Source organism: Crocodylus siamensis, chromosome 1 (genome assembly GCF_052110815.1).
Source record: "Crocodylus siamensis isolate JL-2025a chromosome 1, ASM5211081v1, whole genome shotgun sequence".
In the NCBI taxonomy this organism is placed as follows: Eukaryota; Metazoa; Chordata; order Crocodylia; family Crocodylidae; genus Crocodylus; species Crocodylus siamensis.
The window spans coordinates 159,643,260-159,714,549 of NC_143395.1; the positions used below are offsets into that span (position 1 = coordinate 159,643,260).

A 71,290-nucleotide genomic window follows, 5' to 3' on the forward strand; every position below is an offset into this window, starting at 1 on the left:
GCCTAACACTTCTGACAATTAGGCAGATTGTATTCAATACCTAAGTATATTGTTTAAATACCTTATTTTCAAGATAATATAAGGTGGGGGGGATTAGTGTGTACCATTGTTTCTTATTTGCTGGATGAGACAGACATGAAAAGTTACTTGGGTACTTTTTAAATTTAAAACTGACAGATGATTTTGAAAAATAAAGTGCTGGTATTAGTACTTTAGAAAAGATTTCTTTTTTTTCTCATCACAAATCCAAGCGCTGCTTACACTGGAAGCTTTTATAGAGACAGGAGAAATTCTGAAATGAGGGCATCAACTTGAATCAAGAGCCTGAAGACTGTGCAACAGAGAGAAAGATGGTTGGTTTAGTTAATGATCATTTAACTCAAATCACTAATGAAACTCCCTGAACTGTTTTAAGAGCCTCCAATAACTTTTACCTTTACTCCCATGACATCAGCACTAGGGACAAGGATGTTTTAGGGGCACTGCTTCCTCTGACCCTTTGATGAATGCCAGCCATGAGGGCTGAATGGTGTTTGTAGTCTAAACATAATAAGCATGAGAATTTTCCTCTGCTTCCTCCAAGTCCAGACCCTGCTTAAAATAGCACTAAGCAGAGGAGGCCAAGGGGCTTGTTTATTTTTCACTCTTACACAACTCAGAGCAAAGCAGAAATATTTTCTTCAGAATGGATTTTGCCTTGGAGAGATTGTCAATCAGAAGAGCAAGAGACATTGCCTGTCCCCAAGTCACACCCCTGTGTGAATCCACCTCACCTTCAGTTCATGAACACTGCCTGGTATGCAGCTCATTCAAATGATGACAATGCTTTATTGTCTTTCAATATATCCTGAACACTGTGTTCAGACCCAGTGTTGGAGCCTCCAGGGCTATAATAGTGACTGCCATTTTCCTCTGACACCCTCTACTCTGGTTATACTATGATACAGACATCTTCAACCAACAAGTTCTGCTACATGATCACTTTCACCTCTGTCCTCTACAGGAGACAGCAACACCATGCATACGAGCTAGGAACTTGCTTCCTATTTCTCCTGGGTCTGTTTGCCTAGTGCAGTGGTGTCAAAAATGTGGTTCAGAGGCCATATCCGGCTGACAGAGTCTTTCAATGTAGTCTGACAGCTTCCAGTAGGCACCCAAAATTGGGAGCTGTGGCCTCCCACAAAATCTGAGGCCTTCATCCCTGCTGGGCACAGCTATCAGTGGTGAGCTTGCCTGGACAGCACCACTGCTGCTGGACCCCCTTGTTGCTGCCACTGCCACCATGATGGTCACTGCGGTAGCCCTCACACCCCAGATTCCACAAGAAGTCCTGTGGCCTGGATCCAAGCTAAGTCCCCCAAGCAAGTTTGACACCTCACGCCTAGTGCAATGCAATCGGCAGAGAGTAGCACCTCAGGGGAGGAATGCTGTCAACTGCAGAAGACGAGTGGTAACAGTTCAAATCTCATCTAAGATGTTATCTTCATGGCTCTTCAGATAAACAGAAGTCTTTACCACTTGGTAGACCCCACCAGGAGCTAGATCATCCTTTACGTAGAAAGAACCCATATAGGGCACTAGAAACTCCATGAGTTTCCCCTCAGTAGCTGCTACCCTCCCCCCCAGCCAAAACCTTATAAGAGGGGATCCATTGGCAGAAAGGATAATGCCACTGTTCACTTTCCCTTAATGAAGTTCTTATGGTTTCATAATCATACTCAGGTCTTCTGTATAGCATCCTTCATACACATGTCTCAAAATGCATCAAAGATTCACTTTGAAAAAAATTGTTTTGATGAAAATTAATTTAATTTGTAATCAGTTTTTCCACTGGAAAAACCACCCAACCAGCTCTATGTTATTATCTATTTGAAAAGGGAAATCCCTAGAGATTAGTGACAGGCTGGATAGGGAAGAAAAGAAGAGTCAGACAGCAGGTAAACAAACACTAGAATAGCTAAGGAATGCAGTGATGCACAAGAGGAAGCAAAGGGAGATTGGAGGAATGGATTAGGGCTGGGTGGGTTGAAGATGGTAGGATGCTTGGGGGACAGATCAGAACAATGGTTGTGGGTATGAGACAGAAGTCAAGGCTAGAGAAACAGAAACAGACAAGGGAAGAGTTCACAAAGAAGTTGACTGGATGGAGGCCAAAGCCCTGATAGACACCAACAGGGAAAAAGCTTCTTTAAAACAAGCTCCACCTCTGGCTCACAAGCCAAATGCAACCCATTGAACCTTGGAATCAGGCCTGCGGGGCTCCCCAGGGGTCAGGAAATTTGGTGGTGGGGGAGCAATGGCAGTACCATCACCTTTGCCTGCTGCCAAAATCCCAGGCTCTACAGGGCAGATCAGAGTTGGGACACACCTCTGTTCCTGCCCAGCCAAATCAAGGCCAGGTTACACTCCTTTCCCCTGTACAGCTGGATTGGGGCTGGCATGCCCCCCCACTTCACAGCCAGATGCGGCCCCGCAGCACCTGCATCACGCACCAGATTGGATCCACCAGCCGGATCTGGCTGGCGGAGGGATCTTGCATTGCCCATCTGGCTCACTGAAGAAGACTGAGCACCGCTGCTTTAGAACATCAAATTCTATCCCTCCAGCCCTCCTAGGCAAGGGATGCCTTGCTTATTAGTGACGCTTCCATCTGCAAACAATGACACACACAGGACCAGCCTTGGCAGAGAAGTGACTGAGCCAGAGCCAGGCTGCTCTCCAAGTCACTTTTTCACTAGAAGGGCTGTTCTGCGACCAGAGTCAGTCTTTGGACTAGAGAACCCATACATCCTCCAAACAAGGAGAGGGCTGGTAAATGAGAATATAAAGGATTAGCTCCAAGGACTCTTATCACATGAAGTATTGCCCCCCTGCACACATACCCATATGTATCTGGATCCCGAGACCAACCAAACTAACACACTTAACAGGCTGGCTGTTGCAGGGGAGGCATGCACAGTAGCGACTAAGGGAACACGGCATCGAGCAGACCCCAGAGGAGATTTTGTCAGTGTGAATAATAATAAGGTAGTTTTCTTTTTTTCATGTGTTCCCATAGCAACAAATGGAGGCGATTCTAATCTCCAGTATAAAACCCCCACTGAAAATGACATGGTTGGGGGGGGGGGGGGTTTCAAACAAATCCCTGTGCTGAAATTTGCCTCCTGTCAGCAGCAGTCCCATTCAGACATGTGCAGCCAGTGCCCCCATGTGACCAGAAAGGAAAATTTCACCGAACCTGAAAACTCCAGTACTAGGTGCTTCTAGCATCAAATTTTAGAGCATAATACAAGAAAGATGGAAAAGGCCTAGATGATCACTGAATCCACGTCTCTGCACCATGAAGCGTAATCCCATGACAGCTCTCACCAACTGCTATGTGATGAAATTCCTGACAGGTTGGATATTGAAGACCGTTGTCAAATTCGAAGAGGATGCCAGCCCCAGGTATGAAGCTGGCATTTGAATTAAAATACTTGACATGACACGAGTCGAAAAGGCAATTGCCAAGGCCCCCCAGGCCTCTTAGTGTGCAGTGGGACCTATGGCTGACTCATACAAGCCACAATCTTTAACTCCCATGCCATTTCCAGTCAAATCCAGATATAATACCTAGTGGAGTGAAAAACAAAGCTCCTATCAATTTTAGTGGGACCAGGACAATGTGTATTGTTTTTTACCATTTCTCCCATTACATGAAATGGTATGTTTGGTTACTGGGAAAATTGTGAAAAGTGTTCTACTGTCCGAACAGAGTGATGCGCAGGCTCCTCAGCCACTGGAGAAAAGGGGAGTTAAACTGGGACATAAGTGCCTGTTCTCATCCTGGAGCCCAAGGTGGATGTAAGAATTGGGTTGGTGATGATTTGTGTCTTCCTCTGAGACTTTTGTCAGGAAAGGAGTGAGAAGACTACCAGGCTGGTCTACAAATGCTATGACATTTCAGTGCCTCTTGTACCCAGATGCAGGTTTTGCAACTGTTTGATTTTTGTGGGCGGGACGTTACCACCCTTGTGGTTTGCTCAGAGATACCATGGTATGTTACTACCACGCTTTCTCCTTCAGGCCAACAGACCCTGGGCTTCTGCCATTTCCCTGCTTCATTGCATGTTCTATGTTTGTCTGGTGCAGCCACAAAGTCTGAAACGTCACTATTGCATCCCCGGATTCTGCAGGGACAGGGGAGGGGGTGCACATCTTACTCCCCTTCAGTTACCGCAGCCCAAGCATTACTTAATCCGTGGCAGGAAAGGAACATCCCATCTTCCCTGACACTGCAGCACTAAGAGGCTGCCATACAGGCTGCCATACAAAGAGACAGCCCCATGACTTGCTCCCAGGAACTGTGACAATGCAAGCAATGTGCCAAAGGTTTTGAACTGCTTTCACTAAATGAGTGCCAGCCAACAATATTGGTGCTAATACCATAGTCTGGGCACAGTGGGGGCTGATTCTCCTCTCACTGGAGCTCAAAAGTCAGGCAGGACTCTATGGAAATACACCAAGTGAGATATCCCCATAGCAGGGGTGTCCAACCTTTTTGATTGTGGGGCCGGATCACAAACTTTAATCACCCAGTGGGCTGGCAAACCATATTCAAAGACCTCATCGGAAGTGGTATTACATCAGGAAGTGATGTCATGTGACCTTTGACACCAATGAAGTACAGGAAGTGACAATGAAATGGGTCTGGTAATGTGCCTAGGGAAGTTGTGGTTTTCAGAAAGTATGTATGTTTGGTATGGTTTAGGAACAGGACATCATTTTTCTGTGCAGGGGGCTGGACTAGATTAGGGCTGCCCAGCTGACTACCTGCAGGCCACGTGGCACTGTATGGCTGAGGATGGGGGTCTGCATGCTGCTGGAGCAGCCCATGCAGTGAAGGGATCCTAGGGGCCCACCCCCACACGTGCAGCCTGTGCAACACATGCTGGTGTTATCTGGGGCCCACAGCCTCACCAGATCTGAACAGCCCTGGACTACCTTATCCTTGAGATCCTTTACTAACTTGATCATGGTCATTGTGGTTAATTAAATAGAAATTGTAGGCATATACTGCAGAGATGTGGAAAAGATCTCAAGGATCCCCTCACTGCACGGGCTGCTCCAGCAGCATGCAGACCCCCCCATCCTCAACCATACAGGCTACATTAGCAGAACCTGAACCACCAAGATGGTGGCTGGAGGTACAGCGCCTCTGGGCCGGGCTCCTCCTGCCTCCCACCCAGCCCGGCTTCGGCAATCACACACCCCGCAGCCCTGGCCCGGCCCCGAGGCGCCCCCAGCTCTGCGCAGGAACTTATCTCGTGCCTCCATCCACCACGCATGCGGCAGGGCGCAGGCCATGCTGCAACTCCCCCAGCCATGTGCCGGGGGCAAGGGGCAGAGCCAGAGAAGAAGCTGCACACGCTGTCCCCAGCTCATCTAATCAGGCGCAGCTGGGACAGCCCCACACCGTACAGCCCTTGGGGCAGTGGCGGCAGGACCCGGCTCATTGATGAGCCCGGCCCCGCCGGGGTAAGCACCTCCCATCCCCTCACTGCCGGCTGGGGCCCATGGGCCAGCCCTGCCCGCCTCACCTTGCCACGGCAGTGGCAGTGCCACCACGGGCCAGATAAAATAGCTTGGTGGGCCACATGGCAGCCCGTGGGCCATATGTTGGACAAGCCTGCCCTATAGACTGCTCACTTTTTCCATGATATTCCTAAATAGCTACATTTGGACTCAGTCCGTGTGAAGCATTACTGTTACAAAGCTGAAGGACTATTTACACTGAATCTTTCATTCTAAACAAGTCCTCTCCTCTCCCCTTCCCCATGCTGAAAAAAATCACTTTTCAGACAAGTTTCCATAGATTAAACATTTATTTTCTTGTAAACAGAGAAAACTCTCTTCCAGGAAGAAAGAAAAAGGATATGCAACATTTCAGACTATTTTGCTCCCTTGTAACACAGACAAAGGTATATATTTTGCTCTTATAAAATGTTTAAATATTTAAACAATATTACTGAAGTATCCCCTCACACACATATGACATGCAGCAGCCTCGTTAAGTGAGCATTTATTCATAGTTTTCTCCTGCCTCCTCCCATCTTGTTTCCCATTTTCCTTTTCAACCAGAAGAGCTTTCAACTGAAAAAAAATCTCTTTCAATAAAGGCCTCTGCCCATCTTGACAGTAAGGATCAAGTCAAATCACAAGACTGCAGGGGGAAATCAGACCTAGAGCTGCATGTGTGGTGGTGTTTGCAGGGAGGGTGGCATGATGTCAAGCTCAGGTATTCAGACAGGAGGACAGAAGGGAACTTTCTAGTGAATAAAAGATTTGAGACCGCAGTACATTCATATAGGATCTTATCTGATCTGTCCCTCCACCATTTCCAACACAATCTCCCAACACAAATAATTCTTACTGATCCATCTCTCCAAGTCCATAGCAATATTTCTACTGACAGGAAGACAGATTTCCAAAGAAATTAGTGCCACTTGATACAAGCTGTGTCAAAATCCCATGTTCTGACTTGTCAGCACATAACTATTCACAGTGGGAAATAGAAGAATGGAAGATGATGTTGCCAATGAAACTGTGAAATTCTGAATTGGTTCATTCAACAGAACCCCTCATCAGGCATCAGTTAAAAGATAAGATGAGAGCTTTTTCCATGACCAAGTTGTCAGCGCACCAATTCTAGCACACACCACAATCTCACTATAATCTATAATCTTAGGTCCAGGGACTAAGAGATGTGGACTGCATAAATGTCTAGTAAAATCTTGTTTGGCTCCTCAAAAGAGCACATTGTCTGTATGCAACTTACTAAGCTCGATTTGAAATGTCACTATTTTGAGCATGATAAATGTCACTGTAAATCTCAGGAATGTTCTGAGGGAATTACTTGACTGGAATTTAAAGCTTCCATCTGTACAAAAGAAAGCATCACCAAATGTACAAATGTCAAAAGACACTTAGTATAACAGGGTGGGAAAAAAAAAGGTAAAAGACTTTACCTTGCCATCATTTTAAAATGTACAAGCTATCCTGATGCATTTCTAATCTCTCTGCATAAACAACTCTCAAAAAGGGAATCAATATCACATCTCTCTTATGCTATGGTTACATAGTAGAATCAATAGAGGGTGAATTTCCACAGTATTTAAATGTACTTCAAGCACTCAGGCTTGGCCTGCTGCAAAGTGTACATTATGTGGGGAATGGGTGTGGAAGGGAAACAAAATACAAGAGCATAATTAAAAAGTAAGACAGGAGCATCTGTACTTCACCAGCATAAAGAAAGCATTGAAGACTAAAGATTGAGAGCTTCTATTAAAGCCCTGGAGAAAGGAAGATACTCTGCAGCCCCAAGGAGTGGTTAAGCCTTCCTTCTTGAGCCAGTTACAAGACTTGAAAGCCATTCAGTGATCAAGGCACCCACCACTCTCTCAGATGCATGTGCCTGCATTATGTCACAGGGCTCTTCGATGAGATAATTTGGTAAAGTTCCCAAAGTGCATAAACCAAACAGAACAATATTCAGAGTTCAGAGCAAGGTACAGGCTCCCAAAAGGCTGGACCCTGTACCCCGGCCCAATAAGAGTGACCCTTCACGCAATTAGTTTAGCTAAAGAGATCAAAGGGACTGCCATTTCACTCCAGCTTAACAATCCATCTAGTAGAATATTCTGCTTTTGACTCTTGCCCTTACCAAGTGCCACTGTCAAAGCACCTACTCAGGAGATAGAAATTTCCTAACTACAACAGTAAGTAGTTGGTTTATGCCTTAAAGCATGAAACTTTTATTCTAGTGTAATCATCTATGTCCTTGTTCATATAAGGTGTATTTGATTGCTTTTTCTTGTCACTCCAGAATGAAGATCTTCCAGCACTTCACTAGCTGTCTTTGCTCTCATCTCCCCACTCCATTCAGCAACAATCCCACACAGTAGTGATATTTTACACTTACACAATACTTTTCAAAGGATCACAGTGCCTTCTGGGTATTAATCAACCCCCGCACAACCACTGAGAGGTAAATATTATTTTTCCCTACTAGAAAGAAACTTTAAAATTGGAGTTGGCAGGTTTTTAACCTGTCCCTGAAACCAAAGGCCACACTGTCTTAGACATATTCAGAGAAAAAAATTCTGCCTTGTTTCTATGTCTGTATAATGAAATTAAAAACAATGAGAAAAAAAAAGAATGAGAGTCAGGCCTATTATATGGACAAACAAAATACCGTGCCTGGAGCTCATCCTTTCAAAAGATAAACTTGCAATCATAAGGACAAATACAAGGCTCACTGAACCTCCCAGTAGGTTAGAGGTAAACGGCCAGTTTAAACCATTGCTCATGCTAAACTCATGTTCTTTCTGGCTTTTGGGGGGAAAAAAAAAAAAGGAGAGACTCAGTGAATCCAGCTAAAGGCTCAGAGTTGAACATCAGCTGTAGCTTTCACAGAACAAAAATAATTGTCATCAGTCAGCTGCATGACAAAAAGGCACTAAAATAGAAGTTATTTCAAATTAAGGTGTCAAGATAGGAACTTCACACAGGAAAACTCAGCTGGGTTAATATCACCACATACAATTCCAATGGAATGAAGGAACTGCTCCAGAAAGTGCGATCGGTCCTGGCTCCACTCAGATAATCCCCACATCTGCATGCATCTTGACATAACAGTTCTCATTAATAACCAGTGCTCACGTGGCAACCCACCCCACCTCCCAGTGTCTTTTGGTGACACCACCCATTTTGCAGGTTGAGTGGATGGGTCCCATGTGAGTTCTCTAGGGCAGGGATGGAGCACAGAGCCCAAGGGAGAAAGGAATCATGTGTAGACAAGTAATGTGCACTACAGGCTGAACATCACAGGGGGATTTTACACAGCACACCTGCTCATCCCTTTATCTATCCCCATGGGACCAGGCACCCTCTAGGCTCACAGAATGTCCCACTAGCAGGTCTCTAAAGAGAAGCCCCCTTCATCTCCTTCACATTTTCTTCATCTTCTTCTTGCAGCGCTGGTTGAAGACAGGAGAGGATCCCATTAGGCTGTCAGGGGAATGAGACCCATAACTGCTCTCAGAGCCATTGGGACTCTGTGGCATCCCAGCTTCACTCATGCCAGACATGGGCTCCTCAAAGACATCACTGCTCAGGACCCCATGGCCATGAACATTGCCCTCCTCACTTTCCTGTGGCTCCATTTTCACCTGGGCCAAGTTCCACAGAGGGGAAGCATTCACCTCAGCACCTGGAAAGAGAGAGCACCTATTAGTCGCAGGATAAGAACTCCATGAAAATGGATGTATGGATCCAAACAGGATAAATTAGAGAAACCCAAGGGCAAAGTAACCCCTAGAGCTGGGCTATTCCTTCTAGAAAAAGGCTAGCTATGAAATAAAAAATTGAAACATTTTTAAATAATAGTACATACCATGATGGCCTCTCTTGGAAAAGGACCCACTGCCCCCTAAAAGCAATCCTCCAACGAACTTCCCAAGGGGAAGGGCCAATTTAAATGGGCTCCAACGACCTCCAAGACCTCTGCAACAACAGCTACTGCCAGGAGCACAAGGAGGTTTGTCAAGATGGCCTGGCTCTCCATGGAACCAGGACTTTGGGAGCAGTATAGGTACACCACACAGTGATGACTTTACAGCATCAGGACCCCTAAATTGTCAGAAATTGGACTGTGGGCTGTTTTATGAGAGAAATATAGCACATGGGAGAATAACTGAAGAGAAAGGTTAGGTAAATGCACAGTCCTTAAAAGGCACCTTCAGTCTCCCAGCACTGGGATGTCAAATTCGCAAGTGACTGACAGACTTTTCACCTTCTTGCACCAGACACCCATCACTTCCTTCAGCAATGTGGAGTGAAACCTTGTGATCTAACAAGAATCCCCTCACCTGTGCACAGTGCAGGCACCCAAGAGAGAAAGGGCCCATTGTCTGTACCTGTGGGGCTGGCGTGTAGTTTATTTTAAAGAAATTAATCATTTTGGGGTTACAAGCTGGAGAGAACCTGTACTAAAAGGAAGCAAAAGTGTCAGTGAGCCCTGGGTCATGTTTTCAGGGAAAAGTAAGTAGTCCAGGAATTTGGAGGGAATTTTCAGTGTCTGCTTAAAAAAAAAAACAGAAAACAGATCCATTAAAACCATTCAGATGTCCTAAGTGCTGCTCACCCATGGAACCACGTGATCTTATGGCAACCTCCATCCTCTCTTCTACTCCAAACTCCTAACATTTATTAACCCAACTTTTTGCATCTTCTTGTTCTGCACAGCATTTTGCTCAGTTGAGCTGGGTTGGGACTTTTTGGCATTACTTCAATACAAACGAATACAATCATGATTTCTGCCCAAAACTTCAACAAAGAACTCTTCTAGAGAAGTCTGTGAAAGCTGGATGAATGGCCCGAACCTCTGCTTACCCTTTCTCATTTTATGCCTTTTCTTTCAGTTGTACCTTGAATTAGGCAGAAGGGCTACAACACAATTCACAGAGAAGCCCTGGCTTGACCCAAAGCAAAAAGTATCCAATGACATGCACAAAAACTTACCTTATAGAAAATGGTCATGAGATAAGGAACCTTCCACTACTTGGTCAGCAGTTCAAGCCTAGCTCATTATCACTGGATAGTTGTTCAGTGGCTGACCCTAAAGGAATTTACGGGCTCTTAGTTCAGGCCTCAGTGGCTAAGTGTCCACACTGCACTCCACTGCATTCATTAAAAAGCAGTCGGTAATATTATGTCTAGTCATAGACTGGCATGCATCTTGGGTTGTCTTGAGGACCTTCTATGTCAACTTATATCTATGTATTTTTATGCAGCACCAGGCAATTTTGTTCTAATTTATTTTTGCCCCAAGAGGGGTAATTATAGATTTTGTTATTTCTGCATATTATTTAAAAAAATAAAACCAAAAAAAATCCCACTACCATAACTTACTAATTGAGTCCCTTGTTGCAAGTCTCAGCATAACAGCAAAGGATTGAATGGAAACTGAAATCTTTCCTCTTTCTGAAATTTGATCTCTCTAGGTCAGGGTTAAATTCCCATAAAAAATAAAAGACATATTTGGCAAACAAGGCAGCTCTTGTGAGATTTCCAAACATAGTGTGTAGACTCGAGAGACTTGGCTCCTGTTTGAAAAAGCAGCTGAGCTTCTGGGTGATGAGCCAAACCTTTTGTAATCCCATTACTGTGATTACACAAAGAAAAATCTTCCACTAATATCACCATGGCATCTGTACTGCAAGCTTTCTACTTGTGGTGTAGTCAACAGACCCTACCACAGCTGCTGAGCCCAGGACGGGCTTTAGAAAACCCAGTGGGATGAGAGGAGGCTGCACAGCTTAGAAGACAGAAACTAAGAACTACAGGGCCTGGCGGTGTCCAAAAAGCTGCAGTAAAGACTCCCATTAGATTATTTACAAGTGAATATACTCTTGTCAGCTGTGAGAGACACATCATTATCAACATGCTATCCGTCCTGTAGATTTAAGGTTACAATCCCAGTCTAAACAATGGTCAGGGCAGAAAGACATATTTAGGGTTTACTTCTTTCATCAATTACTCCTAAATCACTAATGCCTATTCCCTTTAGTTCTTGACATCTGTCATTGAGAGCATCGCTATTAACCAACAATAAGCCTTGCTTATTGGCAATTTTGTCTTCAAAGCTTTAACTTCAAGCACTCTTCAAATAATCTAATCCTCAAGATATGCCACTGGGTAGAAAAACAGTACCTCAAATTTTGCCTCAGCCTCCCCATCTGCAAAGACAGTAAGTGATTTGCCCTTGCCCTCAATAATGTGCACGGTCAGAATCTTGACTAGAATGGAATTGCTCCTGACACCTTGCTCTGTACTACTGGATGCTGTTTCCCCCACTAACGGCCTCATTCTTATCTTCAGGATGCTCTGAATCCCAGTTCCAGCCTGTTCCTCTTCCCTCCTCTGGTATTCTACACTCAACACTGCCCAGCTTCACAGTGGGACTTCTTACAGCAATGAGGTTTCCAAAGGCCCCTGTAAAGTGAACAGGGATTTGCAGGAAGGAACAGAGCACTTGTATTCTTAATTAGAAAACATCAATCCAATATCAGAGAGGCACAAGGCGTTTAATATACAGCTAGCATGCTAACCTCTTGGTCTCAAGTGGTAGACGCTAATACCAAGCTTTTCAGATGAATCATTCGCATCTCCACATGGGCCAACAGAGGCCTGCTTATTCCCTCCCCCACAAAAATAAAAGCCCTTCACATTTCAGAGGCACCGCAGACAACAATAAAAGCTTCCAACCAAACGTCAGTGGGATTTTCGTTTTCTAAAACCCAGCAGAGTGTGTTATTCTTTACATAACTAATAGACTCAGAGGCCTAGTCTCCCCTCAATACACACGTAACTTGGATTAAGGTTAATTGTAGAACAGACCTCATAGCTTTTAACTGGATTTCTAAGTGAAACATTTATTACTGCAGGGAACAGCAGGAGTTTAGTAGGTTGTAAATAAGACTCACAACACACCTTCTTTTGAGAGGGATGAAGGGGAGTGTTGCCATTTTCCAGGGAATCTGGAGGTGGTAAATGGTGCCAAGTCAGTATGTAGAGAGTGTGAAACTTAGGTGTACGTACAAAACAGATACAACACAGGCCACTGCACTGGGGAGACTGCCCACGTTGCCCACAAATGCCGACCTGGAGGATGACTTCTATGAGCAAGAAGGGTTCAGCCTCCAAGGCCAAATCAATCCTAGTGGTTTTGGGATGTGGACGTTGATCCACTAGAACAAGAGACTCAACAGGCCACATCACATGAGTGAATGAAGAGTCTTCAGAAAGGTAAGGTTCATCAGCAGTGCAGGCCAGGTTCAACTCTACAAGCAAGGTCCATGTCTCATTGTTAATTCCTTCACGAATTTAGCTGCTATCATTATCTGGTTCATGAAACTGTTCCTGTACCAAAGACTGCATCCATAATTTTTCAATTATATAAACCTCTGCCCACAAGCTATCTGATAGGCCTGATTCATATAGTTCAGTGCAGAACCTCAATGAAAACTAACAAACTAGAGGCAGCGCCACTAGTGTGTTGTCAAAGGAAACTAAACAAGCCTGAACTTGTCCAGCAACAGGTGTCCCCATTTTGAGTTACTCTTGGACCAGCTCCAAGCACCTCATGGCAACTGCAGAATTTCTGTGCTGTTTGTTCAGGGAAAAGGAAGTGGAAGTGTACTCCTCTCATAAGGAAAATCAACTGGATTTTCTAACCACTTATTCACTGGGAATTAGAATAAAGAGCAGCAGCTTCTGCTTCACAGAAAAATCTCTTTCACTTCAACCCACATACTAGGATGGTGGAAGAAAGCTACCTTTATCCAAACAAGGTACTACAGTATTTCATGCTAGTAGTAAGCACTTTAGCAGTATTATTGCAGCCACAGTACTCAGTCTGTTATTGGAGAGTATCACACAATGTCATGGCTTGCACAGATGTCATGCCAATGCTTTTTGGTACCCATGTAGAACATTTTCTTTTATAGAACCAGAACAAAGGCTGCTATCATTAAAGTAACATTATGGTATACTGTTGAGGTATTTCACTATTTCTAGAGAATATTCCTATATTATTTTATAGGGCCAATCTTTAGCACTCCACTACCTACTACATTTCCTCCTTGTTTTGCATCCAGTGTTGTTTGTCCAAGATTTTACATGAACCTCACTAATGCTCTTTATTATAATATGGCTCTTTATTGTAACATGGAACTTTACTCTCTCACTGTACCCACCCTTCTCCCCCCACCCCAAATCCCCTCATCAGCTGTGGTTTTGTTAAAGCAACTGAAATGAGGTTATTTGGGAAAGCTAAAGGACTGACGATAGACAGCCTCCTACCTGAAGTCTGCGGGGATGCTTCCACTTCCAGGTTAGCAGAAAAACGCTCGCTCTGAGCGCCAAGAACTCCCACTGGCAAAGACTGGTCACCAGATGCCAGATCTCCCTCTAGCTCCTCACTTATGGGGAAGGTGATATCACTGACTAGCTCCTCCTTAATCTTCACAGGTTTTGTGTCTTCTGCTGCCTTTTCAGGGTTGACAATCTTCTCATACTCTTCCGAGAGCTGCTTGCTAACCTGCCAGGAATTGTTGGAAAGATAAAGAAAGGGCGGTTTTCAGATATAGCAGTGAAGGCAGCCATGATGCAATGTCCCCAGTCTCCAACAGACTATTCATTACTGTTCAGAGGAACAGTATACATCAGTATAGTAAACATCAATGATACGCCATGATAACATTACAGCCTTCCAGAACTCCTCTCCTCTCTTATCAAAGGGTTTTAACAGGTGAATGAGTGAAGCCTCTCAAAGATGTAACCTGACTGCTAAACATCGAGCCCTTTTATTTCACACATGGAGCCCAGAAGTCAAATTCACTCTAGTCAAAGTGCACAGCACCAAATAAGAGTCCAGGTGTGTCCTGCATCCCACTTCTTGGGTTAAAAAAACAAACAAACAAAAAAAAACCCAAACACACACCACTCCTGGGCTGTTTGTCAGCATTTGCAACTACAGTTTACACAACCTAGCTATCTTCCACTCAATAGCAAAAAAGTGCAGTGACGTTTTTTTCTGCAGCATACTGAATGAATATAGGGAGGAAATTCAGCAGCGAAATTTCACGCCCTAGACACTTAGGTCTTTTTCAATCATAGGCAATCAATAAAGCATGTTTCACAGTCTTCACAGTCTCTTGCTCCTAATGCATATGCTTGCCTGTATCACGTAGTTTTATATCATTCAGCAAATCTTGCTCAGGAGAGTCCACTTGCTGGAATAACAGTGGCTGTTACAAGGATGCACAGAGGTGTGCTGAGAGAGCTATTTTTAAACAAAATCTATTTTCTGGTCTAGACATATGCCAGAAAAGCAGAGGAAACTGTAGGTCAGGCATGTAGGACCCTGAGCCCAAACAGAGGAACACCATGGAAGAGGGATGAAGGTTACTGCAATATGAGAATGAGCTGTACTGGCACAGTTAGGCAGGAAACACAGAACTCAGACAGCAGGGGATGTGGTAGGAACAGAAAAAAAATCTATTTTAATTAATATAATCAGGATACCAGACAAGGTGTTTTTTTGCATTCATGCTCATGATTTTCATGCTACACATAAGTGCAGATGGCTCTAATCTACACAAACCGTTTAGGCCACAGGGTCCAGGCAGAGAGACAGAAGGAGTGCTGCTGCAAGATCAGTGAGTGGGCAAATACCATAATAATGAGTAAAGTATAAATCCCTAGAAAGATTAGTTGAGGTAGATTTTGCTTCAGGTCATGTAGATTTTGCTTCAGGTCATGGACTAGCTACTTTACATAGGGTACAAGTCTCTCTCTTCTTGCTAAACGAAGATAGAATTCCCAGGTCCTCCGCACCCCTGGCACCTGCATGAGCCCACAAAAGAGACAATGTGTCTCTGTTGCTGAAACAATATGCTGGTGTTTAAGTATAGAAAATGTGGTTGAAGGAAATCCTATTCCCTGCAGTTATTGCATATACATGAACAGCAACTTCCATTCCAAAGAGCTTTAACAAATCAGAAACTGTTTCTCTCACCAGTGAAATGCAGCCACCTCTAAAGTGGAAAGCAGCAGCTGTTTAATAGCTCATAGCAACGCTACTCTGTGGTGTATTCCCAAAAGACTGTTTCCTGCACAGCTTTAACAAACCACACCAGCCCACAAGCTGCACATTAAAATGAGTTTTATTTGCTTGCTCACTAGTTTATTTAGAATACAGCTAAATATCACAACGCCCTGCAGCAACAGAAATCGTGTTGATTAATCTCCCCTGACTTTTTCCTTCTGCCCAGTGATTTTGCTTTCCTTACACAGGGACTGTTCCACACTGGGTCACACTGAACACAGATTAACTTGAGTTACTTTGATTAATACCAGGTGCTTTACTACTATGCGCATGCACATGTGCGTTCCCCTCCACACCAACATGCACAGGGTAACTGCCACTCGCTTCAGATAAAACACCTCACAAATAAGACAACCCACTGCAGCTATGGGATTGTTTCCATAAGTGGATAAAAGACCAGGTAAATCAGGGACCTGGTATTTGATGGGATTTAACCACAAGTTCTCTAGATGAATGGAGTCTCTCATCTCATCATTTCCTTTTCAAACAACAGATTCTTTCAGTACTGAGTACACACTGTGAGCTGCTGGGGGAAAAAACAGATGATGAAAATGTAAAAGATTCCCAAGGTCTTTCTTCCTTCAGCTCCTGGCTCAAACTGGCCCCACTCTTCTGGACAAAGATGCAGCACACACCATGGCCATCAACATCCCTTCCAAGTTGGCACGGGGGCCGGCAGTTCAAGAGCAAGGGACTTTCTCTCCAAAAAGTTAAGTATGCCCCCACCCTAGGCCTTTACTGTTCCACAAAGAAAACCTGTCATAGGTTCCCTGGCTTCCTGAAGCTAGATGGTCTAGCTGGATCATAACTTCCTGAGCTAGACAGTTCTCCATAGCAATGGGAGCTAACCTTTTGGCACACGTGCCACAAGCAAGCCCTGCACCTTCCCCAAGTAACACTGATCCCTTCAGTAATACCAACTGTCATGAAAACACTGCAAGAGTCACGATTTCTAAGTCAAAATAACTCTGACTCACAGTCTCACGATCAAACCCTCAAATCTCCAGAGCTTCCCAGCTGGTAAGTCTGTGAATGGGAAGGGGCTGGGAGGAAGGGAAAGGACAGGGAGGGCAGGGGGCAGATTGAGGCCCCTCAGTGAGGGAGGAAGTGGGGCAGGAGCAGGGGCTAGGGTGAATGGGGAAGAGGTGCAGGGGTGGGGCATAGCTCCCCACAGCAGTGCACACCCAAGGGAGGCATGGGGGGCATGTTCCTATCATGGGGCAGAGGTGGGCTGCCCGCTGTGTGCTCGGGGCTCTGCGCCCTGCTGCCTTTGCCCCAGCTCAGCCGCACAACACCAGCATGCTTCCTGCTCCCAGGTGGGCAGCAATGGTATTGCGCGGCTGGGCTCCTGGGGCAAAGGCATCAGGGCACAGAGCCCAAAGCGGGAAGCCCACCACTATTCTATGGAGGGATACGTGCCTCCCCCAAGAGTGTGCCCCCCCACACACCTCTAGACAACCCACCTCAGCCTCAGGGCCCAATTCACCCTAGTCCCTGCTCCTGCCACACTCCCTCCCTCAACATGGGAGGCTCAAACTTCCCTCCTACCCCTTCCCCTCCACTTACAAGCTGGGTGCTCTCTGTGTCTGCTCCTCACTCCCAAGCCACAGCCCCTGCCAGCCCTGCTTGCTGCCTCTCACTCCTGACCCACAGTACCCCACCTCCTGCCAGGGTGTGCGCGGACCCTCCCTCCCTGGGCTCCAAACTGCCCCCCCCCCACACATACACACACAGCGCCCCCATACCTTCACAAATAATCCCTTCACACACACTTCAAAAATAGAATCTCATGATTTACACGCCAATCTCTTGATTTTTAAATAGTTCATCTCATTATTTTGGCACGATGTGGTTAGCAATACTGTTCCTCTCCTCTGCCCAAACTGATGCTCTGCTTTTTACACCTTCTGTGGTCCCTGCCCAACCTCCTCTAATTTCTGCTGCCTACCCTGTGCTCCTGTCTGATCTCCTGCTCTGCTTTCTGTCATATCTGCCCTGCTGCTGTGTTGCCTATCCCTTTCTTGATCTGCAGCATGCCACACACAGAGGCTGCCCATGCCACTTGTGCTGCAGATTGGCCATCCCTGCTCTATAAGAACAAGCAACTGCCCTGGAAGCATATTTCTTAAGGCGGTGGATCCTCTATTTCTCTCCTCACCTGCAGCATGTAGCTGTGGTAATCTTTAATACGGTGCTGCCAGAACTTCTGCAGAGAGAGCACACTGCCAATGCCCACTTCATGAAACACCTGTTCCATGACATCCGGGAAAGGGGTGTGGCCAAGCCTCGCCTCGCGATCTACAGCAAAGCGCAACAGCTTGGTAAACTTCAAACAATATTCATGAGCAATGTCTGTCAGGGTCTCCAGGACACTCTCATTGGCGCATTCAAACCCTGTATGTGCAAGGATGGTGGCCATTGACTGGTAGAGAAGTTGCCGGCAGGAGGTCCAACTCAGCTCAGTTACGGGTTCCCCTTTCCCTCTAAGGACAGAGAAGATAAACTTAAGTTAGGTCTTCACACACCTCAGAAAACTGAAGAGGAAGAAACAATTATTATACATACAATCTCTCATTATTAATCAAAGGTGACCTGAAAAAGAGAAGCTATTGATTTGAAGTCCTTCACGGCTTTTCTGTTGTAAACAAAAGAGACCCAAAAGGTTTTTAACAGCTTATTTTTCTTCCCTTAGAAATCAGGAATGCCACATCTTGTCTTCCTTTTTTATGCTGAAAGATTCCTTGGATGATTTAAAAATGTGGCCTGTGGGGCTCTCTCAGGCTTTAATTGAATCCCTTCATACCAAGAGCTTTCTCCCAGAGGTTTGAATTAAAACAGATGCTTGACACATACCAAAAGGAGTTTTAAATAACCTGAATGCAAAGCACTTGTCCTCTCAATGAATCACATTTCACTTCCTTGTTATCACTGATGTCATAGACCTGCCAGCTATGCAGTCCTGCACAGAGGCTTCCAGAACAGACAAGACATGAATCGGTAATGTTAAAAAAAAACAAAAAACAGAACGTATACAAACTTTAAGGCAAAAGCAGCAAAAAGGTGCATGTCCATTTTCCCCTCTTTTGCAGGTCACATTTATCTACTGCCTCTGGTGCAGTAGAAAAGCCAAGAGAAACAGTCCAATTTCCAATATAAGTTGCCAACAAAGAAGCATGGTAGGAGAAATAGTCTGTCTTAAAACAGGGGTTCTCAGCCCAGCCCAGGTGTAGTGAACCTTCTGCCTTTGCTGAGGGGGGAGCAGAAGATTCCTGGTTACACTCTAGATAGATAGGAAGTGATGGGCCTAGCAGTCCCAGGATGAACAGGACTTACTAGCTTTGTCTTACAATATTTAATACATTATTTGTTAATGTGCAAGTCACAGAAGTTTTCACAGAGGCAGCTTAGCCTCTGTGAGAATTTCACAAAGTCTAGGAAATATCTGAGGAGGAATATAAAATAGAGGAAAGTAAGAGCGTCATCTAAGACAATTTAAAATTCAAGCTTAAAATGCAGTTTATGACCCGTCTTCCATTTCCTTCCCATTATACAACCTGATTGCCAATTTCCCCACCTCTAATTCAAATACTCTTATCACCCTGTCTTTCCAAAAATTAGCCCTGTTGCAATTTTACAAATATTTGCTAACCACTTAGGGTCTTAAAGTAAAAAACATGCACTGGTGTCTCTACCACACAACATATCATCACAAACCAGTATCTTTCAGTTTCAGATAAGCAAAATGGGACATGAAGCCCTACCACACTAACCTATAGGATGAACTATATAAAAAACCTCTTCACCACACCAACAAATGACAAGTGCTTCAGAGGAAGAGATGGAGGAAGCACCTATTGTTGCTTTCAGTATCAACATCTTTCTGCGGCCATCTCAAGGACTTTATTGTTCAGAGCAATCAATTCAGCACCTTTCACTAGCGTGAAAACCATTTAAATAGAAAAAAAATAAAGAAAAAATCATAGCACAGTAAAAACCTCAGATCAGGGCATTACCTGGAGGATTAAAAATAGGCATGTGGATCTCAGATCATCAACTCCTCCCAGTAATGAAATCTTTAGGAAACAATTCAATAAAAAAATCAAGATGCAACTTACGTTGTCAACTTTGGAATGGAGACAGCAGGCACTCTGATAAATTAACTGAAAAATCAGCAGTTTCCCTGTAGCCCAAGGGTCATCCATGCTGTTTCATACTCTTTTTTACTGAAGCAGTCAGCCTTCAATGGCTCCCTGAGAGCCTCCCATATCTTCGGTGCTACAGAACTAGCTCTCCACTTTCACCAGCAATTGAAGAAAAACACACTCATAAAAAATGATTCTTTCTTTACAACACATATAGAAGGACACAGGTAGGTGTCCCCTAAAAATATGATCCCTAGAAATCATCACTGGTGTAAGAATTTACTTTACTTACGCTGGACCATTTACCCAAACCACTCGGCGAGCTTAAACTAATAGACTAGGCAAAGAAATCTCTATGCCCACCCAGAACAAGCAGCAACCTCTAGGGTGAAGCACTGCTATTGTATAAAAATAAAGAGCAGCACTCAGAAACACAGCGAAAGATTATCCCTATTCAAAACTTCTAAAAAGAATCTTAATACCCAATAATAACATGCATATCTACCCTGCCTTCCATCTTAATACCCAAACCCAAATGTAGCCAGAACCCCAGGTGAAAAGACCACAATCATTTTGAAATCTTATCAATTATCAAGAAAGAGAAAGGGGGATGCACTTCAACTGTTAGACCTACGTCTATGTTCCCTTTCTAACTTCTGTACTTTCCATTTCTTTTTAAGTTAAAGTTTCTCCTTTGTGAAAGACCCCCACAAACAGGGAAAGATCATCAACAAATGTATCATATGGGGGACAATAGTGACTTTACTAAAAATCAAATGCTGCCAACTACAAATGGACTGAAGAAAAAATTCTGCTCTTCATCTTCTCCGAGTTATCTCAGATGATCTGGTTTCAGACTGAAGAACATAATTAATAAGAAACCTGGTTTTATACTTCAACCAAGATTTGATGTCCCCAAGTCACAGCCCTTGTGAACAGCTTACCGCTATATCAGAGGATATCAAGGACTCGGCGAACAACTGTTCACCAGGGCACACTTGGGGAAAACCAAGAGTAATGGCCACAAACTCCTGTATAACCGTTTCAGGCTTAACACTAAGAAAAACGTCTTCACAGTTAGGGTGTCCACACTGTGGAATAAACTCCCTCCAGAGGTGGCACAATCACCTACCCTGGAAATCTTCAAGGAGACTGGGTGTTCACCTCGCTGGGGTCACCCAGCACTGGACCCAATGATCTTGCGAGGTCCCTTCCAGCCCCTTACAATTTTACAATCTATAAAAAACACTAGCTCTACTGACTGAGAGCACGATACCCATTTCCTTTAGTAGCTATGTCTCCCATCCAGATACAAACCTAATCTGAGCTTGCTTTCCATACATGTCACATGAATGTGGTGAATAAACAAGCCTGCACCCCTAAATTTAGTTGCCAGCGGTGACCAAGTCCTAGATCTGCAATCAGGTTCAGTAGATGTGTGTATAGATCTGGAGGTAAAGAATAAGATTTTCTCTGAGGAAATGGATGTAAGGCACTGTCATGATTGCCACAAATATCCTGGGACACTGGCCTATTTGTCACTAATAACCCTGTTCTTGAATTACCTATCTACATAAAGGCCTATATACATTTCTACTTTTTTGTGGATCGCTGTTACAGAAGGGATAACTATTTACTCAATCCAACAAGTCAGAAACTAAAATGCAAGCTTTTCCCAGGCCCCAAAGGGCCTGTAGTTTACAAAACATTGTATCAGAGCACAGTGACAAACCTGCCAACTCAGCCCAATCAAATGGAGCCTTCAGGGTTACGGAGGTTGCAGGCATCTTGAAATGGCACATTTTCTGTGTCATCAGTTAGCACGACACGATGCCATCCATCAAATGCCCCTACCTGAAACAGTCAGAAGCATGCGTGTATGAGTTCCTTTCTAGCAAAGTCTTTTCATTTAAAGGAAAGGAAACTGTGTGGCCCATTCCCTATTAAATTAGCATGTGAAGGTCAAGGTGTTTGGGCCAAATGAATGTGCGGAGTAACAACAGTGACTCATGTAAAATAGCACATTGAAATGATAGACTTTCCCACAAGTGTGTTGTGAGCTCACAGCAGATCTAGAGAAAAGATATTGCTTTCTCATGAGCACTTCAATTTTATGAAACATTATACTGTCAAGCTGAATTTCTACCAAATGAGGTGCAAAAATTCCATCACTTGACAGGCATTCCCCCTCCTTATGTGATTACATAAAAGGACAAGACTAAAAAAACAAGGTTAAGTTAGTTACAAAGTGTGCTACAGAACACAGCACACAATGATTCAACAGAGAAAAAAATGGGTTTTCCTAGGAAGCTCTTCTCCCTCCCCACAGTCCTTCTCAATTAGCTCCATTGTTTTGGACTTGCCCATGGAAGGTTCTTCAGGTACCTCCAGTAACTCCCACAAGCAGTGTTGACTTAACTCTGGGAAAACTGTCTGGTTCCCTGATGGATAACTGAAAACTGTCCAGAGGTAGATATAAAAACTAGTCCAACTGAGGAAGGTAGCTTCCTTCTAATCTCTACCACCAGAATCCTTCTTGATCATCAGCACATTCCCACAGGGAAGCTTGCCTCTGTACTTTAAAACCAAACCATTCCTAACCATTAGCTGGCATTCCCAACTTGAACCATCTACTCAATGCCACATCCCTACCCTATCCAGAAACAGCAACTGAACTGGAAGTGCAAAGTTCATACCTATAACAGGCTAGGGAGGGAAATGGCATCAATCCAGACAGACCTGCAGCAGCAAACCAGAGAGGGGGAGAAGAGCAGCAGCATTTGGGATGTTTAGGTGGGATGAGGGGAAGGGGAGGGAAATTAAGGGGGTACATTGAGTTTCTTTTAAGCTGATTCCATAGCATGGAAAGAGAAAGCCACAAAAGCCATGTAATGCTTGATATCTCCAGTTCAAAGATCATAAATTTAACATACGTTATCAAAACTTAAATGTTAGGGCTTTATGGCACAGTTTTCATTTCAATAATAAAAACCTCTTAATTTTTGTATAACTACATGTAAGCACCCCTTTCTAGAAGTGTAATAGTGCAAAAAGGGGATTGGATTAGTTCAGTCATCAGTATGGCTTAATACCATCTCTCTGGCACCTAAATTATTTTTACCATTGTCTTTATATCTTTGTGTAGTGAAAAAGACAGGGCTGACAACTCTTCCAATTATGCTCTACCTAGGAATGCAGCTGCTATTCTTAGTCATATGAGCACCTTAACATCACAGGGATTTTCTCTGTTCTGAACTAGAACAGAACGAAGCTCATGCTTTATTGATCTATTCCTCTCCTGGAAAGCTTTAAGTCTGTTTGGTTCATCAGACAAGCAATTCAACCGCTTTTTGTAGCACATTCCGAACTCTACCGCAGCCTATTACAACCCCCACTCTGTAACCCATACAATTTATGCTCTGTTAAGTTTTCATAATCTGATCCTTAAACTCCCCCTGGTGGAGATCATTAAATAATGTCCCCCTGCTCTTCCTATCCACTACAGTCAGTGGGGTGGGGGGTAAAAAGGACTTTGGTCAAGATGTCTGTAGGTCTGAATCCTGTTGAGGCTTGGATGTTAGTACTATAAATAGTATTAATAACTCAATTCCTTTTCAAGATGATACAGATACAGCCCTTTTTCTAAGACAAAGTATAATCTGATCAAAAATATGTCAAAGTTGTATAACAGAAACTTGAATAAACCCAAAAGCTTATGTGCTAAATTAGAAAGAATTTGTTATGTGAATCACATGCTAAGTTAAACAAGTTGCAAATTACTCTCACTTGAAGCTCTCTGTGGTTTTGGAGTCTGAGAAGAGATGCCCTACAAGAATCAACAGGGCAAAGATATTAATGACATCTCGTGCTACACCACACAATTAAGATCTGGATTTCTGACGCAGCTGGGAACTTGAGCTACTCTGACCATCCACTCTGCCCCTGCCTCTAGAATGGAGATAAAATGCCTCTTCCATGAGGGCATCAAGGGACTTAATTAAATTTCTTAAGATCCATAAAGTTCCCCTGAGAGCTTCAGGCATCAGGTACTAATGCTGCCATCTCAACTAATACTACCATCTCAGCTTGGTGCTATAAATGGCTAAAAGGCTGACTGATATGGGAAATCCAGCATTACAGTCCACGTTACAGATAGGAAGCCACAGCACATGGAAGCAAAATGCCCTGCACCTTGCTCACAGAAAAATGGAGTTTAATTTATTTTTTCTACTGTGACAGTCTTCCCCTCTAACAAGCCCTCCAATTGGAGAGCTGCCCACAGGAACCCAGATTCAAAATATACTGGTCTGGCTGAAGCACAGATTGAAACCACAGTAACACCAGGGCAGACAAGGTTCTTTGGGTAAATCCTGTATCTTTTATGAGACCAACTCAAACTGTTGGAAAATTCTTCTTTGCAAGCTTTTTTCCAGCTTCTTTGCAAGGATTTTTCCAAGTATTTGAGTTGGTCTACGAAATATCAAGTTTACCCAAAGACCCACGTCTGCCTACATCCTTAAATCAACAAGGCTACAACCTATACCACAATACCTCCAACACACCTATAGAAGTCACTCTCTGGGTCGCTGTGCCTCAGCTGAAATGGCAGTTTGGGGATTTTGGTATCCAGAGGAAGCAAGTCATCGGGGAGAGGTGGAGAAGCAGGACAGGAGGGCAGAGGTTCACTGTCTTCAGTTTTGATGCCCTCAACTTGCTGCTGGTTCTGGGCCTGGGCCATGGTGATGAGGCTGCGTAGCCGCCGGTTGTGCTGGATGAGCTGGATGGTGTGAATGGTGAGGCTGCAGGGCTCCGACGGGATGTCCAGCATGGTGGTGGGTCTGGGTTTGTTTGCCGAGGGCTGATGCAACGGAGGATCTTGGACTTCCACTGTGCGAAACTCACGCTGAAGCAAATCAAAAGAGCTGCGGTTGGCCTGACTGGCCGAGACGGGGATTTCACCCCAGTAGCGCAGCATCTTCGTACAAATGAGGTATGCAGAGATAGCGACAGAGAGAGGCTACCGAGCAGCGTGCCACATCCCTTGGGTGCAAACCCCAAACCGCAGGGGGCTGGCCGCTGAGAGGGAGCCACTAGAGTGAGGAAGCTCGTGCCACCCTGACACCAAGACCAAAGAAAAAGCCCTTGCTTCAGGCAACGCTCAAGCCACACTGGTCTTCAAAGCGTTCTTACAGCCGGGGACCCAGGCGTCCCTCACTGCCCTACAGAAAGAGAGAGATGCCGGTGGTGAGGTAGGAGGTGCTACCGTTTTTCTCTCCTAAAAAAAAAGGGGGGGGAGAATCTGAGCCAGCAAAGCAGAAACCCAGCCGGCTCCTAGGTGACACAGCTCTGGGTGAGAAAAAGCCAATGGCGGTGGCCAGGATGCAGGTGTGAGCCCTCGTGGGACCCACAGCCTGTTGCACCCAGTGCTGGGGTGGGGGAAGGGAGCCAGTAGAGGGCGGTGGCAGGTCAGGAGTTCCACCCCTCCCCCACCAGCGCCTTCTGAGTGAAAGACAAGTGACGTCACCACCGAACACTCACGCCGCTGGTCAACAGCCCATGCCGCGCTCCCACCCGGAAGCCAGTGACTCCCCTGCCACCCGGAAGTCGGTGATCTCCGCGACCCGGAAGGCTTCCCCCCCGCGCGTCCCTTCGAAGAGGGTCCCCTAGGGCCCGGCGGCGCCTGTGGGAGCTGCTCAGCCCCGCCCCGTTGCCGAGGCCCCTTGTCGGGCCGGGGGCAATGTCAGGACCGGGGCGGCTGCCGGGGCCGGGGCCGGGGCCGTGGCCGGGCCGTTGAGGCGGCTGTGCGGGCGGAACCCGAGCGGCTGGGCCAGTGGCGCGGCGGGGCGTGTTTGCAGACGGACGTAGCGACATGGCGGAGGAGGAGGAGGCCCGGGAGGACTTCAAGACGCCAGGGCCGCCCGCGCTCGCGCCCCCCCAGCCGGGGCCGGCGCCGGGGCCGGGGCTGGCGGCAGAGTACGAGGAGCCGGCGTGGGGTGGGCAGCCGCCGGCGGGCGCAGGCTACGCGTTGGAGGCGGTGCGAGGCGGTGTGGCGCTGGGCGCGGCGCTGCGGCTGGCGGGGCGCAGCTGGTGGGCCGTGGGGCGGCTGCCGGGCTGTGCCCTGGCCCTCGCGCACCCATCCGTGTCGCGGCGCCACGCCGTGCTGCAGTACCGCACCGCCGGGCCCGCCTCCGCGCGCGGCTTCTACGTTTGCGACCTGGGCAGCGCGCACGGCACCTTCCTCAACCGCCGCCGCCTGCCGCCGCGCGCCTACTGTCGCTTGCACGTCGGACACTGCCTGCGCTTCGGCGCCAGCTCCCGCCTCTTTGTGCTGCAGGTGCGTGCCCGGTGGGGGGCAGGGGTGCGGGGGCTTGACGGGCCCTCCCACGGTGCCAGGCCTTAAGTGTGAAACTATCTTATGAGACACTCCAAACGCCCGTGATTTCTGACCAGCTGTTGCAGGTGGAAAACAAACCAGTAAATAAAAAAGCATGCGAGTAAGCATTGTTCTTACTTACTTGATATTGCTCACTTCAGTGTTGCCATCTCATGAGTTTTGGCATTGGTCATAAAGTCTACGCTTCGGGAATGCTAAAGACTCAGCTCTTTCATATCTGTGTTTGTATATATACATATGTTATATGTGTAGACTTATCTTTAGGTATAGCGGAGAGCGAAAGATAGGTGTGTGTGTGTGTGTATATATATCTCTGTCTTTCAGTAGGTCTCTGTGTACACACAGGTACACCTCGCTTAATGTCATCCTGGTTAACGTTGTTTCATTATTACGTTGCTGATCTATTAGAGAACATATTTGTTTAAAGTAGCACAGTGTTCGGTTATAAGGTTGTTTGACTTCTGCCTGCTAGGAGATAACTACTGTGACATAATTGGATTAGTTTACCATCATTTCGCTTGAAGTTGCATTTTTCAAGAACATAACTACAACATTAAACAAGAAGTAGCTCTGTGTGTGTGTGTGTGTGTGTGTAGACATGCTAGGCAATTACCCTTCAAGAATGATTGGCAGGGGGGAAGCAGGCAGGGATGGAGCCCCATGCCTCACCACGGCCGGGCCCACTCCCCACTTCCCTCCTGCTGCTTGGGGTCTAGGCCCACTCCGCATAGCAGGGGGGAGGGGAGGAGCAGGCCCAGGCTCAATGCAGGGGAGGAATGGGCCCATGAATGAGGAGAAAGCCAGGCTGTTGCAGCTGGGGCAGAGTAGTGGGCCTGGGCCAACCCGATGGCAGTGGGGGAACAGGAGGAGTGTGCTCGGGGCCCACACAGGGGAGGGTGGTGTGGGAGAGGAGTGGGCCCGGGCCTTAGACCCAGAGGAGGCTCACTTCTCCCCTCCCTGCACCACTGTCAAATCAGGCCATGTCCGGCTTGTCATCCCCCTCCCCCACAAGCTTAGTCCTCCATCCCCCTCCCCCACATCAGACTTGGGCCCAGTCCTCCCCTCCCTCCATAACCACATTGGGCCTGCTCCTCCCCCCACCCCTGCCACGTGGGCCTGCAGGCAGCGAGGACAGTAGGGGGAAAGGGCAGGCTGCGCTGGTGGCTACGTCCCCCTGCAGCATCCCAACCCCACTCCCCCCACACTGCTATCACTCCCATCACCTTCAAGGAGTGGGAGGGGCGAGGCCAGCTCCACTGGCCTTGCCACTCCCACTCCGTCCCCTGCGTCCCCGCCATCATGGCGGTACTTCATCGCCTCCTGTCCAAATGGTTCTTTGCACTCTCATTGGCTGTTTGTCAGCCAGTCAGAGTGCAAATAAAGTCAGACAGACAGAAGCTTTTATAATATTAGAATTTCTATATATATAGAGAGAGAGATCTGTATCTGTGTGCATGCATGTGAGCATATGTATTTGTACATATGTAAAGGAAACGGCTAGGTTTTTCCCATTCCTGAAGCATAGGCTTTAAGAACAATGCCAAAAACCATGAGTTGGCAACACAGACTTCCTTCAATTTATGCAGGTTCAATTTATGCGCATTCGCTCTTAAGACATAATGAATTTCAGGTACAAAAGGGTCATATGTGAGGTAAATTCACATATTTCACATAAAATCACATGCGATTGGCATAGGCCTGGAGAACACCTCATAAATTGAATTTGTATAAAGCGAACCTACTTTATAATGTAAGAAATATGGATAGAGTCCCCTGCCAGCTTCTCCTGGGGTCGGCTGGGGTGAGCGCGGGGTGCGGCACTCGCTGCAGCCCTGGGAGCTGCCAGCAGCCACTGGGCTACACCATGCCTCAAGCCCTGCAGGGCCCTGCCTATTCCCAGTCCCCCCCAGCTCCTGCTGCAGCTGTCCCCCCAGCTCCTGCTGCAGATGTGAGTAACCAGTGCCAGCTCCCTGTAGCCACTGAGCTGCACAATGCCCTGGTGCAGGCAGCTCCACAGCCGGCCACTACAGCCAGGGCTGGAGTGAGTGCCACGCCCCACAACACCTGGGGCTCCGCTTGTCCGCACTCACCCCAGCTGGCCTGGGAAGCAGCCAACAAGGGAACCCATCCCTGTTTCTTACATTATAAAATAGGTTTGCTTTATGCAAATTCAGTTTATGCTGTGTTCTCCAGGAATGCATGTACCACATAAATTGAGGGAAACCTGTACTGTCACTGTAACTCCCCAGGGAGTGAGTGAGAACTTGGTCATCAGTGTGGAAGCATTTCTTTATTTTGAGGTAACCAGTCATAAGAAAGCACTTCCAGCAAACCCGAAAGTCAGTTGAAACTCTGGGTGTGTCTACACGTTGCCGTATGTCGCCATACACCATGCTACAGCGACATAGCAGTCATGTGAGTCTACACGTGATTGGCAGCTACTTCACCGTAGCAGCATGCTCCCCTGTTTTAGCATGCCACTACAATGAAGTAACAGTGAAATCTAACTGTGTACCGCATGTATGGTGCAGTTGCTGCACTGTGCTTTAGTACTTCCAAAAAGAAGTACTAAAACACATCATCGTACAGCAACCTCTAGACACACCCTCTGAGAGTGATTTGGGTTTTGTGTATGCTGCATCAGTTAACTGCCTCAAATTATTGTGTTTTGAACACTTAACATAATCTATTACAGGCATACCTCGTTTTATTGTGCTTCGCAGATATTGCGTTTTTTACAAATTGAAGGTTTGTGGCAACCCTGCGTCGAGCAAGTCTATCGGCGCCATTTTTCCAACAGCATTTGCTCACTTCACATTTTTTAGCAATAAAGTATTTTTTAATTAAGGTATGTACATTGTTTTTTTAGACATAATGCTACTGCACACTTAATAGACTACAGTATAGTGTAAACATAACTTTTATATGCACTGGGAAACCAAAAAATTTGTGTGACTCGCGTTATTGCGATATTCGCTTTATTGCGGTGGTCTGGAATGAAACCCACAATATCTCTGAGGTATGCCTGTATACATCGTACAAGGGTTGAAATTATCATGCACATATGATGATTATCGCACACTTGGCAGCATTGAAGCACACACGCCTGTCCTACATGTGTGGGCATGTGGACACACATGATTTCTGATCGGATTTTACTTTATATGTTTGTGTGCATGCCAATGGTTGCACATGCACATCCTTCAACCAAGAAGGAATTTACTTTAACAAGAATCTGTACATTCAAGTGACTCAGAAATGCGCCAGACAGTGCATTGGCTACCACGGAATTGCTAGAGCTGTAAGCATGGGACAGGATTTCAGGCTGAAAGGAACCTTGGAAGCCCTTGGCAGTGCCATATGGTTTACTACTTCAGCAATGTAAGAAGCTATGTTAGTAGCAGGGGATATGAGAGTCCCATGCTATAAATCCATAAGGCAGGTCCTTAACAGGCAGTCATGATTGCCTGTATGTATAAACACACCCCACTCACGCACACCTTGCCTCCTGATTTCTGCTACTTCAGGGTGTGCTCAGGTTCTCCTTTCCAAGCCCTTTCTCTGCAATCACGAAACCAGGAAAGAACTACTTTAACACAAGTTTCTTTGTTTGGGCTATTCCCAGTACCAGGGCTTTAGGAAATGTACCAGATGATGCATCAGCTGCCATAGCATTGCCAGAGTTGGTCTCCTGCAAGTGACAGGATTTCAGGCTGAAAGGGACCTTCTTAAGTCCATTACAGTGCCATGCAATTTACTACTTCAGCGACTTAAGAAACTGAGTTAGTAGCTTTGGGGGACATGGGAAATCCTCCTCTAAGAATAAAATAATACTTTGCCACTGGCTGCATTGATTATTTATGGAAGGGCAGGATCCCTTTCTCATGAAGCAGAAGGTAGCTGTTGGGTGGAATCAAAATGCCTGACTAGGTAGGGGAAATGTTTCCTTCTGATATTTTTCTCCAAAAGTAATAAAAAGTCAACTATAAGGTTATACCATACAGGGTTTGTAGCAGGGGTTTTGCATACAGATCTGCAGGGAAAGACTAAGCTTGCCTATTTTACGAGGGCATTGCTTTTCTTTTGTGAGATCGGTGCGTACTGAGTTCTTGAAAGCAAGCCAAGTTAAAGAATTAACTGAGAATGAGCATTGACAGTTTTCATTCGAAAGAAAATTAGAGAACAAAACTCAGCATGTCAGTTTGAATTGTTATTTAAAAGTGTAAGATCTTGAGGAAGGAAAACAATAATATCAACAGCCAAGCAAACCGTCTATAAAGAGTTGTCATAGCATCTTGCAATTTTTTTTAAAGCAGTTCATAAGCACTCATGTTTCCATCATTTCCCTGTGATGTAGGTAAGGGAATATATTGGGATATCGGCAACCTATCATTAAAACTTGGTAGCATGCAGGACTAAAACTTGTATCAGTAAAACTGTAGGCAACATGTTGGGGGAGCACAGGGGGGCACATACCCCCGCCCCCGCAATTGGCTTTTGCCAAAGCCGTGGCCAGCTTCTGTGGGTGGACGCCACCACTCCTTCCCCCCGTCCAAACTGTCATGCCTGCCCTCACTACCAGCATTACTGTGGCCGCCTACAGGCAATCCCTGCTTGCTACTACCACGGTGCCACTGCTGCTGCCACCTGTGGGTGGTTACTATGCCCCCCCCCCCAAGCCTCCAAGGCATGCATTGTTCATGACTAATTTAAAACTTATATCAGTTTAACAGTCTAGCATAATGATGGCTTTCTGTGTATAGGAAGTAAAGGCCACAGTGCCTAGTGGAGTGCTATACTTAGGAGTATAGTATATAGCACCACTGTGGTGTTCTCCAAGAAAATTAGTTCTGCAGCAGTGTACATAGTTTATTTTCATATGCATAAGAAAAAGGGCCGTCTTGAGATGTGTTTAAAAGGCATTCCTTGACCTATGCTGCAGGGGCCAGAGGAAGATCAGGAGCCCGAGTCTGAACTAACCGTGACTCAGCTGAAAACTTTGCGCAAAGAGCAGCAGGCAAAGCTAGAGAAGACCATGCTGGGCGAGGACTCCGATGAAGATGACGAAAAAGAAGAGAAAAAAAATGAGACCAGCGGGAGCAATGATATGACCTGCTCATGGGGACTGGGTAATAATAGCTTGCATCTCTGAATGAAGATGCTGACATGCAAACAAAGACTATAGCTGCTTTTAGCATTACCTGGGTAGAGAAGGACTAGGTCTTAAATTTCAAATGAGGCAGTATATTAAGAAGGGGGGAAAAAATTAATAGAAATAAATTTTCTCCTTATAAGAAGGTTTGCAGGTGCAAACCAGTTTGTGGGTGGGGAAAAAAACAGGGAAAAGGTGACTAATGTTGTCTGTTCTTAAACCAGAAAAGGAAAAGAAGTCAGGTTTTAAGGTTTATACTTTCTTCTTAACTTCTGCTATGTTGTGCATGTCATTGAAGCGTTGAGACCTTCACAAAAGGGACTCTGAATTTTTTTGTATTTTGGGATTTATTTGGCAATTAGAATCGAGCTTTTAATTTTTACGGTTTAATACTAGTGAGAACCAAACCTTGCAAAGAAACATGAAAACTGGCAAAACAGACAGTAACTTCACCTATTGAAGTAAACTTTAAGGATATAAACAGCAATTTAAAATCGATCTCAATACAAAAATGCAGGTGATTCATCAAATTAACATAAATTAAAATTATTATACAAGGGGTAAATAGTGCCTTGTATCTTGTTTCATCCTAGTAAAGGTTGAAATATACTTCAGTCCTCTTCTCAAACTCCTTTCCTATTTTATTTGCACTTCTGTTTGTGTTCTTCCAGGGGAAGATGCAGAAGAAGATGAGGCTGAAGAAAACCCAATTGCCATTGAATATCAGGAAGCACAAGAGGCTTTCTATATGAAGGACCCTAGGAAGGCACTGCAGGGTTTCTTTGACAGAGAAGGTATGTGTATTGGTTGTCCTTTAATAGCTAGGCATTTCCTCCATTGTGATGATTTTTAGCAAGTATTGATGTGTGTGTGACCAGGATGCTTAATGAATGCCTTTAGGAGGAGATGAGGCTGAAGTGAGGGCTCAGATAGCAATCAAGGGAGTCACCTGGCTGGCAAGAGTCGCAGCTAAGAGCATATAAACTTAGCACAGTCTAGCCCTCAGAGCTGCAGAAAGAGGCACTCCTGTGCAGCAGGGCTCCCAGGTAACAGCTGACCCTGGGGTCTGTGGATGGGAGCTAGGAGTGAAAGAGGGGTCAATAGGCACAGGAGTAGGGCCAGCGGCCTGGGAGCAAGGCCAGAGTCTGGGAACAGGGTAGAGAGGGACAAAGGCCTGAGAGAAGAGCTAGAGCCCAGAAACAGATGAGGGCCAGGGGCCCGAAGCCCAGAGAGGGGCAGAGGTAAGGCAGAGAAGCCTGGAGATTGGGGCTAGGGGTCTGAGGCCCAGAAAGGGACAGATGTAGGAACTTTATAGGCCAGGACACAGTGCCCAGGAGTAGCCCACGTAGGTGAAATACTCAGATGGGGAATAGAGGCAAAGAGGCTGTTCCCTGAGAGAAGCAGGCAAGCCTGGAAATCACACCAGGGAGTAGCCAAGATAGGCAAAGTGCCTGAGCACGGAGGTCCGGTCATGGGGCTGTGACCATGGCACCAAAGGGCTGGTGGGCAATGTGATTGATAACCTGCGAGGCATGGGCATGGTGTAAGGGACAGCGCTGGCCAGGGAGTACATCAGGAGAAGCAATCCCCACAGCCAATTCCACCGACCCAGAAGTGCCATTGGTGTGCCTGGAAATGCCAGTGGCACTTTTGGGGGGGCACCAGCAGGGGGCTGGGTGGGGGGAGGAGTGAGGGTCTTAGACCTGCATCCTGGTGAGCTACGGGGGCAAGGAGAGGCTCTTGACTTTCCATGATAAAAAAAAAAAAACCTAACATCAAATACCAAAAGTTATAGGTACTTAGTTTATTTTATTACAGTGATTGAGGCACTGGTAGGCTTCCAAATTGCTTTAAAATTGTAAATATATCAATAAAACGTGTTCAACTGATACCTATACATCTAGTGATATTTCATTTTAATCACAGATTTTGGCTTTTTAATTGGAGAATTTGTGTCTTTATCAGGGAAGTTGCAATTTTTAAACAGAGAAAACCAGGATCCCTGATGATGATATGTCTGTTCAGTAGAGCAATCTGAAGCATGTGATATCTGTATTTAAAAAAAAAACAACAGGCTAAATGAAAGGTCATGCATTTGTGAACCAAGAGTATAGCTGCTTTATTTTTGGAAAGTAATGCCTCAGAAAAAGGTATTAGGATTGTGAAGGATAACCCAACTGAATGTAATAAGATCATGGGATCATCTAATAGATGAGAGAAAATCCTATCCATTTAGGAGAAAATCTAGGCAAGGAAAGGTTGTTCTCTCTCACTGCTTAGCTCTGGCTTTCTTCCCATACCCCTGGGAATTACTGCTTGTTATTACAACTAGGGCAGTTGCGTCAACCTGTCTTGTTTCTTGTCTAGGGGAAGAATTAGAATATGAATATGATGACCGTGGACACAATAGCTGGCTCTGCAGGGTGAAGTATGTACTTTCTAAAATTAGGGGTAGCTTTGTCCTTCTTCAACTGTCCTTACTTTGAGAAACCCAAAAATTTGTCAGATGTGGGGAAGAATTTAGCAGCCATTATCTCTTAAACTGAGAGGCGTATGCTATTTGGAATCTGTTGTAGCCTTTCCAGATATATTAAGTACTAGTTCTCAGCTCCAAGTTTCCCAAAAGGCCATGGACATCTTGTGGTAACAAGGAGAAAGTTAGGTGGTAGTCTGAATCGTATGATAACAGATTATCCTGAAATGGCTTCTGTGGCTTGGAGAATCCTTGCCCCTGTATGGTATAAATTGTTAATTTCTAACTTTGGAAACTTGCGAGATACTAATGCTCAGTTCCTAAAATATACTGGCCTGTGGAACTAACACTTCTGCTTTGACTAGTACTATAAAAACTGAAATATGGAAATAATAGGTTTCAGAACAGAGTCTGTGGTTGGATATTAAATGCATATGCAACAAATGTAGTAGCCTCTTGGATCATCACATGGAAACTATTCATGTTTTACCCTTTTGATCTGAACAGGTTGCCTGTGGATGATGCATCAGGGAAGCAGCTGGTGGCAGAGGTTACCCATTCAGGCAAGAAAAAAGAAGCAATGATACAGTGTGCATTGGAAGCTTGCAGGATACTGGATGCTAGGGGTGTACTGCGGCAAGAGGCAGGTTTGTGACCGACCAAATGCTTCAGTAGCTTGTCTGTAGGTGCTCCCTGTGAGAGGTTATTAACTACTAAGAAAACCTTGGCTTCCTGTATAGATAGCCAAAGTTTGTTAATGTAAATGCTGAGTGAGTTTTATAGTCATTAGGGGTTAGAAGGAACCTTACAGATCATCGGGTCCAGCCCCCCTGCACATGAGCAGGAAAGACGTGTTCAGTGTATGATACTAAATGATTAGCTACTCTTAACTCAGCAATAGATGCTTCTAACCTCAAACAACTGTTTCTCAAAGGGTTTACATCCATTACTTTCTTGCTCTTCCACCCCCATCCTCAGTATCCCGGAAGAGAAAAGCAAAGAACTGGGAAGAGGAGGATTTTTATGATAGTGATGATGACACTTTCCTTGATCGAACTGGAGCTGTGGAAAAGAAACGACTGAACAGGATGAAAAAAGCTGGGAAAATAGAAGAGAAACCAGAGACTTACGATTCCCTGGTAAGTGTGACTTCAGGTTAGCAGCAAGGCTGGGCATTTATGGTATCACATTGAGTGCATCATGCATGTACAAATGTGGAAGGAAGGTCAGAGAGATTTGAAAAATATGTTGTCACTTTAAAGCCATATTTATATATCAATGGGTCAGGCCACGAAAGTAGAGTTCAAATTCAGATGCCATAGAATGTGTGGTTTGAGAGCTTTAAGGACTGAAAACTTGTAATGACATGTGCAGGAAGCCTTTTTTGTCTAGCACAGGATGAAAGTAGCTGAAAACTATTAGCAGTGCTTCAGTAGCCCATGTGCAATGAGCTGCAAGCTTGATATGGAGATTTGCCAACTGAGGTTTGGAATTGGATACCATGATGACACTTGATAGTAGTGTGGTGCTAATTAGCAACCTCAGGAAAGAAGGAAATACTGTCCAGGGAGAAGAACTGTGCTCTCACTCTAGAGTCCTCTCTGTTTAAGACCCAAGGGAGGCTGGAGAGGGTGTTCTAAAGTTTATGCCTTCTGTAGATAGCAGAACTCAGTTCTTAGACTTTTCAGTCACCTGATACAAACCATGAATTGACACGCAAACTGGAGGAGGCAAGAGAAATTTGCAAGCTGGAGCAGACCTGTGACAGTACTTTCTCTGGGGACATGAATTGGTAACTATGTTCCATTCTAATGTAAATGCATAGCGTTGTTTTTGCCTGTGCAGTTCTGTTTTCTGCTTGACGTGTCTGAAAGGTCAGTGAATTTAAGCATCAGAACGAGACCTAACAAAACTGTTTCAGGTCATTGGAAGATAATTTCCAGTGACAAGTGCACAGGGCACAACCAAAACAAGAACTTCTGCTTCAAGGAACATGTAACACTGATTGGCAAGAGGGTCATGCACAGGGAAGGGAGAGGAAGGACTAGGGTGAGGAAAGTACTATGGTAGTTATGGTTGCTCAGGCATATACACATCTTGACGCCTCAGGAAGAAAGTAAGCGATTCAAACACTTATCAAAGTGGTAAGAAATGATTCAGGAGTGAAGTCAAGACCTGATCAGAGATCAGCCATAGAGAGATGGAAATAATGTAATAGGTCCTCCCTCCCTCCCTGCCATGATAACACTCAAATGTAAAGTGAAAACATCTTCTAATCAAGTGGTTTTTCATAGGTTGCAAAATTAAATGAGGCTGAAAAGGAACTTTTGGAGATAGCTGAAAAACTGAAGGCTTCAGGAAAAGGTAAGACTAAGCCCTTCTGGAAAGGCTTCTCTAGAAAGCATGCAGGGAATTTAAGAGAATTGCATAATATTATATCTACTGTCATACGTTTCTTTTTCCCACACTCAATTTTCATTTAGCAGTGAGCAGACCTGCAGGCCACTGAATCAGCTACCCCTTGAGACTACTCTGAAAGCCATTATTTAATCCAGCGTTCAGGGTCTGTGCTTGTGTTCTGTAGGTCCAGTCATTTGCTTAATGGTGCTAAAGACAAGTTATTCAAGGGCAAGTAACATTTTAAGACAAGGTAAGAAGGGTGTGTGCGCCACTTGCTTTTAACGGAGTAACTGAGTACTCATAGGTGGTAAAAGTATTAGCAAAATGTACCTAATTTGAAGACAGTTTCTTCCATACCTTCCAAAACTTTGTTCGGGAACTAAAACCCAAAGGTTTTTGAGATTTGCAGTTGATGATTATTAAGATCATCTTTACCACTGCAAGTGCAAAAAGTAAAAATAACAAGAGCAGGACCAATAAACTTATGTTGAATTAGAGGTGAATCGATACATTGGTCCAATATTGGATTGATGCCAATATAAAGAAAATTGATTGCATCAAATATCAGCCTGATGCAGCTGATAAGTGCCCGTGCACATGTGCTGCCACAGCACAGCATGTAGGCAGCAAGGAGTATAGTCCGACAGCTTGGAAAGCTGTGTGCAACTGGTAAGTCCAGTGTTGTGGAAGGGGAAGGGTGTTGGGGGGCAGATCAACATGCCCCACAATGAGGCGGGCTGGGGCTGGCACTGCCCAGCTGAGGCAGGGCATGGGATGGAGCCATGGCTTATGCAGGGACGGGGGTTGGGGGGGCAGCTCCCATGTGCTGCTGGATCTGCAGTGGGGTAGAGGGGGGCTGTGGGCTGTAAGGTACAGCTGTGGGCTGGGACCAGGGCTGCGCTTGAGGCTACGCTCAGGGTGCACGGCAGTGGCAGCACTGGGAGGGGGCCTACAGTAAAACTTGGGGTGGCTGCAGCCCCCTCCCCCAGCACCGCCACCACCTGCCCCACACCCACACGCCAGGAGGAGCCTGGTGTAATCCCAGCCCGCAGCTGCGGCATACCCCTCCCCCCCGCCTTCCCTTCCCATGCAAGTCTGGGGGCACATGCCCCCACCCCCTGAATCCAAGGTTTGTGCAGCAGCGGGAGCTTCCCCACACACCCATGGGGAGCCGCAGCTCTGTCCTGCGCCGTGCCGCACCAGCCCCACTCCCTCCCTCACTGCGAGGGGAGTTGATCTGCCCCACCACATCCCTTCCCTCCCCCTCTACCACAGCAGACTTACCAGCTGGACACAGCTGTATCAGAAATCGGATCGGTATCAGCCCCTATGCCTCCTTAAACAACCTGCTATCGGTATCAGCCCCCCAAATCTCTATCGGTGCACCTGTAATGTTGAAGTGTAGATTCTTGCCTAGCCAGTGAACTTCCTGATGCATAAGATCAGAGTTTGGGTTCCAAGCTTTCTACTTTGCGGGGCCCCAAAGCAGGGGTATCTTTTCTAGGATGGATGGGAGTTACAGAGGCAGAAAGCTGCTTCCAGCAAAATGGTCCTTTTCATCACTCGTAACTTCTCCCAGCAAGGAGTATTGGAAAGCAAAGTGCTTGAAAGTGTGCTATGGGTCAGGGGATCATGACAGGGTAGGCATCATAAGGGTAATCTATTTCAACTTTTGGCAGTTATGCTTTCCTTTGTGCAAAATATAACTGATATTTATTTTCCATAAACCAACACAACACCAATTCTAATTCAGATTGTTGTCTTTATTTCTGAGAGTTTGTCTTGGACCACAGCTTGAAAAAGCTTACTACTCCTGAAAATACTCAGATTTATCTGTCAGCTGAGTATATCTGTGGCAGTCTTTTTTCATATAATGTCCATAGTAGACAGGTCATGATTGGCTAACTGTAAAAGATAATGCTTTATCCACTTCGAAAGATGGAAATCCAGGTCTTTTCCTGATATAAAGTATTATTTCCTGGTACAGTTGTTTTTCAAGGTAGATGCTAAATCAAATTGCAATAGAAGGTGGAGAAAGGAAGAACTAAGATGTTAATCAGAATGACGTATTAATTTCAGTGCACGACTTCAAAATGATTCATGTCTACCATAGTAATACTGGAAATTCAAGGACCTGAGCATTCTGTGCAACAGAATGTGTTGGTCCTTACAGTGAAACAATACTATGGTTATGCTGGTGCCTCACTTGAACGGTTGCATTCTATCCTGGTCCAGTTCCAGAGAAGCAGCAAAGCCTGAGTTGCTGGCTGCTAATCTTTTGTGGCTGTGTTGGTTGGTGGGCTTTTTTTCAGCACATTGTGTTAATCCTAGATGCAGACAGTAGCTTCCAGAAGTCCATACATTGATTACAACCAACTTTGGCAGCCCACCATTGTGATAACAGCTGTGCAGTAATATGGCTTTATGAAGCCTCTTTATAAAGCTGTGGCTTTCTCTAAGTGATTACTTGACTTATGTCTAAGAGTGTGGATGGATGGATGAGTGAATGGCAGGCTGAATTACAACACCTCTTACCAAGCACTTATAGAGATTAAGTGGTTGTCAGAAGGATCTCAGTAGTGGCTTACAAATCACGCTCTAAAGTCATTCAGAACTAACTGCTGATGTGCCTGCTTGATAATTTTCGCATACTTCAGTGCAGCTCAATGAAAATCTCTGTGTATTTGACTTTCAATCTTATTTTTTGTTATCAATAATTTTCTTCTTAATGGACAAGTTGGTAGTAAAGTAAATAGCCGTATAGCTTTTATCCCTATAACACAAAATTCCATCTCTAACATTGATTCTCCTTGCAATGATGTTTTGTAACCAGATTTTTCCACAGAAGCTTTCTGCCCTATGATAGCTATCAAATGACTAGAACAAGAATCTTAACTGCCCTCCAAAGTATGATCTTGAAGAAGTCTATCCCCTTGAGCAAAGGTGATGTAGAATTCCCCACTGCAAGGTTGCGGCTTTGCTCGCCAGAGGGCGCATGGGATTTGGCTGTGTGTACTTGCAGGCTCTCTAGCTATCACTCGATACTGATACTGACACTTCCAACCTATACTGTTGTGAGTCTCTAAGAAGGTGGCAGCTCCTCAGCTAAGGAAACTAATCCATCTCACATTTAGGCACAGATGTATGTTCCTGGTTTGTGGCCTTGTCCAGTTCTTTATTTTGGTGCTACCCACACAGACATTTTTTCAGGTTTGGGACCTTCTAGAGTAGGTATGCTAGTCACCGATTATACTGCAAAGTTCAGATACTTCTGTATGCAGTTAGCTCTAAGATGCATTTTATACATGCTACACTGCAAGAAAGAATTAAGATTGGTAAGAAGGTAGTTCATCTTTGTAGCTACACACTCACATTTCGAGTTCAGTTTTAATTTGTAGGCGTTGTACGTAAGAGAACACTAGTATACGTAATCTACCTTTAAAAGATTTGTCTCCTCTTTTGATTGAGTTAGGACAAAGGCTGTTGTTAAAGAACAAATACACATAAAGAATAAGTTATGAGAATGAAGGGCCAGTTTCCTTTGTCTGACCCTTTACACTGAACTTTCTATTAACTTTTATAACTAGGGCTGTCAAACAATTTTAAAAAATTTGATCTTGATTAAAATAGCTAGTCATAATCAATCATGATTTTAATCGCACAGCTAAAAACTCATGTGCCAAAAAAGTAAAATTATGAAAAATGTATGCGGGTATGTTGTGTATGAGGGATTTGTGTGTGCAGGGAGTAAATTTGTGAAGGTGTGGGGGGCTGTAGGTATGTGTGTGAAGGGTTTAGAGCCCAGGGAGGTCTAAAATGGGGGAACCCTTGCACACCCTGGCAGGATACAGTGTACTGTATGTCAGGAGTGAGGGGCGGCAGCAGGGCTGGGGGGTGCTGTGGCTTGGGAGTGAGGGGCAAAGGCATATCACTCTGCTACCCCCACCCCCCAATCATTACTGTCCTTCCTACAGGTGTTCTCTTTTTTTGAAACTGGAAATATAGGAGACTTACAAGAATGCAGCCCGGTGGCATGTAGAGCAGTGCCCAGCAGGTAAGTCTGGAGGGGAAGGGGCTGGTGGGGCAAATCAAGGCCCTCATAGCGCGGGAGCGAATGGGGTAGGGCTGGGGTGAATGGGGACCGCACGGCTGGGATAGGTCATAAGACAGCTACAGGAGGCTCATCCAGGGGCAAGCGGGGGCGGTGTCTCCCCACTGCTGCATGTACCCCCAAGGGGCACATGTGCCCCCCGGATTTATGTGCAGAGCAGAGGCAGGCTGCCTGCTGTGGACTGGGGCTTTGTGCTCTGCTGTCTTTGTCCTGGGAGCCGTGTGCTGACTGCCATGCCCCCTGCCTGCCCAGTGGCGGGAGGCACAGCATGGCATTGCATGGCTCCCAGGGCAAAGGCAGCAGGGTGGTAGAGCCCCAGGTAGTCTCCACCCTGCGTACAAATCCTGGGTACATCTCCTCCCCACCCACGTCCCTCAGAAGTGCACACAGCGATGGGGAGCCACCCTCCCTCTGCGCCCCTGGATGAGCTGTCTGCGGCTCTGTCCCATGACCTGTCCCGGTCCCAGGCTCCCATTCATCCCTGCCCCTGTCCCACTCTCTCCCTCACTGTGGGGGTCTCAATCTGCCTCCTCTCCCCATGCCCCTTCCCCTGCATAGACTGACCTGCTGAGCTCCACTCTACACACCACCAGGCTGCATTCCTGGTCTTCATGCATCTTTGTGTCTGTGCGTGTTGTCTCTGTGCACGTCTCCCCCCGCCTTCTTGCTGCAGCCACCCAGAACCCACACTCGGGCTGCTCTGCAGTCCTCTGCAGTGCCACTGCAGCCCCGTTGGGTGGCCCAGAGGCAGCAGTGGTGAAGTGGAGCCCGGGCACGGGCTCTAAAACCATGTGCATGATTTAATACATTAATTGCACACATTAACGGCGATTAGTTGACACCCCTTTTTATAACCTAACTTCCCTAAGAGGTTACATAAATTGCTTGTACCCAATTGCTTAGATTGGTGAATTATTATTGTAAACAATTACTGTTTGTTTTAAAACTGATATTTTGTTCTGTAAGAAGTTTGTTTTCTTACCTAGAAAAAATATTTAAGAACACATTTGATAGCTGATTGCAATCCCTCTCAAATGTTTAAACAAAATCAAAGTAGCTAGTCCATCATGAATAGGAATGATTAGAGCTGAGCTCAGATGTTTCAATTAACAGATATTAGAGTTGTTTAAATGCCCATATGTCTAGGTATATATGCACATAGTTATGCATATGCAAGTGTTTGCTCTGTGTTTTAATATAATATTAAAGCCAAGGCAGAAATCCCACCTGCCAAAAAACCCCCAACCTGATTGTTTTCAGAATTTCAGAGAACTGGATCTCTGCTCAATTCTGAATAGCTTGGCCACATGGCTATCTTTTCACACACAAATTTATTTCTTTACTAATTAGAAAACAATGCCAATTCAATAGCACATAGGATTGGCTCACCAGAAGTCACAGATGATTTCTGTAATTTTAATTTGTGTAGAGTAGACTTCAAGTGGGAGATTAAATGAGCAGATAACATTCACCAATTTAAAAATTGATTGACAGCAATTCTTATTTCTAGTCTTCCAAGAGAACTATGTATAGGAATATAAATTAATCTTGATTCTTAAAATAATTTTCTTTTGCAATAATCTGGAATTTCTGGAGGAGTTCCAAGTAATGCTTTTATTGCTTTCCTGATAAATCTCTACCCCTACCACCTCCCAAGAGAAAAAAGCTATAGGAACAGTGTTTTGAAACAGAAGATTCTTAGTGAGATGAACAGCCTCATAAATGGCTCTGCGTAGAGGGGATCATGTAAACTAACCTGTTACTCAAGAAACTCTTCGTTGAGAGAGGCTTTATTATGTGCAGAATAAAATTAGCTGGATTCTGTTTTGAGGAAACTGCAATGATTGAGAGAGAGAGAGATATCGGTATTTTTCTTTTTAAAGTAGAATTTTCCAAAGGTAAAGTTGGCCCAGCATTAAACTGAGCCAGTGAGGCTTTGCACAAAGGGTTGGGTGTTAAAGTCTTGACTCAGTGGACCAGGAGGCTTCTCCTAGTCTTATGTTCCTGTTTCATCCCATTATCTGTTTTGTGTCTGATCGTGTACATCTCAGTATTTAAGGGCACAATGTGGTGTGTATGCCTTGTCTCTTTGCTCCCTCTACCCCACTCCCCCTTTTCAGCATATCTGTTTTTTCCTTTGTCTTGCCCAGGCCAGTCCAAGCCAGCAGCTCAGGATTCCTTGGATGAGTTCATGACTGAAATAAAAGCAGGATCCACCTTAGACAGTGTGGCACGAAAAAAGCTTCATTTGCGGACCTTTGAACTCAGGAAAGAGCAACAGAGGCTGAAAGGGTTAATAAAGCTCGTTAAGCCTGCCGAACTGCCAGAGTTGAAGTCCCAGTGAGTTTTGGCCAATGTATAGAGTGGTAACCGTTGTATGTTGTGCATCTGGAATTGTGATTCTGGCTGGCAGAATGCTGCTGAGATGTAACAGGAGCAGATTCTATCTTGGGTACTACCTCATGTACCATCCCTCATCATTTTGAAGGGTCACCTAGCTGTTGGACTTGCTGCCCAATCGGGGGAATGATTCAGTTGCTGACACAGCAGCAATACCATTGAAGTAGTGTAATCGGGCTTCTTTGGTGTATGTGTATACATGATGGCACTTCTCAATAGCCTGTCGTCCTGAGGGATCCCTGAGCACTTAAATGGGAGGAGGAAAAAAGGGATACATGATGCAAAGACCAGTTCATTCACTTGCTGAACTGCAGCTACATTCTGGCAACTAAGTGCTGCAGCTATTCGGACAGGGCATAGCACAACACAAGTTGAAGACAAAGTGTATACCTTATCAGTAGACAATGGTGAGACAATTTAGGTAGATGAAGTATAATTACTTAAGTAGTAGTTTAGCTTGTATATTAATGAGGTTGTCTTAGGGGTCCCTCTAGCTTTGGCCAAGTGTCTGACTCCTATTACATTAGCAGGGGGGTGGGGGAGAGTTGCATTTCCTGCAACTCATCCCTGTACACTGCAATATTGAGCACTTAATAACACATGCAGGGGTTTGGGTCCTTGTTTCCTAGGATTATTTTGGTCTACAGATATTTCCATTCTTAATGGAAAAGGATTGATGTGAAGACATTTGCCTTGGGCTTTGAATGTGCTAACTAGTTTTATATCTGATTATGCTAGGACTGGGAGTCGTGGTCTGGAAACGGAGAACAAGCCTAAAAAGCTAACATTGCCTCTCTTTGGGGCAATGAAAGGGGGAAGCAAATTCAGGCTGAAAACTGGAAGCCTAGGGGTAAGTTGGGTGAAGACACCAGACTCAAGTTATCCTCTAGCCTGAAGCTTTCCTTTCATTTCCTTTTTGACCTTTTGCCTAAGATCAAATGTACCATTGGATCTGTTGCAAATATGTCTCTACGAGGGGACTACTTGTTTTTTCCGAGGAGAGCAAGTCTCCTTCCTCCATTTTCACCTATTGTGATTCCTATAACCTTTTTCTTGGGACCAGCCAAATTTTTTTCCACCCAGGTGTGCTACTTTACTAGTTCTTCCTGTGACTGGAAACATAAACTTTGCCCTGTAGTGTCTGTCTTGATTCTTATCTGTCACAGATCGAAGTACTCTGTACTGCTCTTTGCAGTATTTTTCAAGAATTCATGCATCTGTTTGCTTTTGCCCCACAGAAGATGCCCATCAGGCGTCCAGATATTCCTGAAAACTTCTTAAAAATGAAAGATGATGGGCCAGAAGTGGAGGAAGAGGAGGAAGAGGAGCAGGAGATGAAAGCAACAAACAGCAGGAACAAGAAACCGGAGGTGAAAGTGGCAGTAGAGGAAGAAATGGAACAAGAGATTCAGCTTCCTGCTAGCTCTCCTTATAAGAGCAAGAATTTGGATTCTACTCATGGTAAACAAACGCCTTTGATTTGCCTGTTTTACACTGGATTGTGCAACTGTTGAATTCTTCAGAGCTAACTACAACTGGGGGCTTTGATACACTAACATTCCTATGACGCTTTGCGGATTCCCTTTTTGCAGCTTTGCAACTGAGAGTTCAGTGTGGGTGCCAACAGGTCCAAGACATCTGTGGTTTTGTTACCTGGTTCATGTCAAAACTCTACACAACAGCCAGTTTACCCACAGTTTTGGTGTAATAACAGAAATTTCCCTAGGGCTCATTGAGGAGCCCCCTGCTGATAAACCAGTATGTGCAATACTTAAGTGGAGCTCTATATTTACAAAATATATAGCATTATTAGTAGGGAGGGGATGATTAAGACGAAGCAAATGTCAGTGAAAAGCTTCCAATGATTGTTTATAAAGGACAATATTTTTTTAAATTGCAAGGGCAAGAATTTTCATTGCTTCTATAGTTCATATCCATAATTCAGCCTTTTTCCATTTGCCGATTCTGCTCATGTGAAAACTCGGGCATAGTGTTGCAGTTAGTTCTGTGGCTGCTGATGGAACAGTAACTCTGCCTCCTTGCCTGTAGTGTACAACACTCCATGTCATATGGCCAACTTCTTAAAACTGTAAGCTTTTTATTAAAACTGGCTTTGTTGGTCACTGAAAGTCTCCCCTAACATTGCATTTCATGAGCATGGCTGAGTATATCCTAGTGTGAAGTGTTTGGGGGATACCAATGCTTTGTTTGCCATAATGTCTGAGGCTTGTTCTCCTCCCGACTTTCCCTGTGTTTTATAGAGGTTTGTTTTCCAACCAGCAAGGAGCTCAAGACTTCAGAGCATGCATCTCAAAGTGGCCCCTCACAAGAGAAGCCCCAAGGTGAGCACTGCGGTTTGCGACTCAAGAAGTTGTGCTGCCCCACGTTAACCAAATAATTTATTGTCCATACAGACTAACAGAAAAAAACAGCATTATTTAGTCTGTAAAAGCAGGGGATTAGGACCCCAGCATGTGACAAAGACAGGGCACTTTAAACTCAATTATTTGCACCCTCTTCCCCAATCCTTGCCTTCTATTTGTAAACTGCTTTGAGTCCTTGAAGGATTGGTACAATATAAACTCAGAATTATATTAACATGGTAGCATCACAACAGAAACATTTGAGGAAGATGCCAACATAGAAAATTGTACTCTTATCCTCCTTCCCTTGATACAGGAGCCAAGCATAGTAGAAAGGGGAAATATGTGGGAAGAGTTTTGTCCGTGCCATTGAGTACCATACAGCATTAGCATGTGCTGCAGAAATTACTCGAGGGTTACCACTCTTCTTTTAAAGAAAAAAACAACCCAAAAAATACACTGCTGCTCAAGAGCCAAGCCCCAATTTGGCATAAGAACATGTAGAACAAATATATATGAATTCTTTTCTCCCCCATCCAGCACTGATTCTTCAAAGAGACTTTTTCTTCCTCTTATGGTTTCAAGTTAGGCACAAGAGTGACTCAAGATTAGAGTAAGTGGTAGGAAAATCAGGGGTATTTGTCCTTTCTGTCAAGCTGTTCTCTTTCACTACCTGTTGCTTCTGAATCTAGAGATGATTTTTGTTAATACATTGATGCCAATGTTTCCTAAAGATTCTTTCCAACTTTTGATATAAAGTTTCTGCAGTGCAGCAATTTGATGTCCAATGTCTGAGGAATTTCTTGGCTCATTGCTGTATCCTAATGTAATTTTCCACAAGTTTGATTTTTATAAGATGTATTTCTAATAGCAAGAGTTAGAAAAGGCCTTTTAGATCATGAATACTGGTAAGCATCAGATTAATAAAAGAGTGTATACACTAAGCTGTATTTGCCAATGAGCTAAAATGATTTTAGCTCAATAAATTACTAACAGCAAAAACCTAATCAAAAAATCAGAGCTGAAATTTTGTGCCATGAGAGTAATGGGTCTGTTTCATTTTTTTTCCTGTTTTGTTTTGTTTTTTCCCAAGTTGGCCCTTCATAAACTCTCTTCTGTTAGAGCGGCTGGTTCATAGGCTACGATGCAATGTCATGTAAAACACCGGTTTTATTTCTTCCCAGCATCTGGAATATGGAAAAGAAAATCTGAAGAGGGACCCAAAAAAATTAAAGCAGTTAATAGCCTAAGCAAGGTAAGTAATGGTACCAGAATTTTTTTCACACAGAGGAAACATTTCCTAATGTAAAGAGCCTGAGAGGATTCCCTGGTAATGAAATGGGATTGTATCTTGGTTTTATTTGAAGTTAGTTGCAACTAAGTCTGTTCCATTATGCAAGATGCCATTCCTCTTGCAGAGTGAACTGGAGGCAATGTCATCAATGAGTATAGCCTGTAAGGAAGGTATCACCTAGCACTCGAGATATTATCATAGAAAATAAGCATTGGAAAGGATCTCAGGACTTCTAGTCCATCCACCTGCTTTAAAGCAGGACCATCCCCAACCAGATCATCCCAGCCAAGGCTTTGTCTAGCTAGTCTTAAAAACTTCCAAGGATGGAGATTCCACACCCTCTACCAATAACCTGTTCCAGTACTTTACTACCTTCCTAGTGAGAGTTTTTCCTGATATCTAACCTTAACTTCCCTTGTTTTGTTACCTGCCACCACTGAGAACAGTCTAGTTCTATCATCTTTGGAACCACCTTTCAGGTAGTTGAAGGCTGCTATTAAATCCCACCTCAGTCATAGAATCATAGAAGTAGGGTCAGAAGGGACCTTGTAGCTCTTCAAGTCCGACCCCCTGCCTGGGTGGGAGAAAAACTGGACTCAAATGAGTCCAGCCAGGTAGTCATCAGGCCTCTTCTTAAAGATCCCCAGGGTAGGAGCCAGCACCACTTCCCTAGGAAGTTGGTTGCAGCTCCTAGCTGCCCTAACTGTGAAGTAGTTCTTGTGGATGTCTAATCTACTCTCTAATAATTTGTGTCCATTGTTCCTTGTCATGCCAGGGGGCGCTAGGGGAAACATTGTCTCCCCTAAACCCTTCTGGTCCCCCCTAGTGAGTTTATAGACAGTCACCAGGTCCCCCCTCAGCCTTCTCTTGTGAAGGCTGAACAGGTTTAGGTCCCGCAGTCTTTCAGTGTAGGGTCTGCCCTGTAGTCCCTGGATCATGCTGGTGGCCACCCTCTGGACCCTTTCAATGTTGTCCACATCCCTCCTGAAATGGGGCGCACAGAACTGGACGCAGTACTCCAGCTGTGGTCTGACCAGCGTCACATAGAGGGGGAGGATCACCTCCCTGGCTCTACTTGAGATGCACCTGTGGATGCATGACAAAGTCCAGTTAGCCCTGCCAACCGTGACCTTGCGTTGTCGGCCCATGTTCATCTCGGAGTCAGTAATGACTCCAAGATCCCTTTCCGCCTCCGTGCTCTCAAGAAGGGAGTTTCCCATTCTATAAGTGTGCTGCTGGTTTCTACTGCCTAAGTGCAGCACTCTGCACTTGTCAGTATTGAAACGCATCCTGTTTATGTCAGCCCACTCCTGTAACCTATCCAGGTCTTGTTGCAGTCTTTCCCTCCCTACTAGCATGCTCACCTCACCCTTATCTTTGCAGGCTAAGTAAGCCCAGCTCCCTCAGCTTCTCATAAGTCATGTGCCCTAGCCCCCTCACCATTTTCATTGCCCTCCACTGGAGTCTCCAATTTGTCCATCTTCTTGTGGGAGGGGGGACAAAAGTGGACACAGTACTGCCAAATACCTTGTCACAATGACATGAAGAAGGAAAGAAAGAATTTCTAGCACAAAATTAAGTAACATAAATCCTTCATATTTCAGGGCATATGGCTTTTAGGAAGAAATTTCCTTGGGGGAAAATATTAGTCTAATTGTAAGGGTCTTGTACATCCTTGCAGTGCATTTTGTGTACTGGCTACTGGACCGGTGGATCACTGGTTTGATCCAATATGGCAGTTTATGTAGTGGCATCTGGTTTGGTTTTGTCTGGTATTCCAGCCATTGCAAAATGGCTAGATCACCTAACAAAGAAACATAATATGAAGTCAGCCATTGTAATTACCTGATCCTTCCCAAAGAATTCAACACAGATGGAATGGTTATATCTTTTAAAGATATTGTTCCATGGAAACATATTGAGGGCAGGATCAGTACATTTGTACTGCCTCAGCTTAAGGTGACCCATGTTATGCATAGAATAATGCTTAACACTAGAATAATACCCAATGCCTTTAATTATGTTTGCATCACATTTTTGCACATGCTCTTACCTTTTGGGTGACACTTTCAGCACTGGGTCTCTGCTCAAAATGAACTTTAAATGTGAAAAGGTTTCCCCGCCAGAAAAGTGAGTCTTACAAAATCTGTGTACTGCAAAAAGTGATTCTGTATGTAAGTCTAATTCAACCAGTCAGACTTAGGTTCAGTATGTTGATGCTTCCCAGGAGACTAGGCCTCCCAGGAAACTCTTAATACAGATCTGATTTCAGGATTATTATAAACAAGCCTGTCCTCATTAGGACTCTCAACACTTGATTTCCTTGGGAATATATGGATATATTTGCAAATGGAATTAGGTTTTCTCTTTCCTCCATATTCCTGCTTTATCTCATCTTTTGATTCCCGTCTCCCAGTAACATCTTTCCTTCTCATCACTTGCTTTAACTTTTGTAATGAAGCTCTCCAGTAGGACTTCGTGGTAGGCAGGCTTTATCTTTAAAAAAACTCTTCTTGTGCTTCTCTTGTCAGGTCCATCAAGTGTTTTCCTCATCGGATTACCCAGAAGATGACCCAGACTATTGCATGTGGATGCCTCCTGCAGGTATCAAACTGTTTCTATTGGCTTTATACTCCTCAACATCCAAAAGTTATTTGCAGAATAGTCATGGTGCCTTTAAAAAAATTTTTTTTTTTGGCTTTAAAAAAATCTAAAATAATCATACAGTGCATTTTTTTGAATGCCAATTAACTTTTTTCATATTGGTGCATGTGCTGCTGTTAGTCCTGCAATGAAATGCTGGCTGTGTTCTACAATGGCTTAATTTGCCCAAGCATATGGCGATACGCTGGAAAGCTACTTTTGTGTGTGTGACTTTTATTTATAATACCTTTAAGAGAGCTGCCATCTCTAGCTTGTTCAGCCCTCTGGTATGGCAAGAATCTCCATAGCAAGTCGCTGTTGACATGAGGGAAAACACTGCAATATAAACACACCCACATGAGCTTTAGTCTACTTTGTCCTGGGGTGAAACAGTGAAATCACAGTAGCAAAGGCTTCAGCCACAAATTAAATATCTAGTGTTGTATGTAGGCCTGTGCAGCCTACGCTGCCACAGCTTCGTTGCTGTTGTTGCACTTTAACCTAGTCAGCTCAGGTGTCTATAGAGGATGTAAGGATTTCTTAGGGTGATTTATCTTTTATTGGATCAACTGTGTAGTTGAGAGAGTTAGACAAGCTTTTGAAAGCAAAGACCTGCCAAAGAACATCTTGCATTCAAAACCTTGTATAAGTCTGTCACCTATTTAGTTAATCCAGTAAAAGATCTCACCCTATGAAATCCTAGTCTTGCATAATTTCTGAGCCATCACAGCTACAACATCACTCTTACACTCCTATAGAGGGCTGTCATTATCCCTCAGAATGATTGTAGACAGCCCCAGAGATGCCAAGTGCCCATGCAGACTTTTTATTGTGGTCTCATTCACAGCATAGCAAAGGTGGTGTTGGTAAAAAGGGATCTTTGAGCTCACAGTAGTTAAATCCAGCATTTTTAGAGGGTTGTCAGCTCTCACTGAAGTCCTTTGGCAGCTATGAGTATTCAGCGGTTTTTGGCACTTCCCCCCTGCAATTTGTTCTGGATTTCCTGGCCCAAACTACTTGCACCTTAGTTCCCGTGTTCTGGAGAGACGAGTCTTACTCGGTTGTGAAGGTAGAAAATGACTCATGAACTGGGCCATTAATTCCAACTTGATTTGGGGGCTAGAGAAAAAAATTAACTTTCCTTCCAACTGACTTTCAAAGCATTTTTATTTAACACGCAGTAATTCTTTTAATAATGCCATGAATGTTCTGTTACTGAGCATCCATACTTTAACATGTGGATGTATCATCACATCATTAAAAATTACATACAATTAGGGACTTATAACATCAATTGGCTTCTGAGTGAGAGGAGATGAGGAATAAAGTTTACCGAGGAGAACTCTAGTGTAGCCCTAAGTGAAGTGAATTCTGCTGTAATACAAGAACTGCACTCCACTACCAAACTAATCAACCAGAATAAGATTCCTGCCTCTTTTGGCCAGAAGAGTATCTGACCTGTTTGCATCTGGCCAGTTTCCTCTTTGGAAGGAGCAATTTTTTCCAGTTTGCTAATAGGAGGATTTGCTAATAGGAGGATTTTACTTGTCTGAGCTGCCATAATGGAGACATTAGAGAAACCATAGAAATGGGAAAGATTTTTGTAACCTTGCATAGATACGTTACTGCCACTGCTGTTGGTAAGTATTTTAAGCATGTGTCAAAAGGAGATTAGAGTGTGGAATCCAAGTCTCAGTTGTTATCCTCTTTCTGCCTGTCTGACAAATGCTCTCCAAGGATAAAGTTTCATTCTTTGCTATGAGTTGATCTTGAAGGGCAGTGTTGTTTGTTTTGTTTTGTTTTGTTTTTCTTTGTCAATCAGGTCAAAGTGGGGATGGGAAGACTCATCTGAATGAAAAATATGGCTATTAAGCCTCCCTCGCTCTCTAGGAAGCAGCATGGTCTCTCTGATCCCAGAGCCACCTCGGTCGGCTTCCCCATATACTGTTGAGTGAGTGGCAAAAATGTTGTCTCTCCATTTGCTGTTCCAGATTGCAGGGCATCAACATTCACTCTGGTAGTTACCTCCTAATCACTGCTTTTGTGCTTTTGTTTTATAAAAAAAAAAAAAAAATCTTAAGACTCCCAGATCTTGCCCACAGTATTCTTTTTTCATCCCTCCCTTCTGCAGTTGGGCTGGTCTTTGTTTGATGTGAAAATGTGTAAACAAAATAGTTGTGTTTTTTCCTTTTGTATATAAAAGCAAAATCTCTACTTCATGCTTGATGAGTCCGGCCTAGTTTTATATAATAAACATGAAAACACTAATGTTTCTGATACTTAAGAAGTCATTATGAGGGCAACTGAGACCCAGAATTCAAGGTTTTTCTCAATGAAACTTGTTCCATTTTAAGGAAAAATTAAAGCTTTTGGAACTCAAATACAGAAGACCCTCATGTGAAATTGACAAGGAATGCCAAGAAATGAGATTAAGTAGGGTGTGGAAAAAAGCTCGGATGAAAAACTGAAAAAAATTAGGGCAGCTTATATTTAAAGAGATTAACAAAAGAAGATATGACAAAGGAATGTAAAAAATCATTTGTTTGGAGATGGTGCATTAGGGGTTTCTCTTGTGTTATGAGATAATAAAGGACAGGAAGACATTCAATGAAATTTAATGGTGACCTAATACCACTCAAAGGAAATACTTTATAGCACTGACTATAATTCTGGATATTCTTGTTACCTGCAGATATGTCCAATCCCTCACTGAATCTTATTCAGTTCTTAGAGAAAAGAACATTCTCTAGCAACAAGATTCAGTCTAATTACATATGACGTGAAAAAGTATTGAAGGCATCTAACCCTGGCTCCAGTCGGCCTCATATCTTTACAAGGTACAGGTTATGTAGCCGTGTAACTTCTTGGACCTTTCTTTAAAGCATTTGTTGGCAACAGGGTACTAGACTTGAAAGTCTGAGCCAGCCAGGGAATTTATATGTAAGGGACCTCTATAGAAATGTTTATTATCTTTTTGTCTTGTAAACAAAGAAATAAGTATGTTACCATGACAGCTTTTCACCTTTTTTAAATTTCCATGTACATAATGCCTGGGCCTTGGGTATAGCCTCTCTGAGCCACTACTTTTTTTTCCCTGCTCAATAAGTTGGTTGTTTTGTTATCAACCCCCACCGCACCCACTTATGCTAAAGTCTGTAACCAAGTGACTTCAACCATTCACTTCATGTCCCCTTACCAGTGATTTTGCAATCATAGGTAAAAAGAGAATAGCCTCCAGATGGAGCTAGTGGAACAGATTATGGGGCATCCTCGCACTCCTCCATCTACACCAGTGGTTCCCAACCTTTTTTTTTTTTTACCATGGCCCGGTGGAAGCGAGACAGGGTGCACAGAGCAAGCTGCCTGTCTCCCAGAGTTCGCCCACTGTCCAGCTTTAACCCCAGAAGCTCGGCTGTGAACCAGCCACTCGTCTGGGTGGACAGATAGGGCTCTAAGCGGGGGGCTTGTGCCACAACCCCAAGGTCAACCTGCTGCAGCCCAGTATCAGGCCACGGCCCGGTGGTTGGGAAACTGATCTACACGCTGCATTATGTCAAGGATTCCTCTTCTAGAGCTCTAACATATCTCCTTCCTACCTTTTCTTTTTCTTCAACCTCATAAAATGCCTTCAGGCTTACCCCGGTGACTTTGCAATTAAATCCACTCTCTGCAGGGGAAGCATGATTTCAAGCCTACCTATTCAATCATCCAGCTAATGAGCTGGGTTTGAACTTCTGCAGTCATCAGCAGGACCTTTGCGCATGTACATAGCACTGATGCAATCATGCGGTCCATGCACCAGGCTTTCTTCAGCATTCAAGAAGTAACTATCTAAAGCTGCTGTTTCCTGTGCAGAGCACATGATTAAGTCATTGTATTCTCTGTACCATGTGTTTACTTCATTATCAAAATTACTTTCCATTGCCTCAAAACTTTCAGTTCTTTATATTTAAATGTATAGGGTATCAGTGCCCCAAAGCCTCTGAGCACCTAATATCTGGGCAGCTGGCTGAAGGATACCTGGATTTGGAGTTCTGCACATGAAGCAATTCAGATGTTTTGATCCTGCAATGCAGCACATTCTACTGTTTTGGGTTATGCAATTTTACATATATACTCTGTATTGTATAAAGGACATAAGTTTTCTACAGGCTTGTGCTTTAATATTCCAGTGTTTAAGGTGACATGTTAGAAGCTTTCTACTTCCATCTTGCCTATTGAGTGAGAGATAGAAGGGTATATCTGGAGACTTGGAAGTCTAACACGTGCGGTTATGATTTCCAATAGCCAGGCATGTGTCTATATGTGTATATTGGAAAAGTTTCACAACATGAATGTATTGCATTGTTTCTGTCTTGGGCAGTGGTTCTTATCCATGGTGCCACAGCACCCTGGAATGCCCTTACATCCTTTCAGGGGTGATGTGGAGTGCCATGCAATGTTAGCGTTGTTAGGTGTGCAAACATGATTTGGAAAACCCCCAGAGATTTCAAGTAGAAATCCCTAGCATTAAAAGCATTCTGCTGTTTTGGTCTTTTCAAGTTCTTTGCAACAGAAAAATACTTCTCTAGTATTTTTCTATATTAAAAAACAAGCAAAAGGCATTTTCTGAGGCATGCATCAAGGTTTAATGTTTAAACCTAATTGTCTAGACAGACTCAATAGAAATTCCACTTAATAGTGCTTCAGTCTTCTGCTTTGCCTAGCTTCAAATTCACTCTGATCTCAGGTGAAAAATGAGTTTTTAGTCTCCCAACATGGTTGTGGAGCTTAAGCCTTGCTGTGGCTCATGACTCTTCCAGGGCACCCTAGACTAGAACCTAGCCTATGCTAAGTTTTGTCAGCAAAATCTAGTTCTTCAGCTGCCCAGCAGCTAGCTAAGGACACTTGCAGTCTGTTCAGCAGTTGGTGCTCTCCTGCACTCTTCTAGCAGAGCTGCTGTAAGGGAGCTGTGCAGAGCTGCCTGTGAATGAGCATGCATTATAGTGACTTGGTGGGGATGGCTCATAAGCGTAGTTGTTTGTATTGCAACCTTGCCTAAAGGGTCAGCCAGACCTAATGCATCCACTACAATTTTGTAAATATTATAATACATGGTTTTCTGAAGAGGAAGACCTTACCTGTGCAGCTAATGAAGTCTTTGGTATATCTTTGTGCCAGGGGAAGAGTAGTTATTTTTTACTATGCACTAAGCAGTGAGTAGTAGGTACCTGCTAAGCTTTTTTTTAAATGGTGTCATGTTTCCTCACAACTGTACATCCTATCCTGCCGGCTAATTCCTGTCTAGTTGGTGCATTGCTGCTACTATAGTCCTCTCACTGAATTCCCCTGTCAGTGTCCCCCTCTTGTCTTGTATCAAGTGAGGTTCAACACCAGTCTACCTTGCCTGAATCTTGCTATAAGTTTCTTCTGCAAACGGCACTCTCACTTATATCTGAACTGTTCCTTCGTTTAAATCCTCTTTTGTGAATGCCTCTTCCCCTTCACTCCTATTATCCTCAAAATAGGCTTCTATCAGGATTTTCAAAGGTGCATTTGCAAAGTATGACAGGACACTTATCTTCTAAGCTGGGCTATCAGGTTGTTTTTGCTCAGGGCCTTTATAGACTTTATTTACTAGGCTGAGTTTTATAAGTTGCTTGCTCTGTGGGTGAGCTATTACCTATTCCAGGCATCAGTCATAGAACCAGCATCTCAGAATGGTTTAGTCTACCCTGCTTGGCTCCTGCTGCCATAGCCCCCATAGCTGAGATTCCTCCCCACACCCCCTGTTCTAGTAGAGATGCAGCTCTGCCAGCAGGAGTTCTTCTGCCTTTTTGTTTTTTATACAAGTTCCTCTGAGCAACAGAATCTTTGCTAGCATAGCTACATCACCTGCAGGCCATGATCTTTTCACACGTGTGGCCAATGTAGCTCTGACAGCAGAATTTCTGTAATGTAGATACACTACAATGGACAGGAGCTAAGCCTCCCTCTGTAAAGAACTTGGCATTGTATTCTATAAATAATTAACATGAAGGCAAGAAAGCAGGGTGATCAACAAGTTAATTTTTTCCCTATTGGAATTGGTCTAGATCTGTTCTGGTTTGGATAGTCTAAGCTTTGTCCTTGCCATGTTCTCCAGGAAACAAACAGCTGTGCTGTCTGCCCCTCAAAGTGACTGAGGTTTTGCTGGTGTTAAAACAGAGCATGTTATAAAGATACTCAAGTCTTGTAATTTGCTTATCAACCTTCTTATCCCTAACCACAAATAGTCACCCCCCCATTCCCATTACACTTCTTGAAGATGCATCAACTAAGACAGTTTCATAACAGTAAGCCAGTAATGCCCTTTTAGCTCTTATATGCTATTGTATGCGATTATGATGGGATCTGTGGTGAAATTATTTATTTTCCAGCACTGAAAGCATAGCTGTGACCATTTTGTTGCTGTTCCTAATGCAGCTCTTTTGGCTTCAGGTGTGTCTCACCACAAAGCAGATGCGACTCTTCTTCCTGCAAAATTAGCAACAGATGCCATTTCAGTGTGCAGGCAGCTGTTTTTGTTATGCTTCTAAAAGGAAATGTACTGTGAAGTGCTTACAGTTGATGAGCTGTGGTATTTCTTCTATCACTCAAGTCATGGGGGCAAGGTTTAAATGTAGGTCAGTGGCTTAGGCTCAGGCCTGGGCATGAATAATAGCTGAATTCTCAAGAATTCCATGCACTTGGTGACTTCAGGCAACTCCCCTTCTCTGTTATTGCCTTCACTTACTCAGCTGTAAAATAGAGATGCTTTTCCTAAGGAAATATTGAGAGACTTCATGGGTAGAATCATGGCCCTTTTGAAACCAGTGGCAAAACTGTTAACTGCACTGAGGCCCCAGTCTTCACTATATTTGCAACATGCTTTGACATTCTCTGCTGCTGCTGTTTCTCATGTCCTTGTCATAAACTAGATTTTTTTTTCCAGAATTGTGCACATCTATGATTGTTGATGACAACGTATGTAGCAAAATTTACCAGATTTGTTGGAATCTGACAGGGCCCACAACATGAATGCTTCTGCTACAACCGTTATGCTGAAAGGTGCTATATAAAATATCTTAGTAGGAGAAGAAAGTGAAGTTGCAGATGAGGAAATGGATGACTGTGAACAGTGGCTAAAGCTACTGTGGGAAAGCAGTGCCAGTCACTTGGATGGGATCTTAAAAAGAAGCAATATAGGGGTGTGATATGTCGACTGGAGAACATGAACATCCTGGAAAGAATATAGCAAGGAGGACATGAAAAAGATCTCTAACAAAAATAATGCATTCATTACAAAAGGTGCCTAATAACTTCAACTTATGCTGAAGTCAAAGCGATGCATGGGATCTCATGACCAGGCTGGAAATCAGCACCTAATTAATTTGAGGTTAAGTGAACACCAGTGAAAATAATGTACTAATGCAATGAAAGCTACAGCATCTGCTTAGACCAATGCAAGGTGATCCACGTAAGTGGAGGAGAAGGGTGGGGGGGACATGGAAGGAATATGAAAGTTAACGAAGAGGAAGCAGACGGATGAAAAGCAGTGTTCCCAGAGCTGCTGGGGGCCAGTGATGGATACCAAAGGGGAGGGGTTTGCAATGTCAGCATGCCCAAGACACCTGGCAGATGCATCCTTCCTGCTCCATAAAGTTAGCTAGCACTGTGGTGGTAAAAATCCTTGCTTGCGTCAGAGTAGTGATTGTTCCCTGACATCAAACATCAAGGATGCTTTCCTTCATGGCTATGGGGTAACTTTGAGAGACTGCAGCTCTGATTTTAAAAAAATGCATTCATTTTTTTTTAAATAAATGGCATGCAAATGAAAGGAATATAAAGAAATCCATGTAGGAGATAAATGGCTATATACCCCACTTCCTACACAAGCTGGAAATGCCTCCAGTACAGGAAATCCCATCAGAAATAGCCATTGCATCCATGAACGGTGTCCACATGGAGTTCTTTTATGTTCTATTCATGAGGTGATACAGTATGATTCATTGTCCACTGGTGATGGGAACCTGTGAGATTCAGGAATGGTCCCCACTTCATCAAAAGATAAGAATGGCAACCAACAACTGTCCCAATTTCTCTCTCAGCTGTAAGAGAGAACAGGGGCACAATCCCAACCCAGCACAAATGAGAATACATGCAGCTTCTAACCCAGTTTCTCTCAACTGTGGAGTACTGCAAGATCCTTTGAAGAGTGAAGCAGGAAATGGGAGAAGATAAGCAAATAAGACTCAGGCTCACCCTGCTTGAGCATTCCTCTGACTGCACTGCCCTGCCTCTCTGCAAGGAGATAAGCACTGTCATCAATTTGCGATAGTTATGGAGGGGTGTCTTGAGTCTAAAAAGCTTGACAACCACTGTTCTAACACATTGCACCTAGCAAGTTTTCAGTACTTGGAATTGGTACTTCTTATGTCTTTAGCATTAATATGAGGTGACTACTGTACAACAGTGTAGAGATGCAGCTGGGTTCCCCAGGGCAAAGCAAAAATGGTTTGCAATCATAAATGCAGGGCTGCCAGCAGCAGCTGCTTTTTTCCCCCCCTTTCCCCTCACCCCCCAGTTACATGACTGTCACTGTATATTTAGGATTATAAGAACCTTTTGTAGTCTTGTTTGAAAGTAATTAAAAGCCTACTCACTGTAGGCCAAAAGTAACTAACTACTAAGGATTGGGATACAAGCTAAAGTGACCCTGTGGTTAACTAGAACCAGCTAACATGATATTAACTTCTCCCTATATTACATGCTCAGATGTGCTTAGTATCCTGCTAGTTGACATGCAATCCCAGTGGAGATGAGGCTTGATTAGAGAGTATTTTAACTATGAAATGTTGGCCCAATTTGTATCTGTGTTATGTTTAAAGGGAAAAAAAGTATGCCTGCCCAGAACTTTAAAGGGAATGGGGTTTTTAGTTTAAAGAAATTACACAAAGGACCTGAGGGGCTGTGCAGCAATGGAAAGAGGAAAGCAACAGAGTCACTCCACTGCTGGGCAGAATGTATGAGCTAGTTGGATGGTCTCTTCAAGAAAATCATAGGACCTGATTCTGCACACATGCTTGTTAAGTAACATTATTCATGCAGGACATCCAACTGAGTTCAGCAGATCTTCCCCTACAAGTACAGTTACTCATTTGTGCAAGTATATGAAAAATCCAACTCACAGCTAGTCACTTACAACCAGACAAGAAGAAACAGTGCACAGCATATAGTAGGAAACTCTGCTGTTCAAACAGGAATAGAGAGAATTAACCCCATTGCTCTTTCCATTGTGATTCTCTCATTCTGTGCAAACCCCTGGCCAGTAAATAGTAATCACCATGTAATTGAGCGTTAATTCAGTGATTCTCTTCTGTACAGAAAAGTGCAGTGTGAAATTAGCACGGTGCAAGGTTGAGAGTATTGTCAATTCAACTCCCTTCTTCTTCCTTTCATTTTCTTCCTTTGGATCCTGTTACCTTTTGCACAAAAAATATTTCATTTCTCAACTCCCTAAAAAGCTTTCTAAAAATAATTATCTTCATTTCTAGCTCTGGTTCTTCCTTTTGTGAGTGTGTGGGAAGCTCTTATTTCAAACTTCTTTAAATAACCAAAGTTAATTTAATCATAAATTTGATCTTCAACACATGCGCCCTTACTAAATAAGCTAATATTTTTCTCTAAAAAACAGTTTGGCTTGTTTCTGTGCTGACCTTTTGTCAACAAAATATGAAGCTATTACTGTGATTGGAAACACTTCTCTCAAGCCAATAAAACAGAAAAAGACTGCAGTTGAAACTGGTTTGGGAAATGTCAAGTGGGCAACTGAACAGCATGAATCATCAAAACCAGTGAAAGAAGCAGAGAAACAATGTGTGAACAGTTATTACACTGGGAAGCTGGTAATTCACTGTATACATAACAAATTCTTCTGTCAAGCTGGGAAATGATCTTCAGCTTGGTTTCATTGCACAGTCAATAGTTTTCTATGCAATGAACTAGGTCCTGATGGTGCAACCTCATTTGATTAGCTGGAGATTCAAGCTGTGAATGTGGCTTGGAGCCTAACATTTTTGTGTTCCTAGAATGATTTTCACTGGTTGTATCTAGAATAGATTTTCTCACATTCTGGAGAATCACAGGCTGCCCTTCTCTAATGTAAAGGTGTGTTGTGAACACTAGCGTGATGGGAAAGTAGTCTTTGCCATTCCATAGACTGGGGAGCAGTAACCAAGATGCAAGTGCTTATTCATTAACAGGAACGTCCAGGTGATGAAGTTCCCCATTCTGCTAATAATGGTCCTGCTGCAGAAGAGACAAACTAGGTTCTTCTGACTCTCCAAAGCAGGTAGTTAACTTTCCTGATTTCATAGATTTCATAGACATCACAGATTTCATAGACATCAGGGCTGGAAGGGACCTTGGGAGATCGAGTCCAGCCCCCTGCCCAAAGGGCAGGAAGTCAGCTGGGGTCATAGGATCCCAGCAAGATAAGCATCCAATTGACTCTTGAAGGTGTTCAATGTAGGTGCTTGAACCACCTCCGCTGGCAGACTGTTCCAGACCTTAGGGGCTTGGACAGTAAAGAAATTCTTCCTTATGTCCAGCCTGAAGCGGTCTTGCAGGAATTTGTGACCATTCGACCTAGTCATCCCTTGGGGCGCTCTGGTGAACAAACGTTCCCCCACATCCTGGTGGTCACCCTTGATAAACTTATAGGTGGCCATCAGATCACCCCTGAGCCTATGCTTTTCCAGGCTAAAGAGTCCCATGGCTCTCAGCCTATCATCGTAAGATCTGTTTTCCTGACCTCTGATCATGTGCGTGGCTCTCCTCTGGACTCTCTCAAGCTTCTCCACATCCTTTTTGAATTGTGGAGCCCAAAACTGGACGCAGTACTCCAGCTGCGGCCTCACCAAGGCCGAGTACAAGGGGAGAATGACGTCCCGGGATTTGCTCGAGAAGCATCTATGGATGCACGCCAGCGTTTTGGTCGCTTTACTAGCCGCAGCATCGCATTGCAGGCTCATGTTCATCTTGTGGTCAATGATGACCCCCAAGTCTCTTTCTTCTGTAGTGCTAACCAACGTAGCACTGCCGAGCCTATAAGGATGCTTGCTGCAGGTTTTTCCTCCCAAGGTGGAGAACCTTGCATTTATCGGTGTTAAACACCATCAGGTTCTCATCTGCCCATTTGCTGAGCTTGTCCAGGTCAGCCTGGATCACCCGCCTATCTTCCGGCGTGGATCCTTTGCCCCAAAAGTTTGGTGTCATCAGCGAACTTGGCCAGTCCACTCCTGACTCCAATGTCCACATCGTTAATGAAGATGTTGAACAGCATGGGTCCCAGGACAGAGCCTTGAGGGACCCCACTGGTCACAGGGCACCATGATGAGTGACTGCCATCAATTACAACCCTCTGGGTCTGACCATGGAGCCAATTTCCCAGCCAGCGGATCGTGGTGGAGCCAAGGTCACAACTAGCCAGTTTGGCCAAGTGGTGATCATGGGATACCAGATCAAAAGCTTTTTTGAAGTCAAGATATATGACATCAATCTCTTCTCCCTTGTCCAGGTGATAGGTCACCTGGTCATAGAAGGAAATGAGATTGGTCAAACAAGACCTACCTGCAACAAACCCGTGCTGGCTATCCCTTAGGATGTTAGCCTGGGCCAGTCCCTCAAGGATGGCCTCCTTAATAAACTTTTCTAAGATCTTCCCCAGGATAGAAGTCAGGCTAATGGGCCTGTAGTTAGCCAGATCCACTCTCCTCCCTTTCTTGAAGATTGGCACCACATTGGCCTTCTTCCAGTCTTCGGGCACTACACCAGAGCGCCAGGAGTTTTCAAAGATCCGTGCCAGGGGCTGGGCTATGACGGTCGCCAGCTCCTTGAGTACCCTGGGGTGCAGATTGTCAGGGCCGGCTGACTTGAAGGTATCCAGCTTCTCAAGATGTTCCTTCATGAGGTCAGCATTGACGGAGGGTAGGGGATCCCCCTCACCCAGATTTCCCTGTCCCATAGCAGGCATGGGCGTCCCATGGGACTGATGAAAGACTGACGCAAAGTACCTATTTAATAGGTTGGCTTTTTCCTAGGCGTCAGTTGTCAGTTGCCCCATCTGGTTTAGCAGGGGTCCAACATTGCCCTTGCTTTTCCTCCAGCTCCCCACATATCTGAAAAAGGACTTCTTGTTGTCCTTGATGCCTGAAGCTAGTTGGAGTTCAGTTGCAGCCTTGGCTTTCCTGGTTTGCTCCCTGCAGGACCGGACCAGTGCAGAATAATTCTCCTTGGAGGTGAATCCCGTCCTCCATCCTTTGTAGGCTTTCCTTTTTAGCCTCAGGAGGTCCGCTAGGTCCCTGGAGAGCCAGGAGGGCTGCTGTGCCTTCTTGCTGCCTTTCCTCCGTGTTGGAATAGTTTTAGCTTGTGCATTGAGGATCGCTTCCTTGAGAAGCAGCCACTCTTCTCGAACTCCCATCTCCCTCGGGTCATGGTCCCTAAGGGCCTGACCGACAAGCCTCTTGAGCTTGTCAAAGTGGGCTTTTCTGAAGTCAAGGACTTCTGTGTTGCTGACTGACTTGCCAGCTTTACGGCGGATGGTGAAGGTGATCAGCTCATGGTCGCTGTCACCCAGCTTCCCATCGATCACTAGGTCGCCGATTAGGTCGTCCCCCGTAGCCAGTACCAGGTCGAGCAGCACTTTGCCTCTCGTTGGCCCATAGACTTCTTGAGTCAGGTAGAGGTCATCCACGCACGAGAGAGAGCTTTGCGACCGCTCGGATTTTGCTGAGCGATCTTCCCACGAGATATTCGGGTAATTGAAGTCACCCATGACAACCAAGGTCCTGGAGCAAGCGGCCTCAGTCAGTTCCCGGGCGAACTCCTGGTCAAGCTCGGGACTTTGAGTGGGAGGTCTGTAGTAGACTCCCACCATTGTGTCCCCTGTGCCATATTCCCCACAAATTTTTACCCAGAGGGTCTCTAGCTGTCCATGCTGGTCGCCAACATCAGCTTGCAGGGACATGTAGCTTTCCTTGACATAGAGAGCTACACCCCCGCCCCTTTTGTCAACACAATCCCTCCTGTACAGACTATAGCCCTCTATACACGTGGTCCAGTCATGGGTGGAGTCCCACCAGGTCTCCGTTATCCCAGTGACGTCATATTTCTTTGCACTGAGCAGGAGGACGAGCCCCTCCTGCTTGTTGCCCAGGCTCCTGGCATTAGTGTACAGGCAGGCAAGTGTCCCCTTGGGGGCTCTTGCCTTGCCCACAGATTGTGCCAGGGCTGGGGCAGGGGTGGGCTCCCTTAAGTGCCTTGGTCTGCTGGCTCTGCAAGGGTCGCTCAGCGGGCCAGCAGTGGCAGTAGTCCCCCCATCCCCCAGCAGGCTTAGTTTAAAGCCCGGTGGAGCAGGTCAGCCAGCCTGGCTGAGAAGAGCCTCCTCCCCAGGGGGGAGAGGTGGAGGCCATCTCTTCCCAGCAGCTCACTGCCTCTCTCGCCAAAGAGTGTGCTGTGGTCATGGAAGCCAAAGCCTTCCCGATGACACCAGCGCCGCAGTCTTTGGTTCACTGCGTGGATCCTCCTCTCCCTCCTCAGCCCATAGCCCGAGACTGGGAGGATCGATGAAAACACCACCTGAGCTCCCAGACCCCTAAGCCCCACTCCCAACTCTCTGTAGCGCCTCATGACCTGGCTGGGGGTGCTCCGAGCCGTGTCATTGGTGCCCACGTGAATAAGGAGCATAGGATAGCAGTCTGTGGGCTGGAGGAGCTGCAGGATCCTCTCCGCAATGTCTTGGATGCGGGCCCCCGGGAAGCAGCAGACTTCCCGGGCTAAGGGGTCGGGGCGGCAGATTGCCCCCTCAGTGCCCCGCAGGATGGAGTCTCCCACAACAAACACCTTTCGCTTTGTCTTGGGGGGAGCGGGTCCAGTAGCTGTGGTTGAGCCTGGGTTGCCTGCGGGAGCCGGCAACTGAGCAGTCTCTGCTGGGGCTGCAAGAGGTGCGAACCTGTTGCTAAGCTCTGGCGAGGGAGCGGCCTTGGTGCGGCGGGCCTTCGGGCCCTTGACCACCTTGGTCCATGCCCCTGCCTGGGCAGAGCGGGAGGTCCCAGAGTCCTCCTTAGTCCTGGAGGGAGACGGTGCTCTCCCCTGCGGCTCCCGGGGGAGAAGGACCTGGCAGTAGGAGTCTATCTCCTGCTCACAGTCCCTGATGGCACGCAGTCTCTGGACTGTGGCCTGGAGCTCCTCCAGCTGGCGTGCCAGAGACCCCAGTAGGGAGCAGACCCCGCAAGGGGAGGTGGCCATGCTCCCGGGCCCCAGAGCCTGGAAAAGGGACAGGGAGCCCCCGCAGCCAAGAGCCAGGGGCTCCGTCTGCGTGGAGCCCGGAACCATGGGCTCCGTCTGGGCGGCTGTCTCTGAGGTGCCCAGTGGGGGGGGGCCGCAGAGCCCGAGGGGACCCTCGGGGTGCGGCGCATGCCCATCCGTGTCATGCCTCTGGCAGGCTGGCTACGGCTGGGGCTGACTACTCTGGGGGGGTCGCACCAACCTTGTAATAATCCCACATAGAACCAGTCAAAAGTAAATGTACATAGGCTAATAGACAGTATTGACAATCAGAGATCAAAACAGTAGCCCTGTAATCCCTGGCTGAGAGTCTTTAAGTATATTGCTGTCTATGCATGGTGAAAGGCTTTGCAGATATTGTTCCTGGAACCTTGTCCTTGCAGTGTGTCCTGGCATTGAGGAGTAAGTCTAGGCTCAGTGGATTATGTGTTATGTGAAGCCTTGGGGCCTGCCCCAGTGCCGGCACATGTGCTGTAATTCCCTGTAATGGGCACTTCAGTGGTTTTTCCTTCCACAAGGAACAGGGAGTGTTTTCAGAAGAGAAAATGAAACAATAAATCAAAATCCTCAGTGTGTTTAACTTTTCCTGCTTTGATATATTCACAGTTACCAGGAAAACAAATGTGCAGGCAGGAAATAAGGAACAGATACACAAGTGCATCTTGGGATAGCTACACTAATGCACAAGTGAGTGGACAAGAGAGGCATTATTAATACCACACACATGGGCCTTGGGCAAATGGTTGCAATTCCCCAGTGCCCCCAGTACCAAAGCAGAGCAAACACTGGTCTGTCATTTGTTTGAATGATCTTGGAGCCAGGTGCATTTACTGAAGGTATTTAGTGCTCTGCAGATGATACATACCAGTCAATATGCATCCTTATCTGCCACGACTGAGTAGACCTTACTGAGAAGGGCACTAAAAGTAATTATCTGTGCCCAGAGCCAAGCTGTAACTCAGTTGCAGAGGCCCCCACCCTCAGCCCTGTTCTCAGCAAACTGGGCCTCTCCTCGCAGTCGCATCCTGTTTTACATACACCATAAGTAAGACATCCCTAATGGCAGAGTGAAACACCAATGCAGTCTGTTTCAACTTTCTACCATTGCAGCCCTTGTGTCACAGTGTGGCTTGTGCCTCTCCTCACACTCACCTATATAAGAAGGCATTTTGCACTCCTGGAGCCACCATGTTTGAGACCTCTTCCCCATATCCCCAGCATGCCCACAACACCTTCATCTACGCACACCTTTGCAGACCACTCTGGGATTTGCTGCTCAGCTGCATGGATAGAAATGAAGTGTCCCCAACATGGTCCTCACCATCCTCCCCACAGAGCCACAGCAGATTCCCATGCTTCGAAGGTGAAGGGGCCTGAGGCCTGGCCCTTGGTGAGTGGCTCAAACCACCTCAAGAACATCTGCTCGGCTTAGTACCCATCCCTGTCCCACAGGCCTAGCAGCTTCTGCATGTGCTGTACGCTACACGTGGCAGGAAGGGCAGCCGCTGGCTTCCAGCAGGGCACCTAAAGTGCTGTTCCACTCAGAAAAAGGAGGGAAGCCAGGATGAACGCTCCTCCATCCCCCCTTCAGGTCTCCATTCCTAGCAGCTAGCTGTGGCACAGCCACCTGTGATAGCCATGTACATCACTTCCCTCTGCTGCATGTCATTGCACCAATCTGGCAGGGGAGCCAGACCACTAGTCTTCCCATCAGAGAATAGATGGAAGGAGAATCGTTGACGGAGATGAGAGGGAGCCAAAGTCCATGTGTTTTCCTCAGCGGTTTCCCCAGTTGTTCCTCCAAGGGGTCAAGCTTTGGCAACTCACAGCCCCTAGCCCATACTGATCCCTCAGGGCAGAGAAATCTGGAGCCCTTCCTACTCTACAACCGCTGGCATGGGGGTGGGGATCTGGTAGGTAACCTGAATCAGGAGTGACCACAGTGAAGGGCAAAAGAGGGACCAAGAGGAAGCAGAAACAGGCTCTCTGAGCTACTCACAAGAAGCTCCTCTGCTCCCTCCACAGACCTGATTTCCCCAGCATGACCCACACGGACACATATGTGCATGTGGGCTTTGGGTAAGAGAGTAGCTGTAAGCGATGGACAGTGCATTGTGGCCTAATCTTGCAGTATTACAGACAGCGAGGGAGGGAATCAAAACCAAAAGAAGTACAGGCAAAACAGCAGCATTGTGTCCCCTTTAGTTGTGGGGGAGATGATGGGGAGGGCAAGGAAGGCTACTTTTGCTTAAGCCATAACAGTTTCTAATGATCTCCAGCTGAAGGAATGAAAAGCATGCTCTGGGATTCATTAATCTGAGCAAAGGCCTCCAGTCCTTTCCTGGGGAGCTTGGGTGATTGGAGGGATCAATTAAAAAAACCCAGAGAGGGAGGGGGAGATTATTTTAACATCTGGACTGTGAAATACTAGTATTTCATTTGAAACAGGGGCTAGCCAGTCTGCCCAGGCAGACAGGGCCTTTGTGCACAGTGCATTCAGCAGGCAGCTCTTTGTCTTTAAAGCATGCTATTCCAGGGTGGCCAGGAGGGTAAGGAAAGGCAGCAGCAGGATTCGAGATGGCGTCAAGAAAAGGACCATATTAGCCAGAAACGTGTCACCTGCAAGGGCAATCCCCTGTAGTCTCCCTGGAAGCCCCAAACACGTGCCAGCCCCACTTGGCATGACAAATTTATGGTACCCTGGAGCATTCACCCAACCACAGCCAGCCATGCTGTGTCTCCTGTGAAGGCAAAGGAGATGCTTGTGGGGAAGGGAGCTTCAACTGCTTGCTCAAAAGCAGTCTGCAGAGGGCAATGCACAGATTGTTTCAGGAAGGCACAGACATCCATGCCATGAATTGCAAATGGAGGGCTGTGTTTGTCACGTGCTGGTTCACTAGTGACAGTGTCCCCACACACTACAGCCCCTCAAGGGAGCTTTTGTTAAATGGCCTCAACTATTTATGGCCCTCTTTCACAAATGCAGGTCCCACTCCCAGTGAACCCTTGGCTTCCAGGGATGAGAATTATGGTTCAATTTTGACCCCTACGAGGCAGTGAGCATCGCTCTAAGTCAAATACAAAACTGAGGATTGAGAGATGCATCCCAGCTACTTAGTTCACTTCCAAATACAAACTTTCCTCAATCCCAGAGACGGAGTTTGGGCCTGTGGACCTGCTGAAGATCCATTCTAGGGCCAGAGTCAAGCTGGACAGTTTGGATCAGACTATTTTCAGGTTTGGGAAGACCCCTTTCATCATGCACAAGTGTGGAGCTCTGCTTCAACCGGCAGGGTCCCAGCTGTAAAGGCCAGTGTTGCCCTCAGAGACTTCAGTGAACTGATGGGAGGATATGGCCAATCCTCCTCCCTTCCTGAGCCCTGGCTGGGCAGAGAGCTCGCAGGACGTTCTCGCCCTGACAGCCCAGCTTCCACTGGACGATAGGAAGGACATTCTCTGATAGCCAACATGGTGGGGTGCAGGCCTGCTTGTGTAGTCACTAGCCCTGTTTGTACTGTTCTGCTTGCAAGAAAGGGTAAGAATTGCCCTGAGGTAAGGCTAGAGGAGCCAGTTGGACACTGGACACTGATGGGGTCAGAGCTCCTTTGTCAAGTTTCCTGGATATATTCATTTTACTGGCATAAGCTGTGCTATTTAATGACACTGTGTTTATGCCCAGGCTCATAAGGGTGTTGGACTAAACCACTGATTCCTGGATAGTTCCCAAAGGCTAGAGAGGGTTTTCACCCCAAAACAAGGCGTAGAAGTTTAGAACCACCTACAGTTGTGGGGGACCGCCCTCACCCCTCCTCCCAGACCCCAATTATACTCACGCTTTGACATATGAACTTGCCTGCACATACACATGCCTTTTCATCCTCTCTGACCAGCATCCAGCTCTTTTTTACCTTATTTTCAAGTCCTGAATGCATCGGCTTATTTCCATCTCCTGCTTTCTTTCATGACCAGGCTACAGTCTCTCTATACATGTCACAGACCCCTCTCTCCTTGCACGTGACAGCAGCTGGGTTTCTTGGCTTGTCTGTCCTCAAAGATATGCTGGGAAATTCTTTGGATACTGCCCATGACTGGCTGAATCTTTTGCCAGCAGCATTATAAAGATCATAGACTCAAAAAATGAATGTTGGCGGTCATCAGGAGGTCTTCTAGTCCAACACCCTGCTCAAAGCAGGACCATCTCCAGCTAGGTCATCCCAGCCAGGGCTTTGTCGGCCCGGGCCTTAAAAACCTCCAGGAACGAAGATTCCACCACCTCTCCTGGTAACCTGTTCCAGTGCATCAACACCCCCGAGTGAGAAAGTTTTTCCTAATATTCAACCTAAACTTCCCTTGCTGCAACTTGAGACCATTGCTCCATGTTCTGTCATCTGCCACCACTGAGAACAGTCCGGCTCCATCCTGTTTCGAACCCCCTTTCAGATAGTTGAAGGCTGCTATTAAATCCCACTTCAGTCTCCTCTTCTGCAAACTGAATAAGCCCAGTTCCCTCAGCTTTTCTTCGTAAGTCATGTGCCCCAGCCCCCAAACCATTTTCAGTGCCCTCCACTGGACTCTCTCCAATTTGTCCGCATCCTTTCTGTAGTGAGGGGCCCAAAACTGAACACGGTACTCCAGATGTGACCTCACCAGTGCCAAATAGAGGGCAATAATCACTTCCCTCGATCTACTGGCAACTCCTACTGATGCAACCCAGGATGCTGTTAGCCTTCTTGGCAACAAGGGCACACTGTTGACTTAGATCCAGCTTAATGTCCACTGCAACCCCCAGGTCCTTTTCTGCAGAGCTGCTGCTTAGCCCATTGGTCCCCAGCCTGCACTGGGATTATTTTCTCCTCAGTGCAGGACTTTGAACTTGTCCTTGTTGAACCTCATGAGATTTCTTGTGGCCCAGTCCTCCTATTACAGGGGCTTTCACATCCCTGCTGTCAACAGACACAATTAGTTTGGAAAACAAATAGCAACTTTTAGCTCCACACTTCATAAACACAGGCCCATATTCAGGCTGAATAGAGATCACTGTTTCTATCGTGGGAAGGGCATTTCACATCATGTCCTGAAGCTTTCGGGTGGGAGAGAAAAAACCCCTCCTTTTTCTGGGTCTGTATTTCAAAAGGATATTGTCTCTCCCGCCCCACCCTCTGCCCAAACACTATCTGCAGCCACTGAAATATCATGAACTGCATTTCAAACCCCAACTTCTGATGACACAATGATCCAGGCAGGGGTTAATTCATTCTGTCCCAGGAATAAGAAGCTTGCATATGGATCTGCTGTTCAGAATCTGGATTCTCAAATATCACTACTTTTTCTACAGTCTTTTACCAAAGAGGATCCCAGTGCATCTCACAAATAGATGTAAAGGACTCCGCAAACCATATGGTTTGCTGCTGAGATTCAGGCCCCTCTGGGTGTATTGCAGAACCTGGTGAATGGCCCCCAACAGGCCAAAGAGTTTCAGTCACAAGATGAAAAAGGAAATTGTATCCCAGTGTAATTACAGGGGAACGCAAGACAGGCAGAATATAATTATCCCAACTGGAATTTCCCAGGGACAATAGGGTGGAACACCACTCTAGTGAAAAATGTTGTGGGATTGTGACTGCCAGGGTATGGTCAGGACTTTGAAGTCATATTTCTGCCTCTAGCATGACACTCCTAGCAGCACAGCAGCACCTCCTAGGACCAGGCTGGTGGACTGATCCAGAAGCACTACCTCCTGCAAAATAGGAACAAACTTCATGTCTGTCTCTGGTCTCTCTCCCTCTCTCTCTCTTTCTCTCTCTCTTGGCTCAGGAGAATGATTAGCAATGTTTCCTCTGGCATCTCTAAAGCAATAACGGTAGATGCCAGGGAGGGTGGTTTTCAACTTGTTTTCATTTGCAGATCCCTAAACATTTTCAAAAGTAGGTGTGGACCCCTTTGGAAATTTCACATATTTGTGTTGACGGTTTTGAATGGTAAGCATGGTTATTCATACTTTGAGCTGAGAACCTGAACTGGATCCATGCGTCTGCATTTTTTCACCCTACAAAATACCATTTCCCCCCTGTCCATCACCCTCCTAAATCAGATGGTTCAATCTAGAACATTTTCTCTCCTAGGTGCCCATAGCAAAACAATTCTGAGGGAACTCGGCCCAGAAAGGTACTATAAAGAGAAACAAATCTTTTCCATATATGCACGTGTCCCCAAAACCCATCAGCAAGACCTGACAACACCAGATATTACATATGAAAGAGGGTAAGACAAAGTGGCACAGAATCATACAGCAGGTTTTTCAAAAGAGATGAAGAATCAAGAGAAACAAGCAATAACAGGAGACTGCTTCAGATGGCAGGAGCAGTCATTTTGCACTAGAAATATCAAGATGCTGAGAGAGGAGTATGGGTTATAAAGGGCATATGTGAGGGAAGAAGCGTGGGAGTCCTGTAATTAGATGTCAGGGCCCTAATTCTCCTTGCAAATGGCTATTATACCATTGTAACTCCATTTGCTCCTACAGAGATACTACTGATCTCAGCCACACGGGTTAGAGGAGAATCAGGCCCCAGATTCTTCAGACAGGCTGCAACTTGTTTTGTCATGGAAGAGTTTCTTAAAAACAAGGAGGGTAGTTTTGATCTGAACTTTCACAGAAGCAGGGCAGGGAACCAGTGGAGTTGTCTGATGCCAGGACTGAGAGCCAGAGATGGAAGACATTGACATGCAGAGTCCCAGCTACAGGATGTCAGACAACTGGTTTGCAATGATCTGTTCAGCGCAGTACCCCAACCTCATTTTATTAATCTCCAGTGTCATTCTAGGTTTCAGTAGTTGTTAATATCTGTATGTTAAATAATACCAGTACCTGACAAAAAGCATATTTGCAGCGGTTTAAGGACAATTAAATGCACATGTATCCCTCGCATGGGAGTTTAGCCTCAGTGAATATGGTTTTAATAATCGAGTGGTATTTAGTTTACATGCCATAATTGTGATATTAAATCTAAATGAAAAACTCGTTGGACTTGAGTATTTTTAAAGTGTGGTGGCCTTTTGCAGCTGAAACAGGGACCCTGGGCAAGAGGCAAAATTCTGGATGGGCTCATATGGGTAAAAGCACAAGTGTAATTCATCTGCATAAACATAGAGGCAAATTTTCACTAGCTGGGATCCAGCCCCCCGTGTTCAACCCCAAGCATACAGCTCTGCTAACCAGCTAGCAGAAGAAGCTGTTGAAATCATTGAGGCCAGCAGGTAGCGGGAGACATGATCACATGGACTCTGCTAGTTACAGGAATGTGTGGTCATGTCTCCCTCTAGCAGCTGACCACAGGGATTTTAACAGTCTGGTAACAATCCTGTTTGTTTTCCCTCCCTCTAACCCAACCTATTATTTTCCTTTTGGGGTGCTGTTTCTACACTTCCTGGCTCTGGGCTAGAGAGGAAGTGGAAGGAGAATATTGCCATTCTGGCTGGAAGCAGGGATTCCAGGAAATCTCGCCTGCTCTCATGAGAGGTCCAGCCCCATTTCTGCGGTTTCAGAAATTCAAAGCAGATCTGATATGGAGCACAGGTTCCATTTTAGCCAATGGGAACTGTAAGTTCCCGCAGGGTAGGTAATTTTCTGCAGAGCAAGAAGCCGTTCAAAAGGCTACCAGAAGTAGTGAGATCTGGTGAGTAATGAACTAAACTGGGAGCCAGAATCTGAATCTGCCACTGACCTGGTGAGTAAACTTGGGCAAACTAGCTCTCTGTGTCTCTGCTCTGCCATGGTGGTTTCACCCATCCTGGTTAGGTCTACCCCACAAACATAGCAACCCAGATCATAGAGCAGTGCACTCAGCATACCCCAGGTCTGGC

General features: G+C 45.3%; 2 protein-coding genes across 4 annotated transcripts; one reads left to right on the forward strand and one right to left on the reverse strand.

Moving 5' to 3' along the window:
- Window positions 1–5,851: 5,851 nt before the first annotated feature.
- On the reverse strand, window positions 5,852–25,467 carry SUPT7L (SPT7 like, STAGA complex subunit gamma). Its single transcript, XM_090046893.1, has 5 exons — window positions 25,390–25,467; window positions 24,414–25,070; window positions 17,868–18,192; window positions 13,903–14,140; window positions 5,852–9,250 (listed from the first exon to the last, which is right to left on the reverse strand). Exons 2-5 carry the CDS (start codon window positions 24,824–24,826, stop codon window positions 8,988–8,990), a joined length of 1,239 nt encoding a protein of 412 aa, XP_089903019.1. The 5' UTR covers window positions 24,827–25,070; window positions 25,390–25,467; the 3' UTR covers window positions 5,852–8,987.
- Window positions 25,468–25,575: 108 nt separating this feature from the next.
- SLC4A1AP (solute carrier family 4 member 1 adaptor protein) lies at window positions 25,576–58,882 on the forward strand. 3 transcript variants are annotated; one of them, XR_016442297.1, is made up of 15 exons: window positions 25,576–26,185; window positions 31,188–31,374; window positions 32,069–32,191; window positions 33,765–33,825; window positions 34,378–34,517; window positions 34,849–35,009; window positions 36,165–36,234; window positions 42,532–42,721; window positions 43,520–43,631; window positions 44,020–44,242; window positions 45,043–45,123; window positions 46,329–46,399; window positions 48,970–49,042; window positions 50,904–51,918; window positions 52,714–58,882. XR_016442297.1 is itself a non-coding variant. In XM_090046875.1 (14 exons), exons 1-14 carry the CDS (start codon window positions 25,721–25,723, stop codon window positions 50,951–50,953), a joined length of 2,007 nt encoding a protein of 668 aa, XP_089903001.1. In that variant the 5' UTR covers window positions 25,576–25,720; the 3' UTR covers window positions 50,954–58,882. The 3 variants fall into 3 exon arrangements, 1 of the variants encoding a protein (XP_089903001.1); XR_016442298.1 differs by having other exon boundaries at window positions 56,034–58,882; XM_090046875.1 differs by having other exon boundaries at window positions 50,904–58,882.
- The last annotated feature ends 12,408 nt before the right edge of the window (window positions 58,883–71,290 follow it).

Excerpts from the sequence above, each read along its gene's own strand:
- SUPT7L (XM_090046893.1), bottom strand. The coding sequence starts at position 24,826 with ATGCTGCGCTACTGGGGTGAAATCCCCGTCTCGGCCAGTCAGGCCAAC. Across the intron at positions 18,193-24,413 it reads CCAGAGAGTGACTTCTATAG|AGGGAAAGGGGAACCCGTAA; the intron begins GTGTGTTGGAGG and ends CTCTGTCCTTAG. Across the intron at positions 14,141-17,867 it reads ACCACAGCTACATGCTGCAG|GTTAGCAAGCAGCTCTCGGA; the intron begins GTGAGGAGAGAA and ends AATTCCTGGCAG.
- SLC4A1AP (XM_090046875.1), top strand. The coding sequence starts at position 25,721 with ATGGCGGAGGAGGAGGAGGCCCGGGAGGACTTCAAGACGCCAGGGCCG. Across the intron at positions 26,186-31,187 it reads CCCGCCTCTTTGTGCTGCAG|GGGCCAGAGGAAGATCAGGA; the intron begins GTGCGTGCCCGG and ends CCTATGCTGCAG. Across the intron at positions 35,010-36,164 it reads CAGAGACTTACGATTCCCTG|GTTGCAAAATTAAATGAGGC; the intron begins GTAAGTGTGACT and ends GGTTTTTCATAG.